Below are 72,089 nucleotides of genomic sequence, written 5' to 3'. Positions count from 1 at the left end.
TTTGGAAATGAATTATTACAAATGAATATCAACACAAGTGAAATTTACAAAATTTAAAAAAACCCCGACAAATTTCTCGTGTACGGAGCCCTATACTTGCACTTGAAACATATATAAGAACACTCTTCATTAAATTACTTATTTCCTTAAATCATTTTGAAGATCGTCGCCAAATTTTTTCTGGTACAAAACCCTAAAGTCGCACTTGAAACATAGCTAAGAACACTCTCCGTTAAATTTCCTTTTTAACGAAAGCAAAAAATTTTAAATCGGTTCATCATCGGTTCACAGACAGACACACACACGACACACACACATAGTGGTCGAACTTATAACACTATTTTTTTTTTAGTTCGGGGGTTAAAAATTTTCTCAACCAAGTCAGCTCGACCGTTTAGGGGCTACGATGCCACTGAGAAACACAAAGACGCACTGATAAACACTTTAAACTTATAACACTCCTTTTTAAATCAATATCAAAGTGATGGTCAAGGACATCAGATGAGATGAAAAGCATACTCTATCATTTTTGGGACAAATTTTTGGAAATATTTTAATTGAAAGTGAAATATCTGAGTTGACTTCGTTCTTTTGAATTATTGTTTTGAATTACCTAATTATTTTACCATTTCACTTTTCGAATTGAATTGAACCAGGTTTATTTAACCATTCATTTTCATAGTAATTATTTATATGTTAAAATTGTATGTTATGCCATTTCCCAACTGAATCGATTTTGAAAATCATCGCCAATTTTTTATTTTTTTTCGGGTATGGAAACCTAAACTCGCAATGGAAACATAGCTAAGAACGCTCTCCGTTAAATTACCTTTCATATGAAACCAAAAAAATTAAAATCGGTTCACCCGTTCAGGCGCTACGATGTCACAGACAGGCAAACACACAGACACACACACATACCGGTCAAACTTATAACACCCCTTTTTTTGGTTCTGGGGTTAAAAATTATGTAAATGAAAACCTTACATTTTGTATTGCATTCATCATCTAAAATTCTAAACAAAGAAAGAAGAAGATCATTATCAAGTATTAGACATTATCAAGTATCCATGTACCCAGGATTAGGCAGATCTAGAATCTACTAAATGTAGTTTATGCGATAGACCTGAAATGTCGAAAATATCTTTATTGATTGCGACGTTACGTTTTTCTTGAAAACTAAATATAAAATACCTATCCGTAACTCCAAACAAGAAGTACATGCAACTTTTAACTGTAGAGATAAATATAACGAACTTAACCGCTTCATTGAAAAGTTTCTTGGCTACCCATTAAATAATATAAAATATAACTTGGTACATCATGGTATACTGTCTTCACATTTAAGAAATTTATTAGCATCTTAATTAAACAACACACATTGTTTAAACTTGTAGATTGATGATGTCAAATAAAATCTATTATTATTATATTTTCTATGTTTTTTTAATTGTAAATAAGATATCATAACTAGCCATTAGAAAAACAGAGTTGTATAGAAACTAAAGAAGCTAGAAGTTATTTTGTTGCTTTTAGATCCGATGTATCATTAATGAGATCGAAAGTATCTTTAATAATTGTTTGACATTTTGAGCAAAGCAAAGTTGTAGAAAATCATATTGACTACAATTGATTCTCGAAACATTTTTGCGATTGGGAAAAAGCACTGTGCTTGCGTGACCGTCACGCTATTATCACGATATTAAATGCTAAAAGTTCAATCTGAATTCAATCTGCCTGGTGGATCAGTGCTATAGTTGCTGGACTTCAATTAAAAAACCTGCGTTCGAAATCCAACTCAATCAAATAAGTTTTTGATATCCATGTTAATAATTTCAATTTACAAATTATTAGTAATTAATTTAAAAATTCTATAAAAATAAAACACAGTTATTCCAAAGTTTTAAATTTTTGCTTCCGCCGTCAGTCCCCATGATTGCCATTTTTGTTTTTTTCTATTTTCTCTATTTCTCTATTTTCTCTCTTTCGGCAAATTAACAGCAACATATACCTACTATCTTAAGGCAATAATCTTGATACACGTAGGAAATAAATTTGTATATGTAAGAAATATAGTTAGCACTTATATCTCCATAAACCATAGCAGATGAAGCACTATATTTGCCTTCCTGAATTGCAACTAATAGAACCATACATTCCTTCTCTACAGTCTACAGATCATAATACAACGGAAGGATGTTTTGGGCATGCTCATAACATTGCTGTAAAACATGTTTTATTAATATGTTGGCTAAAAATGCGAAATAATTTCTATGAGGACGTAAATTTGAAATATCATGGAATACTCTTTGTAACATACATTTTTATAATAATAAGTATATTATTTAGAAAATATCAAACCCTCATTTTAACATTGATTATGACATCATCATAAAAATTATTTTGTTCTTTCTAGTCTGCATGCTATTAAAACAAATTTTGTTAGTTTTTTTAAACAGTATTTTAAATTTAATAAAGCTAACCAAATGTATGTCTTCATTGCACTTCCACCATGTAAAATATTTCGTATTGTATTTTCGAATTTAAATAATTATTCAGTTAGATGGAACCATATTATTCTTTGTCATCAATTTTATATACAAATGCAAAATTTCACGTTCGTCATTGAAAAAATACATTTCATACCTGTATGTGTATACCTACTAATAAAAGTGTATTAAAATTAACAAAATAAAAATCTTTGCCACATACACACAAATGCACGCTCAAAACAACATGCTTTTAATGTTAGGTCCTCGTTGTAAAAATCTTAAAATATCATAAACTTTTCTAATTCGATTTAGTAATGTAAATATCTTTCTATCGTATGGTTAAAAGTTCTAAACCTATTCTATCTTTTACCTATCCCATTTGAAGAAACAATGACACGAACTGTACATAATTTTATACATTTTTTCCCTGTATGATTTTAGTGTGATTTACATATTTTCATCATGCATCATGCATTATACATATACATATATGTATATCATTCGTACATACATCGTTCGCATGGTATTCTACCTTTGCCGTTTCGTTTATGCACTTTAAGGAGTGGTACATTATTAACATTACATCCATAAAAAAATCCTTGTCACTAGTAACAATAATCACGCATAATATGATTATTATAATTATTCCATTTTTCATTTATTTTATATTATAACGTGTAAGTAACCATTAATGTATGTATATGATGACTATCGTAACGTCCATATGTTATGCCAATGTCTCTTAACTTCATATGTATTACTTAGAAATAGATAAAGAAAAATTGCAAAAAAGTAAACATTGTCAAAAACTTATATAGATTCATTTAAAGACAGGCAGCGCGAAAATGTTTTAGATTCAGGTACTTTTGACAAATATGTATCTGTAATATATGTATCTGGCAATATTTGTATCTGCAGAAAGGATAAAATTAACCATGGTGGGCTACATCCTTAGGGACTTTACTTATTTATACCGATCGCTTAGTAACCAAAAATCAGACCTACCAAATTTTGATACTGCTGGATTTGAAATTTCGGTAAAGCATATTGACCAACATAAGATTAAAGCTCACTTAACTGGTTAATTTTTCTAACTTAAGTTTTTCTTGTAAATCGCTATTAGTAAAATAATAGCTCGTTCTTTGACAATACAAATTTTATAAACTTGTCATATTTAAGTAGTTATAGAACTGAAAAAAAACTAAATTTAAAAACTGTGGCGATGAGCTATGCTAGGAGTATAGTTGCCAAAGAAAGCCCGTTACATTACATTAATTATGATGTTATTCCGATTTTTTTATTAATACACTAGCTGACTCGGCGAATTTCGTACCGCCTAACAGTCCATGAATATCGTGTTCACTGGCCAATTTTAACTTTAAAAACAAAGTCTACCGCGATTTAGCCTTCATTTCATTAGACCAACATTTTGGCGCTCGCTGTGCTCGCATGCAGCTCCAATTCATAAATAGCCATTCTATGCTTGGTGCCGCTTAGCCCGCCACGTACTTTACTTTCATCTCTTGGTCAATAAGGTGGCCTTGGGCTTGAGCCTACGGCTGTGGAGTTCCCTGTGCTCGCATACAGCTCTAATTCATTTTAATATTTAATGCGGATCCCTAATTTTATAGAAAATTAATTCTAGCCCATAATATTTGCTGACAATTTAGAATTCTATAGGCGAAAAATTAAATGTGTTAAAGTAGTATATTCAAAAATGCCAGATTTTCATGCACAATATAATTGTGGCTTTTTATACTCATTCTGCTTTTTGAGCCAGATACAAATGCAAAAAATAAAAAAACAATTTACTGAGTTAATTATTGAAGTACCATGTATAGACAGTGTTGATGACGCAATCGTTTGTTTCTTGACGTCACGTAAATAAAGAAAGATATCCACTCTTAAATAGCCACACACACATAACGGATATTCCCATATTAATACATACTATAAAATTTGCACCTAATTCACCTAATTAGCGCCGACTTTTAATTTTTGTTATATCTCTTACGGTTTACAAGATGGGGGTTCTACGGACCCAAGACCCAATTGACCTATGTTGCTCATTTACGAACTCGACCTCACCTTTTTACAGCCTAAGCACGTTATAAAAATTTCAACTTGATATCGTTTTTCATTTTTGAGTTATTGTGCGTACGGACAGACAGACGCACAGACAACCGGAAGTGGACTAATTAGGTGATTCTATGAGCACCTTTACCAAAAATTTTTTCGTAGCTTCAATATTTTTAAGCGTTACTCGGGACTAAACTTAATATACTATGTATATTTCATATATACATGGTATAATGAAAATTGGTCGAGCCGTGCTCGAGTTATACGTGTTCGAATAAACCCGACTTTCTTTTATATGTTAAGAGATTTAAATTTTTATTCAGAATCAACGAAAATTAAAAAAATTTGAAAATTGTGTCTTAAAAGTGGCTGTAGGCCACAAAAGGGGAGATAAAGCGCGGTTGTCTTTAATAACATGGGCTTTATTTAATTTTATAAAAAATTAGGTCTATCAAAACTCAAAGTTGCTACAAGACATATTTTTTTTCTTAAACCAAAAATATCACACATGATAAGATCTATCCTAGTCATTCATAACAAAAGATAAGGAAAAAGTTGTTTAATCAGTCATTTATGTTCAGTCATAATCATTTCGGAGAGCAATCTAATACAATATTCATACTCATCTAGAAAGGTTCGAACCCGATTTTTGTTAAATTACTTCACATTTACAAGTTATAAAACATCATTTTGTTATCTCAACGACTACGCACCGAGATATTCAAAATTTATATTTCGATATCGTTATTATTAACTGAGGAACAAATTTTATCTTTATACAAAAATTCCCCTAGTTTAATAATATCTGTATATAGAGGCTGAGTGATCAACACTAAATATTTTTTACATATCACTACGGCTTTTTTTTTTTTTTTAATTACTCAAAGTCATTATCTATAGAAGTTTTAAAAAAATTAATTATGCTAATGTGAATTATTCATTTTTTTATATTTTTTATTTCTTTTAATATATATACAACAGGGTTGTATTGAAACATTAATAGAGCACTGAAATTAACTTTTGTTTACTTCACTTCTGTTTGTTTGTCTGTTTAGTTTAAGATACTTCCAGAAAGGTAAAGATTACAGGGGATGGGTGAATCAAATAACATTACAGTATCGTCATAAAAAATAATAGAAATATGATGAAATAATTGGAAATATTAAAAGTTCAAAATTACAAAATCGATTATTTTTCCAAAAAATTTAGAAAAAATGGATAATCATTCTAGAAGATTGGTTGATTAAAATCAAATCTAAGGTTAGTTGAAAATATGGCCAATGGATTCGACTGGATTAGCTGTACTAATAAGAGAATTATCACTAAACTAAATAATTTAGATTCTAGAAGGGTAAGTATGATATGTTTCTTGGCAAGTGATCTGGGAAAATCTCATATGGAATTTGAATAATTATAAATTTACATATATTTGTAAATATGCAAAGATCAAATACGTTTATTTAAAATGCATGATGGCTGTATCATCTTCTCCCCTCTATAAGATGATTACGTTTGGGAAACTTATTCAAACAATATTAGATATATTATATTAACTAATGCACATATAAATTCTTCATACATATACACATTTATTACCGCGTGAACAAAAGTAACGGAGCAGGGTGACTCAATAATTCTCTAGAAAAGCTATTTTTGAAATCATTCAAATAAAATATTCAGGTTAAAACAATCGAATCTGAGAGCTTATTCATGTATGGAAACGCCTTAATATGGCCAAATTCAAAAAATGAAATGAAAGTCATAATTTTATACTGTAAATTCGCATTCAAATATTTGACTTCGGCAGAAATTCAAAAATCGAATTGTATAAAACTATGTTTTTGTATTCAATTTTTGATAATCACAAGTTAGCGGGGTAAATCTACCGGATTTTGATAATCAATTCGGAAAATTTTGGGAGAAGGCTAATTTTTTTTTAATAGCTTTATTTTGTTTTTTTGGGACAATAATTTATCTCTACATTGTTTCTTTGGTGACGTGTTCTTGAATATTTCTGCTTCTATTGATCGAAATGAGGCGACTTCAACGTTCAACTTTCTTTGATGGCTTTTCGAAAAAAAAGAAATATTGAGTTATTCATACGTTAATGTAACTTATGATCATAAAAAAGTATAATAAATTTTAACCCGATACATAATCTCAATTTGGAGAAAAACGAATTTTTCTGAAAAATTTCAACAGTTCATACAGTTCAGATAAATCATCGGATTTTAATTTTTTTTTAATAATATATGTTTTTATCTACTTTCATATAGTGTCAACGGTTTTTTTCAAAACCTGATTTAGAGCCAAAACAAAAATGCGAAAAATTCGAAAAAATCCAGATTTGCATGGTACAACAATTTTTTTCAGATATAAATACGATTTTTTTTTCAAACCTAAAAAGAAATTGGCAAATCTGAAAAGTTAAAAATCCGACGGATTGCCTGAACTGTACGAGCTGTTTAAATTTTTCAGAAAAATTCATTTTTCTCAAAATTGAGGTAAAATTTACCTAACTTTTTAATCATCTTAAGTTACATCTTTTTTCAGAGTTTCAACTCAATTCCTTCAATTTTCGAAAAGTTATGAAATAAAGTTGAAAATATGAGGTTACTGCGACGTTCTTGTGATTTTGAGGAAATTTTGGTATGTTCAGGGCTCGATATTAGGAAAGGTAGATTCAAAAATTCATAACAAACAATTCTATTTTTTATTCGCCTCAATCCGATTAATAGAACCAGAGATATTCAAGGAAACGTCACCAAACAAAACAATGTAGAGATAAATTGTCCCAAAACAACGAATGAAACCTATTTTTTTTTTAAATTAGCCTCCTTCCAAAATTTTCCGAATTGATTATCAAAATCCGGTAGATTTATCCCACTAAAGAGGTAAAGGAAAATTTCAAATTATAAAAATATTCTTTGTTTAACTAACTTTTTTTTTAATGTGTTTTTGAAAGTGACAGCACCCAAATAAGAAAAGAATACATGTATTCGGTTTTCGAAAAAAATATTTGTACACTAATATGTAACAATAAAATAGAAGCTACCATTTGAAATTTTAAAGTCGACATTTTCAAGCCTATATTTTAACATTTCAATAATTTGTCTACCAATATGGATTTTTTTAACCTTATCCTTTTGTTTGAAACATTTTTCAAACTAATACTTTTCTATGGAGTAATTGATGTATTTCGTTAATTTTGTGACACCTGTATTACTTACCTAGAAAATTACAACGAGACATAGAGCCTCCATATATAAACTAAAACACAGCATATATATGACATTCTTGTCATCTGTGTTTGATATGAAGAAATAATGCATACGGGCGCAAATCGAGCCCACAACATCACTTTCCAAACCAATCCCTTTAATCCACTGGGTGTTACAGTAATTTTCTAAGGATCTTGGAATATTAGAAAGGATGTATTTGTATAATTATTTGTACCTTGAGTCTTCTTGAATTTCTCAATATATATTGCCATTTATTATGGATAGCCTTTATATTGAAATAAATGAATGTATTTTATGAGAGTGCAGGAATGCTGAAGATTGATTGTCAATGTGGTTTTGCTATCGAACAAAGTAAAATAATAGATTTGTTTGCGAAAAAAGTAAACGATTTCGATTCTTCTGATTGTCTATTTACAATCTGAAGACTGCTTATTGTTTTATAAAACTGCATATTGTATAATATATTTGAGAATAGTAAATCATTGGCCATATTTCAGTTTTAAGCATAACATTAAATTTTAAGGTGCTAAAGTTTAAAATAAGCAAAGTGATGTACCTTAAATCTAACAACATAATGTAATATGGACACCCACTAGTATGCAGGGTCTGATCTAGCTATTTAGCCGCACCGGGCAAAATAATATTTGCCACCCTTAACACTCATACTATATACAGGATGTTTTTTAAAAGTTGACATATGCTTGAAACTCGATAAATAAATTTAATAGAGGAAAATGCTTCAAACGAAAAATATTAGTTTCAAAGGGACACATCTTATACTGTCCTCAAATTCGATCTAAATTTTCCGATTCAATTAAACCCTCATTCTCATTTAATAAACTGAGAAACATAGATGAACGCTTTAAATTAGAAAGTTATTCTTTATAAATACGCAAACATTTTTTGTTTGAAACATTTTTTTTAATAGTTTAGAAATCAGTAATTGATAGCAAAAATCTAATTTTCTGTGCGTTTGTTCATTCAATTTGAATGGTTTTTATAGAAAAACAAACGACTTTGATTAAATTTATTGGATTTTTCGAAGATAGCCTAGCTTTCACAGAAACGTAGATGCTTTCATAAGCATCTAATTCGCAAGGATTGGGTACTGACTTAAGGAGTTTAGATTCGATTTGTCAATTTTATGGTCATTTTCGATAACGTGAGTGGCTACACATTATTTTTCTATTCTTCCATAGTTTGCACCATTTCTACTAATCGATGCTGTTCTGTTCTGGTTTCAATGTTGTTGAATTGTTTCTTTGTATTCTGAACTAGTCACCTGAAGGAAGCTGATTTGCTGGCGTCATTGACACTACAATTTAGCAACGATTTTAGGTACACGAAAATATCCTTGTGCAGTCCGCCACCAAATTAGCAACGATTAACATACATAAAAATAGTAACTACGATTAGCTAATTCATACTGATGATGGCTACTTGATAGTCAAAATGCGTATTTATAAAATACAAAAACTGGTCTAGGAAATTGGCGCAAAAATCGAAATTAATATGGATACATTTGGTGAACCAACTTTGATGACCCACATGCTATCGTTCAACCCGCTTTTCCTCGCTTAGTCCGCCCTCTAAACATCAACTTTGCTTACATCCCATTGGAAAATACCGCTGCATTCGGTCATGTTCACTCTGTTCCTTTAAAGAATGAAATAAAAAGTTATACAGTATACTTTTCTCTCATTAGCTTGTGATAATGATTCATTTCAATTGATTCCATACATGATTCATTAAGTGAATCATTGATTCATTTAGAGAACCAACATTTAGCTCACTTATCCCCTCTATATACTACAATTTACACAATGTCAACTTTGAAGACCCACATACTACTCTTACGTTATAACGTTGATGAAGTCCTACTGTTATAACTTGGATCACAAACGTTTGATCTTTTCGATATATATGTAAATGCTAATTATTTGGCTCTCTATATATATATGAAGGTTTAGTGGCGTTGGTGACATCAAATTTTTTAGAAGTTATTCAAAGGATGGCGATGAACTGAATACAAAGATCTAATTTAATACCCTTAAATTGAACTTATACCTACGCGCGTTTAATACTGCCGCAGATTAATTTGTATTACATTTGTTTGTAAACTATAAAGAATAGAAGAGAGACGCACTTGTTAATATCTAAGTAAGTTAATATTTTAATGTCATTTATTATACAGTGTTGGGAAAAAGTTCGACAATCTTCAAATAAGTTTCAAACAGTTCGAGATAATATGCTGAAATTTTTTATAGAGGACGATTATACCACGGATGGTGAAACAATAACACCGATCACCCCACCCCTTAGAGGGCAGGGGCAAAGAAGGCTTTGAAATGGAGCAGGGAGAGTGTTATTGACTTATTTGCAAGGAATTTTCAAGACTAATCGGATTATGAAAAAATTATCTACGACTTTTTTATCTGTCTTACGATGATTTTAAAGTAATCGATTTTAATATTTTTGCGTTACATTAAGCACCAAAAAAACATATGCTTTCATACCAAAGGTAACTGAATAAATCACACATAAATACACACTATAAATTTTAAAACACGTTTTTTTCACAAACTTTAAATTGATTAATATCGTTTCCACTTTATTTATTGACTCTAAATCCTCCCCCTGGTACATATGCTTTTGTTGCCGAAAATATTTCAAATGTTCCCTCATTAGCTCCCCCCTCCCCATTCCATTAAAAAAACATACTTTGTTCCCACTCCCCCTAACGGGCTGCGTGAGTAGCATTGATCGGTATTGTAATCCTCTTAAAATCATAAAAATTACATCCTTTTATCATACAGTTTCAAAGTAATTTATTTGAAGGTTGCCAAACTTTTCCCATCTCTGTATATCGAATGTAGTTTATTTTTCTTACTATTCCCTTCTAAAGTTATAAAAAATAAATTATTAAGAAGAATTAAAAAAATTATTAATTACAAATTCGAATAACTGTCTCCTTTGTGTTCTGATTTATATTATCATTTAGTACCTACTTATCTTCAGTTTTAAAATTAATATACTTGAAAAATTAGCGAAAATAGTGCCGGAAAAATATTTATAACAAAATTGATTAGTTTTAAATAATATTCCTCTGTAAATTAAAATTTTCTTCGGGTCTTCTTATCATTATCAACAATTTAATACTAATACACTTTCAAGTACCCATAATAGAACAGCTTTGTATATTTATTTATCAAATAAATAATATTTCACCCGAAATTAAAATTAAAATTTCATAAGAAAATTATGAAAGTAACAAAATAAATATTAAGTACTTCCATACTACCCAAAAATTTAGGAAGAGATATTTCAACCGAAATATTTATTTTTTTATATTAGGCTAGTCAACAAGTTCAAATTGGTGAAATAATGGTAAGTTATAAACAATTAAAGAAAAAATTGATATTTCGTTTTCGCCAATATTTCATAAGACATTAGTACCTATTTAAGAAATTTTAAATGAAAATACTTTGTTTATATAATTTTTTAAAGTTAACAAAATAGGCATAAAAATGAAAAATCATACAATTTTTATTAACTGAAAAAAATTATTTTAAACAAAGTATTAAAATTTTTCAAACTCTTTTTGACGTTATCTTGTTAAGTATACCGGATATCCCAGACCACCCGACCACTCTATTATTTCGAAGAGTTGTAAAAAAATTAATAATAATTAATAATAAAATCTCCATATTTTCCGTGAAGAATCCAAATCTGTAATAAAAAATAGGGGTTTGCGTTTACTATCAGATGCAGATGTGTCTCACAAGATCTTTCTCACAAGATCAGTAAGTATGATTAACGATGAATTTCAGCTGAAGAATATTGTACAAAGTCGAAGCCAATCCAACTTATCCTAAAACGCATGAAAATCGATACCTAGCCAACATTACTCAAAATATCTTCTACCCCCTACTCTTCTTTTGGGGATAGGGTGCAACAATGAATTTTTAAACGCAAACCCATATTTTTTATGGCAGATTTGGATTCTTCACTGAAAAATAGGGAGATTTTTATATTATCATTTTTTGCGTTTTGCCATAGTTGAAAAACGCTTCCAATACATCACCGACTTAACTATATCCGACGATTAAACTACATCGGAGGTATATACATATATCTCACATAATTCAAAAACGGTTACACGTAGATTATTGATATTTTAAATTAAGGACTCTAGTTGTGCACTTAAACAACACTTTTTGATATTTTTAATGCCTGCAGGCAGGAAAATATTTTTTTTTTTTCAATAAATTTGATCTTTTGATAAATTGGTCCAAAATAGACATTTCGCCTGCAAAATAAAAATAAACGAAAAAAATTTCTATTTGAATAATAATCGATAATTTTTCATATAGGTACTTTCAACTAAGATAATTCGATCATTTCTCCTAATTTCAAAATTATGGGTGCAACTTTTAAAGAAACTTGAAGTATCTGTGGTACATAAAAGTAATTTCATGGTGAAACTTAAAAATTTTTTTTTAATCGAGAAAAATTTTAGATCGTTTTGCAATAGATTCATGTATTTTTTAATATTTTTAATCATTGTTTACACCGTTATAATATACATAGTTAAAAATATAAATACTGTTTAAAAATGCTGCAATTTAGTGTAAAAAAATATTTAAAATAGATAATAATTTTGAGATGTTTAAACGCAGTCCTTTTGGCGCTCTCTGTTAATAACGTATTAGGTAATATATGAGCTGTCAATTGGTGACAGTTCAATGTACTGTTTACTACAAGTATGTAGTAATTATAGTATAAATCCAAAATATAAGTAATTTAGTCTGACAAACCACATACTATGGCGTCACGTCCATTTTAAAACTTGAATTTTTCTCACTAAATTTTTACTTTTATTAATTAGATTTAAGTAATTAAAAATATATTAATTACTAAAATAATGGTTTAGTTCCAATGTCTAGACAGTAAAGTTACGGAAAAACATATTTGAACCAAATTTAAATTTCATGAATATTCCCTATTGACCTAACCTAACCTAACCAGTTACCAAACTGTTGTAAAAAGACGTATTTTTTTGTACAATAAATAAAAATTTCTTTTTATAAAATAGATAGGTATATTTCAACAACTTTAAACAAATTAACGCAATGTATTTTGAGGTAATATAATTTCCGTTTTCTTAATAATGTTAATCAGACAATAAAACTGTTGCTATTTTTCTTTCTTGACATCAATTCCTAAGCTATTTTACTTTCAGACCGGTTTTCCCCTTTAATGCTTTCTTTAATCCAAGTATCCTCTATTCCTATTCAAACCTATATACTTATACGGTATGTGCAATTATAAAACACAGTATAAATTATCTTTTATGACTTCTTATTCCCACACCATTCTTTATTTCCCCGTACAACACTTCATAATGTTGTTTTCCGAACGATATAATGAACTGAGTATTCTTCTACTCAATTAAAATAACGATATATGTGTATAGATGTTCCGTTTATACTTCATACATTTGGAAATCCAACTACAGAATTTGGTACATTATAATATTGTAATCATTTTTACTGTTAGAACAGGCTGTGGATGGGGTTGAGTGTGCAAAATATGGGTACCGCATTTTGTCAATTGATTCTTGATCAAAAAGCTTATAGATTAATATTGTGAATCTTGTCAGAAACCCTATTGGTCCAATTTTTGTATTTCATATAAAATCCTACAAAAACCTGATTTTTAACCCCCGAACCAAAAAAGAGGTGTAATAAGTTTGACCGATATGTGTGTCTGTCTGTGGCATCGTAGCGCCTAAACGGATGAACCAATTTGGTTTGTTTTTTTTTTTGTTTCGTTTAAAGGTATTTTAATGGGAAGTGTTCTTAGCTATGTTTCAAGTGTGAGTTTAGGGTTCCGAAAAATTTTTCGAGGATTTTTTAATTTTGTAAATTATGCCTGTACTTTTAAAAAATTCTACCGATTTATGGTTTCCATTACCAAAATCACAACTTTTATTAAGAATTTTTTATTACAACTTTCGTAGAAACTCTTATAGGAAAACATGACTTTATAAGTCGTTAAACTTGAATTTCACAAACAAACGCGGAATTAGGGTCCAAAACTAAATTTTTTCTAATATTTTTAAATTATCTTAAGAAACTATAATTATCTGAAACAAGAAAAATAATTTAAAAAAGGTGGATGATGTCAAGTTTTTATTAGGGTCAGCTCTTTATAAAGGAAGTCCGTCATCGATTCCTCAGAGGGCCTTCATACGACAAAAGGAATAGAAAAAGTGTACAAATAGAAGGAAAGTAGAAAGAAGGGATTTTTTTTTCAAAAACAGGCCTACATACGACAAAAAGATCGCAAGTAGATTTACGAAGACTCTCCACAGCCATAAATCTCTATCTTCCGTCTCTGAATATCCTCCCCCAAATTAACTCTATAATTTAAAGAAGTAACTAGCCACACCGTTGACAACTCTACCAACTTTTAGGTATAGATCTACCAAATTTGAATGGCTTAAGAATAGAAAGTTGGTAGATTACTAACTTAGAGTAACTCAAAGTAAACAGATCTAAGATTAAATCTAACAACTTTTAAGCATAATTTGCTGAAAACTACCACCTTTTAAATCCGATCTACCACCTAGACAGATTTTGAGTTGGCAACGCTGACTAGCCATGTCATGATATAGCAGACTTTAGATTTGTCTGCGACATATGTAGAGTTATTCTGTTCTTAATGAAAATAATGGCAAGAGATATGAAGGTACATATTCAAAACATTTAAAGTTATATGTATAAATTCACCTGAAGGTGAGAAAGAGAGGAAGAGTTCGTATGAAAAGATGATGACGATGCCGCACTAGCTATCTGACTTCAACTTGATAATATAACTTAAATGAGTTATTAAGAAACTAAGGAAACAAGTTCTGTTCTTCTAAAGAAAAAAAAATAAACATCTACTTGTGAGTTACAAATGGTGTATAATTATTGTAGGTATACCATATTTTTAAATTCAACATAATTCATGTGTTTATTTATTTGATTAAAGGTAAAGGGTACCTACCTTTAATACACATGGGAAAAAAAACCATATCCTTTTGTCGTTAAAAATAAACAATATTTGCTACATATATGCACCTTCGCTATCTTTTTCTTTTTTGGGCTGTATCAGGACTCATTTTAAAGGTAAAGAAGTACGCCGAGCATGTTGTTACGACAGTAGATAATAGACGAATCATTTTAGATCAAAAAAAGGCTAAAGGGAAGAATTTTTATGTACCCCAACCTATCGGACAAGTTCAGGAAGGTCTATATATCAAAATATACATCTAACTTCTTGCCGCTAGAAAGTTTGGCCATTGCTATGGACCAAAAAAGCCTCATCATTATAATCCAATTTTGAGATGATTTTTGAAAATTTCAAAACCTTGAAAATATGCAAGAAAATGGGCCAGAAACGTACATTTGAGGGTTTACGGTATCGCTGATCACTATTCTGAAGTCAGAATTTCGATATACTCCTCCATCCTGGGGTAATTCACCCCGCTGGTCCAAATTGAATATTTACAGAAAATTGATGTGTTAGGTCAACGAAGGGCGAAAAACTCCAAGAAGGAGAGAGTATATCCCCATTCTAACTTCGGAATCGTGATCAGTGATCCCAAAAACCCCTGAGTATACTTTTTCGATCCATTTTGTTGAATGCGTTTACAAAATATTGCAATTTTGGACCAGCGAGGTAAATTATCCCAAAAGGGGGAGATTATATCGAAATTCTGATTTCGGAATAGTGATCAGAGACCCCGAAAACCTCCTAGTATACGTTTCTGACCTATATTATCAAGGTTTTAAAATTTTCAAAAATCACCTCATAAATGGATTCTAATGATGTGGCCCATAGCAAAAACCAAAACTTTCTAGCGACAAAAAGTTAGATGTAGATTCCGATATATGGACCTTCCTGATCATTTAAAAAAAAAACTGGCTTGATAGGTTGAGGTACAAAAAAATTCTCTATGAAATGCTAAAATGACACGACTAATAAGCATTTAAGCACTATTTGAAAAATTATATTATACTCTTTATGAATCTGCATTTCTCACAACTTTTATCGTTAAAGTCACTGTATACCCTAAATGGCGCAAATTAAGAGACTTTGGTTCTATTTTCTCCAAAACTATAAAAGATAGTTAGTTGATATTATAATTTTCGCAATGGTAATTTTTGCAGGATCCCATTGAAAAAAATATAAGAAACCCGGCAAAATATTGTTTAAACTAATTTTTTTTAACAAATAAATAATATTGACCTAATCACTTCGGAAAAAAAGTTAACTTAGACTATTTTTTCTAAGCCCTTCAGTTTTCGAAATTCGCGATTTTTACGATTTTCATCCCTCAAAAAGTGTTTAAAAAAAAAACAGATTTTTAGTATGTATAAGAGTTTTATATGTAGTATAAAGCTTACTCAACAACTTCCCGCAAAATTTTTTGGTCTCATTGCATTTGCATTTTAAGTGCTTGAATGTTATAATTGTTAAGAGTTATACATACTAAAAAGATAGTATTTTCACCAACTGATTAGAAATAAAGTCAAATTAATATAAAAGTTCGAACAATCTCATTTTCCGCAGGGTTGCGATGTATGTAATAAAACTTTTCTGTTAATTTGAATTTTTTCGAGTCGATTGGTGAAAATTCCATCTTTCTAGCATGTATAGAAGAAAAAATCTTTATTTGTGTCTTATTTGCGCGCTCTCTTAACAATGAACAATCAAGCACTTTAAATGCTATTCGGCCAAAAATTTTTGGGAAATGTTGTTGAGTAAGCTTTACACTACAAATACAAATTTTATGCATATTAAAAATCTGATTTTTTCATACATTTTTTGAAAGATAAAAATCGCGTTTTTTTTTTTTGCAAATTTTACGAATTTTTTATTCGAAATTTGAAGGGTTTAGAGAAACATGTCTAAGAACATTTTTTTTAAATTTTGACTCCAATTATACGATCAAATTTTTTCCGAAGTAATTCGGTTAATATTATTTATTGGTTTTAAAAAAATTAGTTTACACAATATCCTACCGGGTTACTCACCGGTAGCCTGCACTTTTACGTTCAGGAACAAACGAGCTCTTGTAAAAATTTTCCATGCGAAAATTATTCATGCTCAATTACGGATTTTCCCGGGTCGAAATAATTGGCCAATATTTACAAATTAACAAGTTTTTTCTCTCTAATATTAGCTAGGAAATATTTCTTGAAAGCCATCGAGATAAAATTGAAATAGAAAAAACTCTTATTGTATAAATTAATAATAATAGGTGCGTTTATGTTCAACTTATGTGAAACAAATATTAAACACAACATGGCAGCCTTTAATAATTATACAAAAATGTAAAACCTTAACCTAGATTAGTTGTCGTTTTTAAATGCGCTTTGACATTAACAAATTAAAATACACGATCCTGTATTGATTATTCTATTGAAAACCCCAATTCATAATTATTATTCATCTAAATTCTAAAAATTTTTGCAATTATTTGAATTGAATAAACATGCGGTTTTTCCCGCGTTTGGAAAATTCCACTGATTCCACTCTCATTGTGGTGCAGCCTGGTGGATAATAATTCAACATATTGACGGTCTTTTGTGAATACACGTGAAGCTGCAGTAACTTGGTAACTTAATTCTATCATCGTGTTTTATTAATTTATTGAAAGTAAGTTATTGAATATTTTTTATATACTTTAAAACATTTATTATTTCAAACAATATATTTTAGAAACTTGAAATTTACTTCGTATTGCATACCCTGTTTTTAACCCTAAACTTTTTTTTTTACATGAAAACTATTTTCATGGTGTGCTAATATTTTCTCATTAAAGGGTTCACAAATAGATTTTGTAACATCAAATGATACGTTAGTTTTAATATTTATGTCTAAATTTTTAAATGCAAAATGATTACGTAAATTAAGAACAATTATCAATATAATAATTTTTTAGAATGCCATCCGATGCAAAAAAACGTGAACAACAGCGCAAAAAAGCTGCAGCTAATACACGTAATAAGAAACAAATACCTTCAAAAAAGGAAGATAAAGATTCAAGCACTTCAAACGGACAAAACGGTGTACTTAGTGCTGAAGGTAAGTTCAATTTTTACGTTTTTATTTGGAAAAAAATTAATTTCCTGTTGATAAATTTGTAGAGGCATTATGTAAAAAATTAGAAGCTGATGCAAAGTTGAATGCAGAAGCAAGATCATGTACAGGCTCGTTAGCTGTACATCCAAAATCGCGTGATATCAAAATTGACAATTTCTCAATAACATTCCATGGCTGTGAAATGTTGCAAGATGCAATGCTTGAGTTGAATTGTGGTCGAAGATATGGTTTACTTGGATTAAATGGCAGTGGAAAATCAACTTTATTATCAGTATTGGGAAATCGTGAAGTTCCCATTCCGGAACATATCGATATTTTCCATCTTACAAGAGAAATGCCAGCATCTGATAAAAGTGCTTTGCAATGTGTTATGGAAGTAGATGAAGAACGTGTTCGTTTAGAAAAAATGGCCGAAGAATTAGTTGGCTCTGATGAAGATGGTAATTTTTTGATAAAATTTACATAATTTTCAAGGTTATTTTATTTATGTCTTATACTTTTGTAGATGCTCAAGATCAATTAATGGATATATATGAACGATTAGAAGATATGTCTGCAGATACAGCTGAAGCTCGTGCTGCTGAAATTTTGCATGGTCTTGGTTTCGATAAAGAGATGCAGGTATTATATATAAATTATTTTTTGCCATACAAACCTTACTATTTATAAATTTTATATTCAAGGCTAAAAAAACAAAAGATTTTAGTGGAGGTTGGCGTATGCGAATTGCATTAGCTCGTGCATTATATGTTAAACCACATTTATTATTACTTGATGAACCTACCAATCACTTAGATCTTGACGCTTGTGTATGGTTAGAAGAGGAACTGAAAACGTAAATATATTTTTATAAATTAAAACACGGTAGAATCTCGATAATTTGAAACCTATTATAAATTCAGTTGTCAAATATGGACTTTCAAGCTCACGTATTTTAAAAGTTTTAAAGGATAAATAGTAACTTGAGTTTTTTTGAAGTCTTTTATTAAGGTTATAAATAAATATACTCTGAGCTATTTATGTGTTAATAGTATTAATTTACGTAAATTTGACTTATATGTTTTATTGGGTATAATAGCCTTTTACCAGTTTTTACATGAAATGACTGCTTGTATTAATTATTTGACGAAAGTATATACAGGGTTCGGTCTAGAAAAGGGAATATTCATGTATTTTTTTAATTCATTTTTTACACTGTTATAACAAAGTAAAAAATATAAATACTGTATTTAAGTGTAAAAAAATATTATAATTTTGAGATATTTAAACGCAGTTTTTTGGCGCTCTCTCTTATAAGTACGTGATCTGTCAATTGGTGACAGTTCAATGTATAATTTACACTTTAAAAAAATGAATTTACAACCCAGAATTTACACTCGTTATTATTAAGTTTTCTAATAAAAAGCCGTAGAATAGTATAATTTAATGAAATACCATATAAAATGTAAGTAATTAATATCATACAGTATGTCAACAAATTTGACAAACCCGTACTATGATGTCACGTCCGTATAAAAATTTGAATTTCCGTTTTAGAAATTTTTAAATGCCCTCACTGAATTTGCACTTTTATTAATTAATTTTAATTTTTAAGTAATTAAAAAGATTTTGATTACTAAAATAATGGTTTAGTCGAAATGTCCAATCATTAAAGTTACGGAAGAAAAATATTTGAACCAAATTCAAATTTCATGAATATTCCCTAATGTCAGAAGTTGTTTAGATTCTGTTAATTTCAATAAATTTTTTATTTCGATCATAAATTATATTCTCTGAGATGTTCAGACTTGATTATTTATCGATATTTCAAAGCATATATATTCAGCATCTATTTAAACAAAAACAAAAAGAAAAATTATTAAAACGAAATATTTGTTTACTTGTAAGAAAAACAAAATATTTCTGTATTTATCACATAATATTGAAACCACAAATAGTCAGGGAATTATTGCTATAATCATGAAATGATTAGGGGAAGTTCAGGAATTTTCGACAGGAGTTAAATTAGTTATATCGTGTTCACTACATATTATCAATTCTAGATTTTATCTTTGAATACTGAGCATAATATTTAACGATTTTGTTTATTGCAAAGGAATTGATCTATTTCTGCAAATAGTACTTACTGATGGGAAATTGATTTTAAATTTTAAACAGCTAGGTTAGATGTTTCATATATTAATAATAATGAAAGTATGGGTAGAAAAGGCAACTTTTTAAATTCTAGACGCTTTTGCGTTTTAGAAATTTCAGTTATCGAGTTTCTACTAAATTTAGATAATTCCTATGAATTTCACTAACATAATTTTGTGAATTTATAGATATAAACGAATTTTAGTTGTGATATCACATTCACAAGATTTCTTGAATGGTATTTGTACGAATATAATTCATATAAATAAGAAACGATTAAAATACTACACAGGTAATTATGAAGCATTTGTTCGGACACGTATGGAATTATTAGAAAATCAAATGAAACAATATAATTGGGAACAAGATCAAATTAACCATATGAAGGTAAATATTTGTTAAGATTAATTTACTGCACTTTGTGCGTAATGTGTTTTTTTTTTTTTTTTTTTTTTTTTTTTTTTGTTGAAAACCAGAAAAGATTGTAAAATTTTATTGGTGCATTATAAAAATAATATATCTAGATGCATTAGTTTCAAAAAGCTATATAGATGATTCCTTCAGATTGGATCTAAAGTTTTCAGGGTGATGATCAATCCAGAAAACCTCGAAATATCAGAGGAATTTTGATTTAGGTCAAGAAAAATAATAAAAAATTGCCTGCCGCTAGAATTTAATTCTGAATATCTGATTCTTGAATTTTAATATCCTAAAGTATCTGGGAAAATATATTGTATATTTCAAGATGTTGATGAAGACCATATCAGAAAAAAAGTCAGGCTTTTCCAGAAGCTCAAAATTCCCTGGCATATTCAGGTCTCTAGAATTGTTGAAATGTAGTATGTGTGCTGCATCAATTGTAATTACAAAATATCCGTTTTTGGGTTCCAATAATTTTTTTTAATTCAAAATACAACACAAAGATATTTTTCGAGTAGTAGAACTTCAAATTATTATACCTAAAAAACAGTGTTTTTTTTTTTTTTTTTTTTTATAATTAAAAAGTTGTGAAAATTTCGTCATCCTGGTATTGCTGGTGCAAGAAATAAAAATTTCGAATACTTTTAAATTGTTTGGAGTCTGTAAAATCCCCACCAACCCTGCGGAGGGTTAAATTAATTTCATATTTTGCAAAGTTTATAAATGATTAAATAATATTATTATTGTTTGTTTTCTTCAGAATTACATTGCGAGATTCGGTCATGGATCAGCAAAATTGGCTCGCCAAGCTCAATCAAAAGAAAAAACATTAGCTAAAATGGTTGCACAAGGTTTAACTGAAAAAGTGACTGATGATAAAATATTAACATTTTATTTTCCTAGTTGCGGCAAAGTTCCACCACCTGTTATTATGGTTCAAGTAAGTATTCTAAATTCAGATATTTTTTTATTGAATCAAATTAATTATAAAATATTAATTTTTTTAGAATGTTAGCTTTCGATATACTGATGATGGTCCATGGATTTACAAAAATTTGGAATTTGGTATTGATTTAGACACACGACTAGCTTTAGTGGGACCAAATGGTGCTGGTAAAAGTACGTTATTAAAATTATTGTATGGTGATTTAGTACCCAGTGAAGGAATGATTAGAAAAAATTCACATTTACGTATTGCACGTTATCATCAACATTTACATGAATTACTGGATTTAGATGTATCACCATTAGATTATATGTTGAAAGCATTTCCCGAAGTGAAAGAACGTGAAGAAATGCGTAAAATTATTGGTCGATATGGTCTAACTGGCAGGCAACAGGTATGAAAATTGTTAAATTCTGTGATTATTTTTGTACTAGGCTGTTTATACTTTTTGAAAAATGTATGTATCATAATCGATCTCTAAAAGGCACAAATTTGAATTGTAACTAAATTAAAACCCATCCATCGATTATCATTAGACTCGATTTCAAATTCTAGGTCATTTCTTATCCCTATTGTAGCAAGAAATTAAAAAAAGCCTTTTTTTATAGGTATGCCCAATTCGACAATTATCTGATGGTCAAAGGTGTCGAGTTGTGTTTGCGTGGTTAGCTTGGCAAACGCCTCATTTATTATTACTTGATGAACCTACAAATCATTTGGATATGGAAACTATTGACGCATTAGCTGAAGCTATTAATGATTTTGATGGCGGAATGGTACTCGTAAGTCACGACTTCAGACTTATCAGTCAAGTAAGTATATTTTAAGAAGAAAAAATCTATCTTCTTGCAATAAAGTTTTCCAAAGTGTAAGAATTATAAAAGTAACAATTTTTGTAATTTTTAGGTTGCTGAAGAAATTTGGGTATGTGAAAATGGAACTTGCACTAAATGGAAGGGAGATATCTTGAAGTATAAGGAACATTTAAAAACAAAAATATTGAAGGATGCTAAAAATCGAAAACAATAATTGATTTATAGCGTGTTTCAATTTAAATAGGCATTCAAATTATTATAAATATCTCTTTGCCACTGTTACATTTCCCAAAATTAACCACTTCACAGCAGCCACCTTTCATTAATTAATCATCATGAATAATAATAAATAGTAGTAACAATTTTAACTTATATTATATATTTTGTTCTTAAAGAAATTTGTTTATTTTCACTTGTATTATTTATTTGAACACTAAATTAAGAAATGACATCAAGGTACTTTGTCTGGATTTGTAAAATTTGTTTGTAGTATTAAATTTTAATCATGGAATATTTCAAATTGTTAAATCGGACAATGTTAAACCTTGATATAATTTATTTACTATAAATAGTACTCTCTTCAATGGGTTAAGATAGTTCGGCCAGCAAGTAATTTTGGTAACAAAGCAAGTATAATAAGCATTTTTATCCTACTAGTAAAAAAAAAGCTTCAAAAAGAATCCTAAATTTAAATAAGTTGGTTTTTGAAAACAACTTTTAATTTGGATAAATAATTTTATTCGCATTTTTATAATTAATTAATATATATTTGTTTTAAAAATATTTAAAACAAATTGTACCTATTTGCTAAGTTGACATGGCCCAACTAACTTAATTACGTTTCTTGTTTTAGTATATCAAGAAAAATTATCATTATGAGAGTGTACTGAAAAGCTTAATGAAATGTATTTTTTCGTTAAAATTTTCGATCTCAGAGTGCAACTTTATTATTATTTACCCCCACGACTCCTCTCTCTCTCTCTCTCTCTCTCTTAATGTGCATGCTTTTCCATTGACGCCCAACCTGTACGTCAAGTAATATCAAACAGACTGTGATGGACATTACCGTAAAATATTTTAAATGATTATCAAGTGGTGCCAGTTTGACATCACTTGACGCTCAATCAGAATAGTAATTAATGCTAAATCAAGTATTTGAAGCTGGCGTCAATGAAAACGCACCTCAACAACTGTGTTTGATGTTTGAAAAATACTTCTTGAGATTATGGATATAAATTTTTGTATATATTTGTGTTAGCGCACATTGAAAACACTGTTATACGCTGTAATTTATGTTAATTACGACCAATAACCCGAAAGAGTAAAAAACATTTTATCATTCGTTTGGTGCAAATATAAACTAGGGATAACCGTAAATTTTTTTATAAGGCTTATTTTTTTAACAAGTAAAAAAATAAATTTGGATGGGTAAATAACTTTTGCATTTCATGCCGAACGTAAACGATTTCTAGAGGACTTAATGCACAATCGAGTAAATATTCATAATAGATTTTCACTCAAGTCAACATCATGACGAGCAAAGTGGAAAATATAAATTGAAAATTATATTTCAAAAGTAAGACATTTTTATAAAATAAGTTTGATAATTTAAAATAGGAAAACTATCTAACCATAACAATTGCATTATACCTAGCTTTATGTAGGTTTTGTAGCTGTTAAAAAGGTTATAAGAACAAAATCTTTAAAATTAAATATTGGGTAAAATTCAATGGTCCATTAAGCAATTAATTAATTATTTCGTTAAAGAAATTTTTATAACGTGTTCCTCAGCCTTATTCAATTGAAATAAGAGAAATAGCAAGTTATTTTTGTATACTATGGTGCTGCAAAATAGGCGGTGCGTAGACCATGTACTAGAAGGTGTATGGTTTGGACTGAGCCAACTTAGCTAACATGTTGTTATAGAGTTATGCGCCATGGTTATAAGTACGGCGGAGGCTTTTGTTGTATAAAATATTAATTTCATTAAGAAACTCGGTGAGGGTAGATCTTAGTTTACCTGTATATCTTTTCTATTTTCATTGTTTATTAGGTGAATATCAACAATTCCAGATAAACATGATTGATTGTGCACGGAAGAATCCTGTTCTCTGTACGGCAAAATAGGTGACGCACGGTGCATATACTAGAATGTCTATGATTTATCCTAATCGATTTTCCTTGTATATTATATATATAAATGTAGATAATATATTGCGAACATGATGGTATAGGGTTATCTTAACCAAAGTAAGCAAACTAAAGAACGTCAAGGTTTAATCTTTCAATAATTGAGACTGTCTATAAGCCAGGACAACTCTAAGATTTGCTTACTCTTGCTTAGAAAATCCTATACTATCTATCGCATTCGTTATATTATTATCTACATTTTTATATGCAAAATACAAGGAGACTCGATGATGGTAATTGTCCAAAAAAATTAGTTATCAATTGCTTATAGCTTCATTATATTGTATAAAATATTCATTACATTAAGAAACACAGTGAGGGTAGATCGGCCTAGATCGGGATTTTTGATTACCTTCATGTATTTTTTATTTTCATCTTTTATTAAGGAAGAATATCAATAATTCATGATAATCCTGATTGATCGTGCACGGGTTAATCCTTCGACTACTTGAGTAAGTTTATCTTATTCGTCAAAATTATTAAGTCTGAGATGTAAAACTTTTTCTTAAAAGAAATCTTGAAACGATTAAAAGGAACGCCGAACAAATTAAAATAGAATATTTATTGGTGGAAGAAAAATTAAAAGTTCAGAATTAATTAAAGATATTAAAAGCCAAATATGTCTACTAGCCGTTTCTTACCCGCTTCTCTGGACAATTCCATTCAAACAATAATACAAATGAATACAAGAATGAATAGATAATACAAAACTACAATAAACAAATTCTGCCCTTATGCTCTAGAGTCTCTTTTGCTCTGCTACTATATGTATGTATACATGGTATGCCTAGTTGGGTCGGATTTTACCCACGTACTTCAAGCATACGATATTCCAAAATTTTAAGCCATCAAACTCATTTCGAAAAAACAAAAAAAACATTTTTTTTTACATACGATTTTATTAATAATTCAATTAATTTTTTAGTTTGGTGTATATTATTTTTATGAAATTTATCAGTATTTAATACTTTTTAATCAGGGTATAAATATTTATTTAATGGCATAATAAAAACTCAGAGAATCGAATGTTTTTGCTCAAAGTGAATCTTAAATCATGTGCATTTATCTTGCTGTGTGGTTAAGTTTCACTTGAAGTAGAAACATTCCATTGAAAACACTTAGCAAGCGTTTCTCAGATGATAAACCCATGCTGTTGGTAAAAACATATTGTATCTTGAGCATTCAAAATCAGTAACAATTTTTTTTGTTTAACTGAAAATGCTAGAAATTAAAAGATCCTCGAACAATTATTTTGTATTATGTTCATATAGGGTCTATCCTAAGCAAGTACGGAAAATTAAAGAGCAGATTTTTAAACCAATTTTATGAAAAAAATTAATATGGACATATGTCCGCCATTTCATTCGTTCCAAAATCACGGTGGAAAAAATTATGGTAAAAATATACCTACATACCTCCAGATATGTAAAATATATATTCGTTAGTTGTGTAGTAGGTGGTACAACTGAATCAATCGCAGCGCTATCATCTTATAAAATTTGTAATAAATCATTCGTTTTATTTAAAATATGACTAATTTTGAATTGTTTACATGTAAGTGGTATAGTAAATGTCAAATTAAAATTATTGAAAATAATAATTAAACTTGTTGCATTAGAAATTGTGAAAATAAGAGACGGAATTCAATAAATAATATTTTTGAATGTAAATTTGTAAGAAAATAGTATGGAAATTTGCAATGTAAACCATAAAATGATATAAGTAGTGCGAATATCAAATTTTATGAAGCTATGTTGAGTGAAATAGAAATTATAAAAAAAAAAGATTTTTTTTTTCTTAAAATTTTACCACCCTGTATCTTGGAAACAAAGCGTTTGTGGGCATTTGCTAATATGAACATAAAATTGGTTTGGTTCAAGAATATGCTCTTAAATTTTTTTGTATTTGCTTTGGAAACACCTAAACATCAGCAACTAATGTTATCATGAATTTAAATTAGCTAGGTGTAAATAATTTACGAAGATATATTATTTTTCGCTAATTTGATGGCTGTTCAAATTATTGAAGAGCCGTGGTTATTATCCCAGAAAATATTAAATTAAATTTTACGCATACAAGTTTGTTTTTTTCCTCCTTCGCATAGCCGATGGGGCTCATGGACCTCAGACAATTTAAAACTCGGGAAACTTTTCCTACTGAAAATTGCTAACTTCTAAGTATTTGAAAACATTTGATCCTTGCGACTTATGTGTTCAGACCAATTGTGCGTCTGCAGCCGCAGAAATTTGTGGGACGTGACAAACCACAATAGGTGTGCTATATTTTAACGTTTGCACAAAATTGGAAATTGATTTAATAGCCTTTTCTTATTATCTGTTTATGGTAAAAGAAAGAAAATTCAATTTAAAATATAATATGCACAATTATATTCAACAGGCATGTAAAATATTGTAATTTTTAACGAAATGTTCACTGAATATATAGAAGAAAACAAAATCCGCAATAGTGGCATAAAATGGAGGATCTATAGCAAAAGTTGGAGGTTTCAGGTTGAGCATCGTATCGAAAGGTAAAAAATGTCGAACTCGGTTTATATCTAAATAATTAAGATAACCCTTCGAAATCAAAGCTAAAGTTCTCTACTAAAACTCATTGTTTTGTTCCGACAAGTCTAATATCATATGCGCAAGCCTTGAAGATCATACACTCTATAGGTAAGTAATGGGTAAGTATGTGTTAATATTATTTTAATGGTCTACAAAACTACAAATACTAAAGTACGCTTAAAGTAACATGGACATGCTTAATAATCTTGAATTTATCAGCCATTGATAATAAGTACGCAATTTAGCACCCACAGTTAGAAGTGACTCTAGTTAGATTAAACTTCCAACGCGTTTATGCAAGGTAATCAGGATAATTGTATAGTAATTCCTTCAGCCTTAATTTTTTTTTTTAGAAAAATATAAGTAGGTATATATTATAATTATTTGAGATTTCATAAACAAGTACGATAATTAACAAAACATATTATAAACGAGTATTATTTGTATAATTCATATAATTTTGAATGCGACATGATGCTTCATGTGCCAAGGCTGCTTCTCGAAGAACCTAAACAAAAATTTATCTCATCAATATTATTCAATAATGAAAATTATAATACAATGCAACTTACGATCAAATGGGAATCCATTTGAGATAAACCTGCATCAATCCACGAAAGTGAATACGATCTGTGTGGATTACAATTGTACCGTGCTATTAATGCTAACTGTGTAACTGCTAAGGCAAGAGCTACTGCTCGTGCTTCTAACAAACGGGCATCCAATGGTGGATACATGCTTTGTACAACGTCATCAACTCGTAATGAAATTCTACGTGCAATCTAATAAAACAAATTCATTGTAATTTTCATTATTCAAACTATTTATTCTTTTTGTCATTTACTTCAACAATTTCATAACTGGATCGTTCTGATTGCAAAGGGCCCATAGTGATTGCAGTTAATCGTTCAGTAAGATTATGGCATATTTTTAATACTGCTAAACAATGTGGTGCTAAGCCAGTAGCATCATCTACCCATTGTTCATCGGCAAGAATTTGTTCCAAATCGGGGCGTAAACGAACCTCACCTAATTCCAAATCAGGTCTTTCATCATCAATCAAATGTATATCAGGTCTAAAATAATTTATATTGATTATTAAAAAAGATGAAAACAAAGAAATAATGATTTTTTCCAACCTTTCATCCAATTTATCCAAATTACATTTATGTGATTTATAATTAAGTTTTGAACGTCTACATATTAAAATTAAAATAATAAACGATCCGAGAAATATTGCAGTAAGTGCGCCCACTGTAACAGCGATTTCTATGTTATGCATAGACATTTTCTTAAAAATTATTACATTTTTCTATTTTAGTTTTCAAACTTTAATAAAGTTTTTTTTATAAAAGTTGTTTTGACGCAACAGGTGGCACATTTTATGCTGGCGTTCCTTTATTAATAAAAGTATACTGCTCCGCACGATTTGTTGTTTCATTACTGTGTGTTAAACATTATCGATTATGACAGCCTTATACTGCCTTATACTGTACAGCATCCTAACATTAACATACGAACTATGCCGTATTTATATTATCTGAACTGAATTTGAATAGACCCGTACGTACATCATGTAAACAATGTACATAGAATTCTAAATTGATTTCAGTATTACCTAAATGGAATAAATATAACTTTAATATAACTATAAATATAATTAAAATGTAAAAATTAACTAACGCTTACTTACCTAAATTATCTATTTCTAGGTTACCTACCTAATTGTCCATTAAAAGTAAAAACGATATTGGCAAAACTTTAAACCTCATCATAGTAGTCTGGTGAAATTTCTAATAACTTAATATCGATAAGCTAAACTTTGATGGGACGTCGAACCTAAATACGTAAATATTGCAAAGTATCCTTGACTTGAACCATACGTTTATTATCTATTGGCAGAAAGTTTTTTTTAGAAATAACTATCAATTTCTTGAGAAACTATTGGGATAAAATTTGTAGCTTATAAAATTTTATATACCTAGAAATGTCTCTAGGCATTTTTTCGTAAGCTTACTGAAAGGTAAAAAAGATTATAATAAACTTTTTTTTATAACGTATGCCTATCTGGTATTTAAAAATCGAAAATATTTGTCTGTATTGTTGGGGATTGATTTAAATAAAAATTATAAAATAGTTCGATAAATTGAACTCTCTTTTACTTCGCTAAAAGCTGTTAAAAATTTTTTTTAATGTCTGTTCCTTATTTATATCTGTCGGTAGACCTTGTCGTTTTTTTCTACAATCAGTATAGTATTTAACTTTAATTTTCTTTATATTTTATGCTGGTAGTTTATTAAGAATTTTTTTTACTCAAACATATCCTATTTATTCATTTTTTTTTGCATTTAAAAAATGTACCTACTTTCGCTAGTAAATGCTAAGTGCTTTGGGAAGTAGCTTAATCGTTATGATATCAGTACGAATTTTAATTGCAATTATTTTATATAAATAAAACAAAATTTTAACGAAATTTAATTTTAATTTTTAAAATAAGTATTTCTTCGAAAAAGACCGAAAATATAGCTATACCTTCATTGGCTGGAAAGGCAATATAATGTTGAAGATAGATAATTCTAGGGATTAATATAAAAAAAAAAAAAAATCAAAATAAAAAAAATTTAATATTAAGAAAAATAAGCAGGTGTATATTGATAATAGTTTTATACATTCCACATATTTTCTACAAAATTATCTTTTACAATATTACATTATCTTAATCCTTAAAAATAAACACAAAAATATTTATATTTTTGTCATTTTTTATTAAAAAAAACATTTGACAAAATTGAATTATATTATTAATTAGTAACAAAGATATACAAATTAATAGTTAACTTTTTAACAAATTTATTACTTAATTTATTTGCAAAACTTTTTCTTGCGGTTTACTGCCGCCATTTTTACTTTAATAAACAATTAATTAATAGTTAACATTTTAACAAACTTTTTACTTATCGTATACTCAAATCTTTTTTCGCCGATTTGCTGTCACCGGTTTTATTTCTTCTTTAATTGACGTTTTTCCAACATCAGAAGATTTGGATCGATTACGTTTTGCAGGTGAATCAACATGCTCTGCGATTTCCTTACGTTTTTTCGTAGTTGTTCCTTGTTCAACACTTTCTTCAGATATTATCGGTAAATCAGATTGTAAGATGGATCTGCGTGTACTTTTTATGCTAGTGCTCGGACCTATTGAAAAAATCGAATTAGTTTGTTTCAAAATTAGAATAAATATATTTCGATGCTTATAATTTGGCGGATAGGTGTATAATTTGGAGTTAACGAAGAGCAAGGTGCTATAACTAAATGGATTATATCTTTCCGGAGAATCTTCGTAATTATTGCGAGTTTTGTTCTACTTTTCGAGAAATAACATTTCCGAAGTATTCAGGATTTTTGACCTGCACCACTTTTCTATAAGGAATGTATGGAAGTACTTTAGTACTGCAAAATTATCAAATAGATATTTCCTTATATATTATTAATACAAAAAATTCGTCGTCTTTCTTTAAAATACTAAAATAAAATACCTTTATGTTCGGCTAATGGTGTCAACTGTGGTGAACTAAGACGACTACTTCGCCTGGGGGATCGTTTAACATCTGGGCTTAAATCTTTAAGCTTAGCTATATGATTCTTCGATCGTGTACTTATTTGAATTCCACTTTCACTAGCCACTTCATCTTTTTCGGGAGTTTGATTTAACTAGAAAGAATAAAATTTTAATTTGTAAAATTATTACAATAAAATATTCTTACTTACAGATAACTGTGATAATCTTCTAGACACTCGCCGTTTTGGTGTTGTAACGCCTACAATATCGGAACTAGACGACGATTTTATTTTAAATTTATTAGTTTCCGATGGAATATCAAAATCGATACTTCTAGATCGTAAATTCCTTATTATTGAACGACTCTCCGTATTATCTATTGACTGGAATGAGCTGGTTGTTTTTATACTCGACGCTGGCGATCGTTGAAGAAGTAATTTTTGTTCTTCTGGATCCTCGGGACCCTCAAAACTTTGTTTATCCAATAATTTAATTGGATCAATTTTTTCAATATTAGGTCCACGCATTTCATCTTCATCACTATTATCACTATTCTCATCAGAATCATTGTGTTCTATTTTTTTAGACAATACTTTTGGCAATTCCGTTTTTCCAGACATTGTTTTTTCTAACATAGTTTTTTGTTTTCTTGTCAATCGACGTGATGTTGAATACTCTTCTAGTATTGACTTATCAGCATCATCATCTTTACTGTGAGAACTACGTAAAGATTGACGACGAGTAGTACCGATACTTTTTGAATTTATCACTTTTGATTGATTTAGTGATACGTTCATATCAGACGATGAACGTGTCACTCGTTTTTCTGGCGTGTTCGCATTTGTTGTTATTGTTGTACTTGGACTGCTAATATCAATTGATGTGGCACGACGAGTCCTTGAGGTCGGTTTTTTTACCACCGGTAATGGAGTTTCAGATTTATAGCTATCTACTGAGCTTTGGCGTGTTCGTCGACGTGGTTTCACAGTAACTATTTCTTCAATATTTTCCTTTTCCGATTGATTTTCATCAGTTTCATTAATTTTATTTAATGCAGAAACTTTTTCCGATTGTTCCAAATTTGTTCGAGTCTCATCAATTTCTTTAGTACTTTCAGTGGTCGTTAAAACTTCTTTATTTTGTGATTCTGATTCATTTCCCGTGGTTGTTGTAATATTGGTTTCTTGTATTTTTAATTTTAGCATTTCTTGTTGATGTACAATTTTTTTATTATTTTCTTGATTTTCAATTTCTGTTATCTTTTGTAAATTCTGTTCATCGTGTACATCTGAAATAGTATTGATTAATAAATTTTCGTTTGAATTATTTTGATTTTCAATTTGTTGTTGATTTTCGTTGGTTGCCAAGGCTTCAATCAGTTTTTCAGATTCTTCTGGGATTTTTAAATCTTTTTGTTGAATTTCAGTTGTTTCAATGGCTTTATTGGTTTCTTGACATTGAATTCCACTTTCTAGTTTTTGTTGTGCTACAGATATTTCAATACTATCATCTAATAGTTCGTTTTGTGAAATTTCATCTGTCCCTACCGGTTTATTGGTTTCTTGAGAATGAATTTCATGATCTAGTTCTTGTTGGGCTGCAGGTATTTCAATACTTTCTATGGCATTATTGTTTTCTTGAGATTGAGTTTCACTTTCTAATTCTTGTTGGGCTGCAAGTATTTCAATAACTTCAGTTTCTTTATCTGTTTGATTATCCTCAACTTTGTTTTCTTCATTATCTTCTTGTATTTCTACAACAGCTTCTACATCAAGATCTTCGTAAACATTACACGCTTCTTCTTCTTCCGTTAACTCACTAATTTCAATAATTTCATTTATACTTTCAACAGCAGTTACATTTTCATTTGAATCATGATCAGATGAATTTTTTTCGAAAACAATGCACTTATTAAAACCTATTTTATCATTCTCTTTCATCTCGTTATCCTGGCTATTTGATAACGAAGAATTACTAGAATCAGAACTATTTTTTTCTTCAAATTCACTTGACTCTTCCGTTTCATTGTTTGATGAGCCAACATTATTTTCATCTTCATCAGACGAAATTTCAACAATTTCATTAGGATCTTGTTGAAATTCTTTTTCATGATCTGAAGAATCTTCTTCGGATTTTTCAACTTCTATATCACTTTCACTATCATCTGTAATATCATGTTTGGAACTTTCTTTAGATGAAATGGAGTTATCTTGATCTTGTCCTTCATCTTCATCTTCGTCATCATCGACGTCCATTCGAAAGCTATAATCATCATCAGAAACAAGAGCGTCTTCTACTGAATTTTTATTATTCTCAACACTTTCTTCAACCGAACAATAAACACTTGATGTTTCTTTACTACTTAAAAGGTCCGAGTTCTTATTTGCGTCAATTGAATTGTAAATGGAAGTTGAATTTGCTACGGAAACATTACTTGCCAACGATTCGCAACTTTCATATTTATTTTCCATTCGTTGGATAAAACTCTCCGTGACCAAACTATCATCATCGGCGTATAAGTTGGACTTAATTTCGTGTGATGTTTGGTTTTCATTTGACGCTTTAGTAATTATTCCCTCCATTTTTATATCAACTTGTTTTGGCTCAACAGTTTCAGCAATCATTTCACTTAATATTTTTGGTATCGGTTTCGGACATTCAAAACTGATTTCTTCAAAACTAGATACATCTTCTTCACAAGCATATTTCGCCGTCATACGTTCAAGGAAGCTTTCAGTCACAACACTGTCATCTCTTTGTGGCTCAAATAATGATTTACGATTATTTGTTTCAGTAGATTTTGACATTTTATCATTAACAATAATCTTTGAATTGGTTGTTATACAACTTTCGGTTTGTTCCTTTCTTCTTTCTGTTCTTTCCTCGGTTTGTTCCTTCTTTAAATTTGTTGTTACAAGGCTGTCACCCTGTGTTCTTGTAATTGTTTTCGAAATTTCTAAGCTACTTTCATCAAAGTCGATAGTGGAATTATTTGGGTTATTTTCTTTGAATTTAGCTTCCATTCTTTCTATAAAACTGTCCGTTACAATGCTATCTTCAGTGGCTTCCAAAATATTTGTATTCGTAACAGTGGTATTTGTAACAATGACTTCTTTAGATGTACTAAAACTAAGTGATATTTCATCATTTTTTTCATCTTCTTTTGTTTCCGCAATTAGGTCGCCAATTATCGTTATAATCTGTTTAGGTTTTCCAATACTTAGATTTTCGAGATCTTCGGAATCATCTGAAGAAACCGAAATATTTTTTGAATATTTCTTATTCATACGATTGATAAAACTATCAGTTACATTTGAATTGTCATTGTCAATTAAGTTCGTATTAATCATAACACTATCATTGGATGAATTATTATTTGACGAAAAACTACTTCCTGTTGCATGACCATATTTTTCTTCCATAATTTCTACAAAATTTTCATTTTTTAATTTATGTCTTGATGATTTTCCTGGAGACGGAGAATTATCTTCAATTGTACGTTTTGATAATTTTTTTGGAGATGGTGAATTATCTTCAATAAATGTTGGACTTGAACATATGGTAACATTTTTTTCAAAACTTTCATTATCAGTTTCGATAGTTTCATGATCACTATTACCAACATCTGATGATGCTCGTCGATTTGCAATACGTTTTGAACGTTTTAAAACTGGTGTTATATTTTTCACTAATGAACTTTCGAGTACAGTGCGTTGCAATGATTTGCGCGGTTTTATTGATTTATATGGACTTGCTGATGAACGGCTCAATTTGCGTGCAACACTTTTCATTTCTTCTTCACGTAATTTAGATTCTTGTGATTGGTAATGAATATTACTAGCATCTACCAATGAATTATTTTTCTTGGATAATCTCGTTTCAATTTTTTTTGAAGGAGAGTCACTGCAAAATATAAAAAGTATAATTGTACAATATTTTTGCAAGAATTACTAAGTCAAACATAAATCTAGTCCAATAGAGGTTACTTGTTTGCAAGTTTACATATCGCACTCGGACAAGCGGAGTGTTATATCACAAAGGTTAGCACTTCCATACTAAATCCCATAATAATCAAAAAATATTTTTTTATAATTAGCGACTAAGAAAATACAAAATGCAATAAGTTTTGGGGAAATTCTTTTCCTTACGGCTTCACATTCTTGTTAAAGATATAACGGTGCAACCAGAGAACCAAAATCTTGTTGTTTTTAGTTCTCGTAGTGTGTATATACTCTCTCTAAGTGCATACTTCTACAAAGACTGTTCGCTGTTGGTAATAATTTTCGGAGTCCAAAATTACCTTTACATTTACGAAATTTAAAAAAAATTAGGGACTAGTGTTTTTGTAAATGTACATTTTCATCCTATTTAATATAGTACATAGAAAGGATACAATCTAAGTCTGTTAAGGATACTATCTAAGCAAAATAAAAATTATACAATATGAAAATTTGGCGGCATTAACATAATTTTCGGTTTATTACAATTTTAAAAATAGTTTTTGAAAAGTTGTAAGTTTCGAGATGTAACACTAATCCACATTAACAGATTTAAGATGTTACACTCTTCTTTTCAAGTTGCGATATTTTATTAAAGTAATAATGATAGTTACTATCACGAACTATTTTCATAATGTTTGTGGCATTGTATTTCTATACTCAGAATTACTGTAGACTCAATAAGAAATTTATTCTGTTTTCTCTTTCTTTAATCTTAAAATAAATAAGAAAATAAATTTACTCTGTAGCTGTTTCAGATGTTTGTATAATAGCTTCACTGGGTGAGGCATCTTCAAAATGTACGACAGGACGTGGTGTTCGAATCAAATTCTTCCTTGGTGTTGCTCCCAATTTAGAACTCGTACATGATTTTTCTTCCTATGAAAGAGCAATAACAATAATATAAGGACTAAATTTTGAAAATTACTTAAATAACAAAAATATATCTTAACTATGTTTATTAAAGGATCTTAAGAACATTTGTAATGACCAAAAGTGGTACATTGTCACTGATTGCGGAAATTAAATAAAAAAAAGGCTTTTAACAAAAAGAAAACCGACTTCAAAAGAAAAACTTTTCCAAAACAAATTAATATGCTCGAAAAAGTAAAAAAATAACGATAACATAATGTAGTTAAAATTATTGTTATTATTTTGGAGTCGGTGTCAGCCAAGAAATCAACTCTGACGGAACGGATTGCTAGATTAGCTTGACTGACACCGACTCCAAAAATAACAATAACTTTAACTACATTATGTTATCGTTATTTTTTTACATTTTAGAGCATATTAATTTGTTTTGGAAAAGTTTTTCTTTTGAAGTCGGTTTTCTTTTTGTTAAAAGCTTTTGTTTATTTTGTTATTTTTAGTGAATTTAGTACACTAACTAATTTGTCACTAAAAAAAGAATCAATCGGTTGGCGTGACATTGAGTTTTTCGTCCTCTTGTCGTGTATACTTAATGCAAATTTAAGACTTTTGTGGTTTTTTCATGGATTCCGTTGTCAGAACTGGACTAAAATGAAATGGGACCACACGGGAGGCACCAATTTTCAAATAGATAAAAAATCATTAAAATCGGTTCACCCAGGCGAAAGTTCTGAGGTAACAAACATTAAACAAAAAATACAGTCGAATTGATAACCACCTCCGTTTTTGTTTGAAATCGGTTAAAAAAAGTATTCATTGTTTATAAAATAGTTTCTGATAAATAAATGAATGACTTTGGTTAGAAACGTATTAAATTTTTGAAAACTGATTGAATTTGATAACAAGTGAAATTTACAAAATTTAAAAAAGTCTTCAACAAATGGTTTTGGTCCGGAAAACTAAAGTCGCACTTGAAACACAGCTAAGAACACTCTCCATTAAATAGCTATCAAACTATTTTCCTGACCAATGACTTTTGCAAAAAAGTCATTTTATCCTAATTTTTTCCGGGATCGGAAACCGTATTTTATACTAATGATTCTATTTTAAATTAAATAAATTAATTTAAAAAACAAACCTCTTCTATGGATTCAATGTGTTCATGTAATTGATTATCACTTGGATATTTATTCTCTTTAATAGGGGATGACTTTATCGACGATGATTCCTCACTTGAAGAATCCACACATTCTTCTAACTGTGGTGTAATTGATCTTCCTCTAGTTGAATTTGTTTTCACATTAGTATGACGAATCTGTAAATAATATAGCATATTTAGTTAAATCCAGTTCAATTGAGTTAGTAATTTTTAATGTGTTGTAAATAATTTTCAATTAAGAACATGTTTATATCAGTTTTCCAGGTGATGCAATAATGTACGAAGGAGTTAATTTCTGTTGTCATGATGAAAAGACAAAATTATCTAGGCAGAATTATACAGAGAATACAACTCTAAGAAGAAAGTTATTTTCAACAGTATTTGGATTCGAAGATGCTTTGGCGAGATAGAATCTGGTCGTTAATTATTATTTACAATTTTCTGCATTTTTCTATGAATATTTGTCAGATTGAAATTTTAAATATTAAATATTAACTAAAATCGTAGAAAATATTCACCGAGAAATTTTCAAAATTACCAACGGTAATAAACGGCAAAGTAACTTTCTTCTTAAAAATTTATTCACTATATCACTTTGTTCTTCTAATGCGATAGTCTCGGAACACTCCTAATAAAACAGCAAAGTAAAATATATTCATTTCACTAACACAATATTTTTAAACAAATACCTTCAATATACTTGGAAGATTTGATGATCCACTAGCTAAACTTTTCGGTGATTCCGAATATTTACGTTTAACAATCGGCGTAAGTAAAAGCTTCTCTGGTGCGGTATGATTTTGTTTTTGTATACCAGCAAGACTAGATGATGATGTTATTAATCTTACATCTGACATTGTATCGTTAGAAGAAAATCTAAATCTTTTACTTGGATTTTGTTCTTGTAATGTTAACTCATCATCAAAATTATCATCAGTTGCACGTTTCTTTAAATTTTTCTCTTGATTTTGATAAGTTACTTTTGGAAATGTTACAGGAGTTACACTAGAAAACCAATACAAAATTAATATATGCAAAAAAATAAATTTATAAACCTTGAATATTTTGCTGCTTCAAATTTTTGATTATTTTTCAATATCTACATTTTATTGAGTTTTAATTTGTGGAAATCAATATTTTCTTACATTGGAAAAAATTTCCATGTTTAATTTGTTAGACGTTTTTATTTAATTCAAATCAAAAACTTGTTTTAAATAAATATTGTTTTTGTTATTAATGAAGTTTTTTTCATGAAGGTCAATAACAATTCAATATTTTTAATAATTTATTACATAATTAAAAATTTTTTTACGATAAATATTATTTAAAGTAGAAGAGTGTCTCAAAAATCAGACACCCATTTCAAATTTAAATAACTTGCATTGAATTCTACAGATTTCTAGAGCATAAACTCGATAATGTTTTTAGCGCTGAATTAGTTTATGTCTCATACCTTAAAGTAGGTAATAAAAATATATAAATCTTGAGTCTCAGGTTTAGGCTGGGCATACACGTAACGGTATACCTCTGCTTGTGGCTAATTATCTGGTAACTCGCTAGGCTTATGCCTAAAAGAGCTAACCTTATGCCAGTGCAGGTTTGCCGGTTTTCACCTGTGCTGATAGTAAGAATCGAATTTTGCTTCTTCTCCGGTCGCCTGCACAGGTTTGTATGCAGTGGCTGACACACATGCTGCGGTTTACTTGTACAGGTGACCTGTTCAGTTAAACCTGTCCGGTATACCGTTACGTGTCCAGCCTTACGCTTTAAGAATATGAAGTTAAAATATATAATTAATTGATTGCAGAGAATTATCTTAATTTAAATGAATAATTGATTTTTAAGCTCTAAATTAAATAATTTTACTAGTTAGAAAATAACCGGGTAGGTTCAAAGTAGTCTTTATTAGTAATTTGTTAATCAAAAGTAGAATTGCAAATTTAAACAATATAATTATTTTCAATTTCATTTTGTAACCACATTCATAACAAAGATGGGCGTTTGTTTATACATAATATTTTATGTGAAAGAATAGATATAGAAAAAACAACAAAAGCATACAGAAAAATAAGTTATCGCAAAGTTCAAGAATTGTTCATGGTCAACTTACAACAATTAAGTAGTTTGCAAATAATTAATGAATTTAAAACTTACGATTGGCATTCGTGTATTTTTCGTTTTGGTGTGCATAAAAATGGCGTCGATTCCAAACATTTATTATCACTAAAGGCATCAGCCAATGACCAAATTTCTCTTATTTTATTTATACTATTTACTATTGTATTCGATTTATATTTAATTGTTTTATTTGATTCTTTTATTTTAACTGACATTGGTGTTGGTGCTTGAACTAAAATCAAAATTTGAAATAGGAAAAATTAGTTAAATATTATTTGAAATATTTAATAGAAATAGTATATAATCGTTCCATTATTGATATTTTAAGAACATTAGGTGGCAAAAAGTTCATTGGCAACTAGTACACATATTCAAATTGCAACGATTTCTTCTAGAAATTATTCTAGTATATATATATTCCGCTAACTTTTCTCTGTGGTTATACGTTTACTTAAAGAAATAACTATTTGAATTTTATAAATCAAAAATTTTATCTGAAGAAGTGAGTTTGAAACTCGTCAAAAAGTTTGAGTATTTGACTTACAACATTGTCTAATGACTCTCTTAATAACCCAATAACATCAGGGTGTAGGCTAATTAAATCGGAGAAAGCTGGAAATGATTTTTACCACTTCATTTGCAAGTAAAAGGAGTTTTTTGAAGTTTGCAACAATTTCAATTCCAATCTTTCAAGTCGTTGCGCCGCCACGAGTGTGTCCGGCATTTTAACTAACTGTCAACTAAAGTACTTCCATGCTCCCATAATGATAAAAAATATTTTTTAGTAATTAATTAGCGACTAGAAAAATTAACATAAGATTGATAAACGTATATTATAATATTCGAATACATATAATAATAAAATATTAGAATTTTTTGCGTCAAAAAATTAAAGAGCTTCATTGTTTAGTTGATGAAACACAATTTTCATCGAAATATCTGATAATTGTGAATGAACAGATATTCAAAAATACGGACTGTATTATCTTTGTGGTTGGGCTGTATTTGTTTCGTCCTCTGATTGCGAAGTATTTGAAAGAGAGAAATTAATTCTCTAGTACATTTATCAAATGCAAGCTCTGGACAGATGTAATAACTCGTGGTCACATAAAACATACTAGTGAGGCAGTATATCAACTTCTGAAAAAAACCCAAGAAGTTTTCACTAGCTACGAAAAATCAATATTGTATCTGTAGAATTTTCATGAGCTTTTAACAATAAGTTATTTAGGAAGCTGTTAAACACTCACTTATCTTTCCTAAATGCCACAAAATACGCGATAAAGTCTTGGGGAAATCCATTTCCTTACGGATTCACATTATTGCTAAAGATATAACGGTGCAATCAGAGAACCAAAATCTTGTTGTTTGTAGTTCTCGAAGAGCATATATGTGTACTTCTACAAAGACTGTTTGCAAATTGTTTAGATTTTTGCAATAATGTTATAACAACCTGTTTTTAAATGATATTACTAATTTATTTGTATTAATAGTTGGATAAATCTAGCGAATTTTGACAATAAATTCGATAAATTTTTGCAAATAACTAATTTTTTTTAAATAAGTTTTTTTTTGTTTGTTTTTTATTAAATTATACTGCGTTTGTAACATCTAGGTCATTCACTATCCATTGTGAGTAAAAGTGCAATGTTAGAGATTTTATATTTTGTATAGTAATTTGGTAAATAAGTTTCTTTTGTTGAAAAAATACACAAAAAGAGTTTTCCGGTTCCGGAACGATACTCGCGACCTCTGACGCGGTTTTACCTCTACATTGTTTTCTTGAATATCTCTGCTTCTATTGATCGGATTGAGACGAATAAAAAAATAATTATTTGTTAAGAATTACTGCATTGATCTTGCCTGAACATAGCCTAATAACCTCAAAATCTCAAGGAAACCGCTGTAACCTCATATTTTCAACTTTCTCTGATAGCTTTTCGAAAAATGAAGGAATTGAGTTGAAATTCTAGAAAAGGATGTAAATTCATATTTGCAAGGCATTTTTATTATTTCCAGCATATAACCAGAAGATTTATCCAGCATATAAGCAACATTTACATTTGGTTTCGATTCCGGGAATAGAATTCGCGTCTCCTGGGTGAAAACTAAGTATCCATTAAGCTTTCCATAGATACAACTATACCTAACCAACTATGAATTATTAATATACTATCTGAAAAGCGTTAAATAAAAAATCTGAAAAGCGGGACATACGTTAATAATTTTTTGTAATAAACAAGAGGGAAAATTATTTGTTTGAAAGGATGAAAAAGAAGTATAAATATTTGGTGTACGAGTCATCATATAAAACCACGAATTTAATATTATTTCTATGAATATTTACTAACCTTTATTTCTTATTTGTAGTTTTTGCTCTACAATTTCTGTTCGGAAATCATCATAAATTTTTTTAGTAATACTTGGCATAACACTTGCATATGTACTTAATAATATTTGTGGTAATTGTAATGAATTTTGTCCAATTAAACCCATTTTAGTACCACGGATACCACGTTGATGGTCATGGTAATATTGATCACCAACTCTTAACACATCAAAACCTCTGTACAAGGAAAAGATAGGAATAAATAACATAAATTATCAAACAATCAGAGCTTGTATATTATACCTTGAACGTTGTAAGTAATATATTAACTGTAAATGAATGTCATCTTTGTTCTGCCTTTTTAACATTTTGATTAAACTATCTTCCTCATCTTGTGATAACGATAATTTCAATGCAGATGTTATTAAATTTTCTTGTAAACATCCTAAATACATCAAAAGAAATTTATTAGATGAATTTAACGAAAGGAATCATAGTCATTAAACCGGTATATACGCGTCAAAAGTATTTTGCTAATCAATTTCAAGTCAAATTTTTGTAATTCAAACTTAAATATACCGACAAAATATTTTATTGTCATAATTTAGTTTCTGTCTCTGTTAATTAGAAATATTAAAACGCATTGAGCGCACAAATTTGTATTGTAAAAAATTTCTTAGATTATACAGTATGCCCAATTAATTCGACATCGTACGGAAAACTTTTTTATTATTTGTTTTATGAAAAAAAAAGTAATTCTTTACAAAAAGTCCAGATGAACCACTGAACGGAATATAAAATAATCAGATATTGTTTGCATTCGTACACGAGGGAGGTTTGTCGAAAAATGTAAATTTTGCCCAAGAGTAAAATATGTTTATATTTTACACTTTCGACAAGATTGACCTGACCCTAATTGAAAACTATGGTCAGATATCCAATATTATCCATATACCGTGGAAAAATAGATTGTTCCTTCTTTTTACTAGCTCTTCTCTGTATAAGCATTGAGATTGAGAAGTTATGTCCACAATCGACTTGTAGACAAATTGATACCACACAAAATTTGCCGGTGAATCCTAGATTAACTGTCGTAATAGAGAAGAGTTACTAATCAACTTTTCTCAATAAATATTCTCAATATTTAAAAAAAAGATACTTCAGGACAAAATTTACAAAATTTTTCGACAAACCTTGTAATACGAATGCAAAAAATTGATCTGATTAATATTATATTGTGTTATTTTAATTTATTATGATTTTCTTTTGTTATCATTAGTAGAAAATAACTAAAAAATTTATGCCGATTTGGCTAAACTATTTCCCTCCTCGTCACTACTATAGTACCATAATTGAATTAAAAATAAAACTTTATAGTACACCTTACCTTCAAAAAATTTCTCAAGTAGATGTGATTTATTATGTACAGTTTGATGACGACGTTGAAATTCAAATGCCGCGTGTAGCATGTTATTTGATAATAAAAGATGCATTGCATTAACAATTTCATCCAAATCTGTAAACGGTGGTTGCCGAATCTATAAATTAAGAATTTCATTATAAAAACGATTCTCAAGGAATTTGATAGAAATGGATTACTTGAATATACAAAGCAGCATATTTGTGTTGTTTATTTGCTAACAATGCTCTTAATACAGTTCGATGCTGCCATGGTTTAAATTCATCTTGTGTAGTACCACCGCCAATCAGGGGATCTAATAATTGTTCCATTCCAGTCTAAAAATAATAAAATGAACCAATTTATAATTTGATTTCAATTTACCCTAAGTGTTTAATTTACCGTAAAATCACCATGATCCAATTGCCAAAATGCTTGTGTCATTTTTATATGGCAAGGTGATAAACGAAATACAGCTGGGAATTTAATTAAATGTGTTATAATTGATTCATATCTGAAAATAAACATGAAAATTGAATATTATAAAAAAAAACATTTGGAAGATTTTCATATCAACCATAAAAAATATTATTACAGAAATTTAAAAATAGTTGAATTTTTAAGAAGGCTTCTTAGACTAGGATAATTGTTGGAATTGGAATTACCTAACTATAATCAAATTTCATGCACAATACAAAAACGGTAAGCAAGATGTTGAGTTTTTATATTCAGATCACGAAGTGTAGATACAAGGAATCCGAACGTATTTTTGAACGAATGATCTTAATCTCTCAATTTTCTCAATTTAGGGGACAGATAATAATAGCAACGGTACGACCTGAATTCTTGCGCAGCCAGTGGTAGAAAAGAGAACTATGCTCTGGGTTTATTATTGTGTACAAACATCGATACGTCCTGAATTCTTGCGCAGAAAGAGCAGAAAAGAGAGCTATAATCTGGGTTCATTATTGTGTGCATGAATACCATGCACACATGAATACCTTGTATCTATACTTCGTGATTCGGATTGTTAAAGTTGGTAATTAACTAAAATGGAGTCGAGTGGAAGAAAATGAAAGAAAACATTCGACGATGGTGGTCTATGGAGCATACCATATTATATTTTTATACTAGTTATTAAATTTCGTTCCATTTTATATATAATTGTTAACTAGCGTAACTTTGAAGAATACTTACTTCATTTGATCTAGCGTCACAGCTAAATCTAGGAAGACGTATACTAATATTGTATGTTTAAATTTCAAATCCACATTATCAATTAAATATGTACGAAGTAATGCTTGAATTGACGGTGGTGGATATAAACCATTTATATTTGTATCACAACGCCATTCATTACGTAATCGTTCACCACCGCATTCATATTCAATTAAATTATCGATAAATAATAGTTCACATGATTTATTTTTTGCTCTTGTTGGATTAGGATCTTCATTTAATTGTGATCGTCTAAAATAAAATTTATCTATACGTACACTAATTCTCAAATTCAAAATTTATAGGCATGTAGACATCTCAAATCATAAAAATATAATTAAATTATTATTTCCATTTATTTAACGATAACTTAATCACGAAAGTGAATATACACCTGAGAAAGCCAGTGCTATTATAAATTAAATACGTGGTAGTTGATAGCTGTGCGTAAATTTCTACCACATTTTACATATTTTTAATTATTTTGCAAACTTTCGTCAATCCATTGTTACTAAATGGTTTCTACAATGTTATCATTTTACTACTAATCAGTTAAAACATTTTTTACATCAATGTTAGATTTAAAGCAATTTGCACTTGAACAGGAATCAATCACACGATCTCTTACTCGAAATATCATAATTACCATACACTTACCTTTCATTATAAATTTTATATAATTCTTCAATAGGATATGGTGCTCTCATACGTTCATTTGCAGCAATTGAATCATATGATTGAATTGGTGCTTCAGGTAATAGACCAACATTTAACAACCATTGTAAAACTTCTAAACGATCACTAAACATTTGAATTGCACGTAATTGTTCATTTATTTCAATTGTTGCATTCGAATTTAAATATTCGGTACAATTCTTTTTAATTAGTTTAAATACTGAACTTAAATGATGCATCTGTATTGCACATTGATCTAATATTTTACGTGCATTACAATCTAAATTTATGTCAGAGTAATCAAACAGTGAGACACCTAAAATAAAATAAAAACATCATGTAAAACTCAGTGCAGTGAAAGAAAGCACGTTATATTTCTTGGGTAAATTGATAGATACTGAGACTCGTAAGTTTTGTTCTTTGCTTTTACCGAAGCATTTTTATTATGGTTCCACTTTTTTTTTTTTGGATGGACAAGTTAAGCAAAAGGCGGGGTCTTAAAAGCAAATCACTGAAATACACAATTTTAAATAGAAATAATTCTAATTTAAGGATATAGTTGTTTTTATTGGTACTAATTTTTGTTTAGCTCGCAAAATTTTCCAGCAAATGGTTGAATGAGTGCAATATAAAATAAAGATTTAATTAAATTTTCACAAATAAGGATTTTTTCTCATAAACTCACTTACATAATTCATTGGCTTTTTGCTGTAAAACTTCTGAACGTTGTGTTGCCCATTCAACAAATACACCCAATGTACAACCAGCACTCGCGTAAGCACCCGTCGCCCATTCTTCAGCACACGATGTTAATAAACCAATTAAATTATACTCTAATGCTAATGATAGCAAATGTGTATGTGGTGATGATATATGTTGTGATTTTAATTTTGGTGACAATATATCCGAACTACAAGTTGAATGGAGACCAGCTTCAAAACATTTACGTGCCAAACTTTGTGCATTTAAAAAACTATTCACACCATTTTTTTCCAATGCTAACAATAACGTACGTTGTAAACCATTATTTTTAATGAATGTAAATTCTGATTTTTGCATCACAACAAAATCTGAAAAATATAAACAAAATTTTAATTTTTCGTATCTTCTAAATAAAATTTAATTGGTACAAAAATGATGGTAAATAAAAATTATACTAGAAGACAGGTGGGGGGGGGGGGGGGGCGTGAGATTATAAAGATCGGGATTTGTTATATTAAAATGGCAACAGTAAGGCAAAACAAATTAACCGAGAATTATAACCTTTGAGGAAGCAGAAGACTTATTTTTTATACCAAGTATTTTAACTTTTTTAAAGCTAATCAATAGAGAACTTGCATTAATTTTTTTTTGCCACAAATTCATATATAAATAGAAAAATAATTCATCTAAAGTATATTTAAGTAATTTTTAAAAAAAATTTATAATTCCATTTATTAACTAATTATTAATAAAAAATAGTTATATTTTTGAATTAAAAAACGGTAGTGACGTATTAACAACCGATGAGGCTGTGAGAATTTTTAAAAAATATAATTTTTAATTTATCTTAGTAATTTTTAGTAAACTTTCGAAAAAAAAATAAAAGAACATGCAACTTCTCTATTAGATTAATTCCAATAATAATATAAAATTAAAATTATATTATTTTGCTTTCTTATAAAAAAATTTATTAAAAAAACCTTTCAAGGCTGGTTTTAACATTGGACTACATTCTAAAAAACAATAACTTAATTTGGTAAATATTTTACTTACCAAACGTTAAAGCTGTAGGATAATAGTGCTCTTCCAGACGCTGCACAGTAGTAAATGGGTTTATACTTGTTGAATCAATATTTACATCAAAAATTGATAAACTATCATCAATGTTTAATATACGTGATAGATCAAATTGTGCTATATAACATTCATTTCCGTGATTACGTATAGTAGCTAAAAATTTATTTAAATAAATTTGGTATTGTGTGCTTTCCGATATATTTTGATTGTTTACTTACCTGGCATTTGTTCTTTGTACCATTGATCTAAATCAATGATAGCCATAACAATATTAGGCTCATTATCATATTCCGACCAAACACTCCACACAATCATACATAATGTTAAATTATGATCACAGCTATTATCAACATGATTCAATGAATTTATCATACATGTTTGTAAACTAATACAATGGCCACCCTTAGCATTTTGTGCTCCATTATTTATTGGTAGTAAATCCATTTGAAAGCGTAATGAACATGACATAAAATTCTAGAAAACAATTATTATTTGAATATAAATTAACTATATTTTGTAGACACAAGCTATACAGAATAATTTATATACCGGTCCCGGTTTATATTCTGACAATGTACTCGTTTCGCTTGTGTATTATTTTTATCAATTACATGGTATATACGAAAATTCGATGAAATATTTTTTATTATTATTTTAAGTGACATGACAATTTAAAACTGTATTTTATAAGTGACATGAAACAGTCATATGATAGTTAATATGTCAAATATGATAAAAAAAAAGTGTTGAAACTTACCTGATATAAAGTGCCATAAAATTCAATATTGTCTTTACTTTCATATGCTAACGCATACATCGCTGCCAATGGCACTGATGCATGTTTTGATTCAATATCATTACTATAAACAGCCCAAACATAACAAAATGCTCTTGGATCATCTGAAGGTTCCTGTTCATAATAAAAACTTATAATAGTTTAAGTGAAAGAAAACTTTACGATGTTAAAAAAAGATAGGAGATTGTGGCTTTCAAATACAAAGAGTTTTAATTAACATAAAACGTGGTTGATGATCAATATCAACCACCTTTAAATACAAATAAATTGTATTTTAAAATAAGATATAATATGCATGCCATTAATTTTTATTAATATATGCTTAACTACCGATAAATTTAATTAACATTTATTATGCAATTTTTTTTAATTTTAATTATTGTTTTGGTTATGTTCCGAAACAAATAACAAAATATGGCAACAGCGAATGTACAGTCTAACCTTTACAATAATATAAAATAGCTAAATAACGTAGATAATAAATATATTATTAACCTATTTCTTTTTTATTATATATACAATGTTAATTTTTGAAAGGCATACATTATATTTATATTTTCAGTCAGCTTCAATGATTTATGAATTTCTCATCTACCAATAAATTACCCTGTTTTGTCTTTAAACTTACAAAAAAGACGAAGATAGAAGCATCATAGTATCTACATTTTATTAATAACTTTTGTTTTATGTGGTCAATCGTGCTCTAACTCGCACGTATTTGTTGGCATGTTTAATATTAAATAGCTCGGAAAGTGGGTGGTAAAAAAATTTAGTGTAAAAATGTTTTCTCTTTCTGTTGGTATATAAAAAAAGGGATGTTAAGTTTGAAAAAATTAGCATTAAAAATACCTTAATTACAAAAATAACAATATATAATTTCAGGATTAAATGAACTGTTTGAAATTATTAAACACCTAAAATTTTAAACATACTAAAAAAAATACTGCACCTAATTTTTTTTATTATTAACTTAAAGTTTGTTTTTTACATACTAAAAACTACATTTCGCTCTTATAAAATGATTTAGAAAAGTGATTTTAGTGTTTGGAAAAGCATTGAAGTATATGAATTTACCTGATATGCAAAATGTGAAACAGGAACAATTTCATCATAAACTGGCGATGTATATTCTAATTCCAGCGTGAGTAAATTATATATTTGCCATGCACCAAAATTGTAACCAACAAGTATCGATATTAATTTTGGAACATACAAAAATGAACTAATACGCACATTATCCCGAGGTAATTGTAAGGCATCGGTACCTTGTGGTGTTGATAGTAAGAATAAAGAATTTGTTGACACTAAAACAAACAAAAATTTTTAACACTGTATCCAAATATTTTCGATGAATTTATTCAAACTAACTGAGCGAAGAGTGGTATTATCCTGAATTGTCTATAAATTCACTCATATAATGAACGTCCAACAAAACCGAGTCAACGCTGAGTTAGTCTTAATAAAGCTATTGTTATGTTTTTACCATTTAATTGCAAAGCTAAATGATCATTGTTTTGAATGGCATGAGATCTATAAGATTCTAATGCTCCCAGATTTATTCGATTACATGGTCGTTTCAATAATTTACTATAATTTATTTCATCGAATATGTTTTCAGTTATCCACATTTGTTTACAAAGATCTATTAAAAATGTATCACCCCCGCAAGTTCCGATCGCTATTATTCCGTCCAAATTTTTTAAAATACCAGGGATATTATCACCAGAATCAATAATATGTAAATTACAAACCTAAAATACACAAAAAATAAAGGAATTAAATATCAATATCAAATAGTGGATGCCTTATCTTTATATAAGGCAGAAGGCAATAAAATATTACGACCGTATAGGGGCGACTGATTGGGAACTAAAAGATATTTGATAAGTTGTTTTATTCCCAAAACAAATATATCTACCCGATAATCATTAAAGTAAGATGAGTATTATACGATACCAGTAAAAAAGAAACGCCTTGCAAACAAATTGTTTAACTTTTTTATCAAAATTTGTATTCAATTCGAAATATTTAGCGTGTACCACATGATTTTCATTCGCTCATATCGCCAATATGAATGGACAATTCATCGTTTGTTAAGAAATATTAATTTAAATGTTCAGTAAAAAACACACGAACGACGTCGACTAAACGTTCAATCGAATGCTCTTTAAAGTAAGGACAAACAATGTCATGGATATCCAACCTAATCTATGCAGTCAATTAATCAAAAATAGTTTTTTTTTAGCATACGCGTCTCTCAGCAGAGATTATTAAGAGGAGTACGGAAGAAGCGGTTTACTGGCTGTTATTTAATTTAAAACATTTGAAAATTTATTCGTTTCGAACCACTGCATTCATCATCTGTATTATTGAGCTTGACGTAATATCTTTGATTTACATAACCACTTAGCCCCTTTTATAGTTTAGTTTTTGAAATGCGAGCAGTTATTGTATGGCCCCAAATTATTATGGCTGAAATTATAAACTTACTCGATCATCTAATTGGATGGCTCGCATAATTTTACTGCCCATAATATTAAAAATATATATCATTCCACCTGATGTTTCACAATCTAAACCTATTACAAACAGTGGTGGTGAACCATTATTATTCGGTAATTCAGCCACACACGTAATACGAGATCGTTTATCACGTAAAATACCATCAAATAACCATGACGCTACTCGTGAACCACTCTGAACTTCAATTACTTGAAATTTAGGACCATTTACAATCCATGCATATTTTAAATCTTTTGTTACACCGCCTTTTGATACGAAATCTATCAAACAAATATGAATTATTTATACTTACTTATTTTTAATAGACAACATTTTTAAAATACATACTTGGAGACTCATTTTCGAAAGTATCATACTGCTGTTGAAGAAAATGATTTACTGTTGACAATATGGGTATTGTTTTTGTAACTTTACATTGTTTCTCCATTCGATCCATTTTCCACGCTTAATTAGATAATATATATGTTTTTAACTTGTTTCATGACACATTACAATTTATCTTAATTATCTTAAAAATAGCATAATTTTATTAGGGTAGCCGGATCCAAATTTTCAAATCCAGAAATGTCCTATCGCCTGGTCAGGTAGTTTAATTTATATGGAAACATTTTCTTAATTAATAGTCGTATATTACTGCATTTATTACTTTTTATTAATGAATAATCATTTAAAAAATTCAAAAAACTTTATTCAAGGTTAGGTTTACTCATACGATTTGATATAATTTTATAACTAATATTCGAAGGCCTTTGAATTTAATTTGTTAAGAATCGTTAACTAAAATTTACCTTTTGAGTTTTTTTATTGATTTACATGAATTTAAACACTTTTCTTATTTACAGAATGATTCATTTTTAAATTATGAATTTATATTTTTGATGCTTTCAATTTCAAACAAATAATTTTTGTTTTAAAAATATTTAATCATGAAATATCCCTAGAATAACTATATTTATTCTCTATGGTTGATTGATCACATAAAGAATATCAAAGAGTTGAATCACACGCTTAAAAATAATGACGCTAGATGACGTTACATCATTGAGGAACAACCATAGAGGTAATATAAAGAAGAAGACATTGTTACATTTAAAGATTTCCAAATAAAATAACATCATTTTTAACAACCGCTTGACAAATGTGTTGTACAAATACGAATGTGGAGAAACTGATACCGTTTTAGTCACGTTATCTCATTTCCTCTTCTTATATTATCTCTATGGGTTGATTCATAGAAATAATATAAAGAAACTAGCGGCCCCGACGGACGTTGTCCCGTAAAAACGTAACCAATAATATAATTCATGAATACCTATACTACGTTTAGCCTGTCCGCTAAGCCCATCCCGCTAAACCCCAATTTAACTCCTATTTATTGGAGTGGCCTGACCTTCGACCTTTGGCCTGACCTTTGATAGTAGAGCTCGCTGCGCTCGCATATGGCTCTAATAAATGCCTATTGACAATACCTGAATACTATTAAAAATACATAGTACACATAGTATACATAATGTGATATGATTTATATGCGCTCCCACCATTTAATGAAATTTCATTTTTTTGGTACGGAGGCCTCAAAAACAGTTGTACTGGACCAAATTGTAAATCAAAACCATTCTCGAATCTCCACGAACACACACAAAAAATTTCATCAAAATCGGTCCAGCCGTCTAGGAGGAGTTCAATTACATACACACGCTCACAAGAAATATATATATTAAGATAGGCACTGTTAAATTCAACGATTTCCACCATATTTCCACATAAGACCGTATCTACTGCTTGATCAATGTGTAGTATCAATGTGGCGAACCCAATACCGTTTTAGTCAACGTTAGGAATTTCACACATAATTTATTTTGACCAATGGTGAATTTGATAATATTTGGTATTTTGGTAAATCTCTTTGTAAACAAAGATCGATACTAATTTTTGAAAATCGCAATGCACCCAATTAAATTTTTTTTGAATTATGAATCCATAACCAACTTTTATAAATAATTTTTAATGGTAATGGAGAAGGTTGTTATTACAAAAACTAATATTTATATTATTTTCCAAATTTTCAATATTGAGCTTTTTGGGATATTTCAAATTTAAATTTTGGTTTTGAATAAAAAAATCTACCTTTTTCCTATTGTGCCCCACATCCCACTAATTGGCTTGGAAAGAACTTTAACATTACACTTTAAGCTCTCTAGGTCTACTACGAAAGAAATATTCGCAAATCAAACTTTCGATTATAAGCGTTATTTTCGATTATAGGCGATTTTAACAAGCGTATAATTTCTAAACCAGTCGAGATATTTAAAAAAAATTGGTATCGTTTTTAGTCTACATGAGATATGCCAAAAGGTCAATTATCATCAAATTCTGAATTGGTCCGAAAAAATTCTGCGTTGATTTGACATGGATTGACCCGGAATTTGAAGGGGCTGTAAAGATGAGTAATAAGCCTTATAAATGTCGAAAAAAGAGGTTTTCGTTTTAGCATTCCTTTCAAAATGTTGAAAATATTGATCCGCTTTGCTTTCTGGTATATTTGAAGAATTTTGATCGTTTTTGGCAATAAGTACGAATGCATAACTGAGAGTGAAATTTTACAATGAATTATGTGTCAAATCCTTTACCGAATGCTTGTAACACAAATGCTTTTAATAAATATGGTCTGGCTCTAAACACTATAGACTGTGAAAACTTTTTAATTTTAATCAATAATAAATCTTCAATTTTATTGAATAGATAGAAATATTTCAATTTTAATAGTTTGAAAAATCTTAGATATAACCAATTACGAAACAATTTCAAAAAATTAAATAGTAATAAAACATCTAAATTTAATTTTGCATAAATAACTTTATTTTGAATAAATTTAGATAATATGATTAAAATAAAGCGAATTATAGATTTTGTAGACGAAAAAGAAATGGTTTTAAAGCGAGAGATTGCAAAACTAGCCAAATTGTTATCGAAAAGAGTAATAAATTACATAATATATTTGAATTTGCAGTCATATGTGAATACATTATGCAACTATATACATATCTATATGAGATTTGATAATGTTCCAAAAATAATTTTATTCGAACAATGATCGAGGATAGTTTTTGTTAAGCCGTAGAGCAGTGTTTCTCAAAGTTTTTGGCTCGTTATTCACCATATATTTGTTGAAGTTTTACTGATTCTCGGTTTATCTTGTATTTAAGATTTCACTTTCTTTGTACATAAGTATTTTGAACTTTCTAGGATCAATATTACTGAGATCCTATATATGAAAGACATTCCTTAATTTCGTGTTCACGTCCAAATGACCTCAGCTCAGCGTCAGCCTTGAGCTCAGCAGTGGTGTATGGTTTTTTTAAAAAAAGTTTGGCATCTTACTGAATTTTTACATAAAGAAATAATTATCATTCTGTAGCCAGTTCCCAAGTAAAATTGCATTTCGCTTGCAAGTGTTCTTCCGTAACCTCTAATAACTCGAGATCAACGAGCTCCAATTATTCTCTTGTTGGAAGTGACTTCAGCATGACACAGAATGTGTCCATTCCCTTCCCATCTTGGTGAAAAAATTTCTATACAGTGGATGTTACGTTTCTTTACTATCACAACACCTAGTCGGAAATAGGTAGTGAGCAGTGTATTTCAATTAGTTACCTATTTCTCAGATTTCTTAGACACCTTTTAATTAATTTTCGAAACGAAAGTTGAGTAACGCTGTTATGAAAAGTAGTATTAAATGAGTAAAATTTAGTGTAACACAACACATTACTTCTTATATATTTCTATGTATTTCATATACCTACAGCGCGTTTGCAAAACATTGAATAGAACAGCTACATGAACGTGAAACTAGTGACTCAAATCGTTAGCAAATGCTTTGGTGCTTAATTTTTGCAAACTAATTTAAATTACTTGTACTTTTTTCGCTCAAATATTTCAAACATATGGATGGTAAGCTCATAAATTTCAAAGCCTTTTAATTACTTGAATTCTCAATTAGTTAGAGCTAGCGCTGAAGCTATTTGAGTATGCAAAATAAGAGTAACGTGATACGCTGAATTAGGTATTTGTAAATGTGAGGTCTGTCCGTCTGTAAATTTTGAGCTATTTCAGGCGGTCGAATGATATTTTCACTGAATTTGGGTTGTAATTGAATATCGCTAAGTATAAAATTAGTGTGGAGGGGATTAGAAAAAATTTGTTGTTCATTTTGATCTTGATGATATTTTTTTACTCTGATAGTACGAGTTGATACATGATAGTATAATTTTATGCCTGATACATGTTAATAGAATGGATTACAGCAAGGTTACCTGTCAAAATTGAGCCGCAATTACCTTTAATTAGTCGCCCTAATAGCTCAGTTGGTTAAGGCGTAACCAATTCCGTCCGCGGTATGCTTAGGGTAGCGGGTTCGATTCCCGCCGTCGCAACAAAATTAGTTTAATTAATAGTTGTGATGGGCTGGTGTTGTGCATGGTATATGCATGAAGTAGGTGCACTCAGCCTCTGAAATTGAGGAGCTGATGATAAATGAAATTATCAGCGGAAAGGTGGTAAAACACATGGTATCACAATGGGCTCTATAGCTTAAATGTGTCCTTCGTGGACAGCCAATATAACCTAACCTACCTTTAATTAAGTATATTGCAATTTATTTTTGTTTAAAAATTGCAGTTAGATGTTTTTTTTAGGGAATCCAAAGTCATTTCAAAGGAAATAATGCAGGGAATAAAAAAAAGAATGTTTGCCAGCTCTCAGTCAGCCGCAATCTAAGGCACCGGATGCCAGGTAAAAACCAGTTTATTTTATTTTTCAAACATATAATAGGGTTGTGATTATATACCGATTTTATAATAAACGAAAATTTAGCTCTTTCAATTTATTTTCAAAGAGCAAAACATTCCAAAGAATTTCTGCATCACTGACTGATGTACGACGCTAAAAGATTTGCTTGTGTGAATAACGCTAGATGATATTATTTACCTCAAAAAAAAAAAAAAAAAAACTATGCAACAAGATCGTCCACAAAGTTTTTTCTTTTAATTTTACGACTTTTGTCTCAAAATTGATAACAAGCGAATGAGGTAATACATCATAATTTTTATGATAATTAAGTTGGAAAAAGAAAATTAAGAAAAATATACACCTTTTTACAACGTAAAAATTGTGACAAAAAATATTACATTAAAATAAATTAGTAGTTGTTCTACTTCATCATCAGCATCTCCTTCTTCATCTTCTGAAATTTCTAAAACATTCAGTTTATTTTATCTAAAACATTTCAGTTTCAATGCATCAGTTTAATCTGTGACTTCTTTTTCACCAAAATTATTATCATTTGACCCCGATAGAATGTCTTCGACTGAAAGGGTAGAGCTGACTGACCAGCTCTGCTCTCACATTTATCTTTCTAATTGACATAATTGTTATTTATATGCAATATAAAACCTGTATAACAATTTTCAGCTTTAGTAAATTCATTTAAATATCTCGAAAAACAAATCCGTTTCGAGAGCGTTTATCTGATCCCTGTTCTATCGTTCGTTTCATTGACCGCAGTATGTGTGTGTACACAATTACTATAACAAATCCTCAAATGATCTGCTTTAGTAAATTCAAATAATTTTTTTGGCCTGGCTCTCCCATTATTATGTCCTTTCAAATGACGTTGGATTAAACTAACTTAACACTAAAAAATATGTACCTAACTGCAATTTTTAAACAAAAATAAATTACCATATATTTAATTAAAGGTAATTAAACTAAATTTTGGCAGGTAACCCTGCTGTAATTTATTCTACTATCATATATCATTCATAAAATTTAAGATTGATAAAAAAAACAGATACCTACAGATGTAAGCGTCGTATTTCATGTAGGTAATTTTTAACCACTTACGTAAATAATTAAATTTTTTAAAATCAAATTAGTGCTCAGTTGTGTTAGAATCAGCAATTAACAGTTTTTTAGTTGCAATATCTTTAAAATTTTGTAAATCACTTTAGAAACTTTTTTTGACTTCGATGACAAATATTGCAGATAATAAAATTTTTTTTTATCTTATAATGTTTGCTAGTTGTTGCACCCTTCTTTAAAATGGGGCGTGATAAACGTGGCCCTTTTCAGCCTGACAACATTTGTTTTTGGATATTTTTTTAATTGTTTGGAAACAAATTTTCAGCTATAAGAATCAGTCAAGAGATCTTGATTGAATAAAAACTATTGTTGGTTTAATAAAAAGAAAAAAAAACATAAACAAACTGGATTTTAAGAAATGCTACTCTAATTGACTATCCGGTATAACAAACATACTCCAATACAGTAAACAATAAAAGTACTTAAAACTAACTACTTACAACTTATATTTATATCTAAATTAATAATTTCTGTTTTCGTATACAGATTGGATACGAAGTATCAATGTATATAAATACAAATTGCAATCGATATTCTGTTGAATTTAATCTATGATGTGCTTCATTGGTTGTTATGTTAAAAGCTGTTAGAGAACTGCAAACTTACAAATATTTAAGAGCTTTCAAATGGTGTACGTTGCCTTCATAATCATTTTCGTCTCTCTCAATTAATTTCGTAAGTATGGTGGGAGCGTAAATAAAAGCTTATTGGATAGGAAGAATTGATATTCTGTATAACTAAATTGCGCTTCCACCATTGATTTCCTGCAAACCAAAAACATACTGCTATTCCAAAGAACAACCACATTCCATCGTGTAACGTTTTCTATTGAGTATTTGTGTGTAATGTACATATAAATAAAACATTTTTCCTTAAGAGTGCTCCCTGGTGTTCAGGGTAAACGGTTCCTTGTCGTCTAGTGGAGTTTTCAAGAAATTTGTTATATAATCGGTTCATACTCGTTACTAGGGTGTTTTTGGGATCGATGAACATGAATATCGTGACAGAATTGGTCTTATAGATACTTGGTGCAACGGCATTCCCGTCGCATCCTGGGGTTTTCGAGAAATTCGTTATATAATGAGTCCAAACTTGTAATTAAAACAATTAGAAATTACCAAATTATAAAATAAGAAACGAAAACTCCAGGAGGTGGCGGTTATTCCCTTGCACTAGGTATCTCTGAGACCAATTTTGTCACGATATTCATGTTCAGCGATCCCAAAAACACCCTAGTAACGAGTTTGGACTGATTATATGACGAATTTTCAGCGAGCCTAAAAACCCTCGTGTAACAAGTTTGAAATCATTTTCATCACCATATTAATTATGCTATTCGCATATTTTTAATTTCTTATAAATCAGACTAGATCACAAAATTTCCTGACGCTCTAACGAATCAAATGTCGAAAACCGCATTCAAATCAGACTTACTGCTCAAATTTTTTGTACTTTGTTTCTTCGTCCAAATAAATAATGGCTTATCCGAAATTAAGATAGTTAGCATCTTGGCCAAGTAGATTAAAGACTTAATTAGTAATAAAAAAAAGTTTTTAACTCCTTCTTTTCATGGGACCAGTGTCACTTACAATGCTTTTTTTACTTACTATAAGAAAACCCCCTTTACAAAAAAAAGAAATTAGCTCCATTTGCTCGAAAACCTCTTTAAAGTTGTTTTACCTAACCTTATATTGGAGAAGTGTTAGAATTTGGATTTGCATAGGGTACAGTGGTTTAGGATGTGTTCCCAGTGCTCATCTAGGCTATAATTTTTCCTCCCTTTTCTCCATAAGATTATTAATTCCATTGTGTTGTTATTAATAATAATCAGATGGTTAATAATATCCGTAACATATACATAAACATAAATCTATGATTATTGTTATAAATCAACTATAACAAAAAAAAATAAAAAAAATAATAATAATAATAATTCATGTAAAACGTGGATTATTATAAGAAATAAAAATGATGAATGCCCTTGCGTAACTGTAAGGAAGAGAATTATGTATCACATATAAAACCTGCTAAATTAATTATAATGATTTTTCTCATTTCTCATTTTTTGCAAATGTAATTACACTAGAAAAGATACAAGTTGATTTATTTACAAACATGAAAATAATTTTCGGTAATAAACGTGGGTATATTAAACAAATGGAATGTGTTTACATGTTTGCTTATCCACTTTTTATTTGAATATTATGAAACGAATTTCATTGCTATTTTCAATTACGCTAAAAGAAATTTTTGAGGGGACTGGCAATCTCACAGTAACCCTTACCTTAAAAAACGCAAGGTTTAATAAAAACTTTATGAAAAAATAAAAATAATTATTACCAATTTTATAAATTTTGATTCTGCACAAGTATGATTAACAATTTTTATCACTAGAATTAATAGTTCCGGATTTAAACAATTAAATTGTTAATCATTTTTGTTTGCACCACTACACCTACTTTAAAAACCTTCAGAAAACATTGCGTCTACTTATCTCAGTTTTACTTCCTACGAAACTGCCTATGGACTATGGACTAAACACTAAAAACTAAACACTCTCAATAAAATTACCTTTCAAACAAAAGAAAATCAAGGTCGGTTCATCGGTTTAGGAGTTACGATGCCGCAGGCAGACAGACACACATAGCGGTCAAACCAATTACACCCCTGTTTTGGGAGGAGTGTTTAAAAATCGAATTCAAAAAAACTAGATTCTTTCAAGAATCTATAGTAACGCGTTTTTAACTTAGCTCGGGCCCCGTTGATTCTTGGAAAATAGACTAGTCAAAGAGTTCAAAGGTCAGATTGCATAAATTTTTTATTAAGTAGCGTAAAATATTTCAGCTGGGGCAGAGTAATTTGACTCGAATCTATTATAAGTAAATATTACGTTTGTCCATTTTTCGTTTATTAAAAATAATTTTCAGACACTGTTACGAAAGTTTGGAGGAGCGGAAAATAATAAAAATGCAAAGAGATACGTATTTAAAAAAGAAAAGTACTGAAGGTTTGAAAATCGATGAAATATACCTATGGTTAAATAATTGAGAATGATGTGGAAAAATGAATAGGATGAAAAAAAAAAACGCTAACTTTTCTCCTTTATTATTTGGAATTAAAATTCCTTTAACGTCAGGTGGTCTCTTAAAGGCCTAACGACATTTTCCATAGCTGTTCGGCCAGCTGCTTGTTCCAAAATATATTCTAAAGGTGGAAAAAACTATTTCTATTTAATTTAATTTTTATTTCATCAAAAGTGTAGTCATGTTTTGTAGGATCGAAACTGACGAGACAACCTTGACTACGTAAAAGACCAAACCTTAAATTATTTGTGTAAACACTATTTGTTCGAAAATGCTTTATCGTGTACGGGGGAGTTGAAAATACATGACGATATTATCTACATGTGATTACACACACTAAAAATGAAATCATTTATGTGTAAATTACAAGAAACATATATAATATGTTAATATATACATTGTTATAACAAAATCATTATGTACATAGTATGAATTAAAACGGAGAAAATTAATTTAAATAATTTATTATTGTATTATTTTCTTGTAATTTTTATTACAGAAAAAACACTTCAGGTTTTTAATTATTTATAAATAGCTCCATTTAAAAACAAAAACAACAAAACGTATTTACTGAGAACCTTTAACGTCTGTAATGTATATATTTTTCCCTCTATAACTTACTTACTATATTTACTTAACAAGACTCTCGCTCGTAGTAAGTAAATGTTTTTCTAAATTATTAGCTACCTAAATATTTTTAATTTATGAACCTGTATGTAGGCATATTTAACTGAGCTTCATTAAGATTAGATTTTGGCCATTTTTAATTGTTCGTTGATACCTTCTCTCTCTCTATCTTGTATATTTCTGTACGGTACAGTACAATCATCCTTTGGATGGAATATAATCTCTCTTTTTATGCATATGAAGTAAACTTGTGGTGACTAGTCTGGTGATAGAGTTTGATGAGTAGAACGCAATAAAAATACGTTTAGGTATTTTACATTTCTAACGTGAGACCAAAGATAAAATTTTGGGTCTTTTGTGTTTAGTTAAACTTTTCGCAGCAAATATTTCGAAAACCATTTTAAATAAATAGAAAGCTTTGTTAACAATTCTTAACAAAAAATTGTATTTTTGCTGACCAGAAAATTGGCTAGTAGGTATAATAAATAACTCAGGAAAAAGGGAATATTGATGTATTATTTTTTTTATATTTTTAATTCATTGTTTACACCGTTATAACATAGTAAAAATATAAAAACTGTTTAAAAATGCGTTAATTAAGTGTAAAAAAATATTTAAAATACAGAATAATTTTGAGATGTTTAATCGCAGTCTTTTGGCGCCCTCTGTTGATGACGTAGTAATATGGGACCTGTCAATTGGTGACAGTTTAATGTATAATTTACACTTTAAAAAAATGAATTTACAACACAGAATTTACACTCCTTATTATAAATTTTATAATAAAAAGTCGTAGAATAATATAACTCAATGTAATACCATACAAAATATAAGTAATGAATACCATACAGTATGTCAACGAATTTGACAAGCCAATATTATGACGTTATGTCCGTTTGAAAATTTGAATTTCCGTTTTAGAAATTTTGAATTTCTATCACTGAATTTGCATTTTTATACCATGTATATATGAAATATACATTAAGTTTAGTCCCAAGTTTGTAACGCTTAAAAATAATGATGCTAGGAAAAAAATTTTGTCATAGGTGTTCACTAAATCACCTAATTAGTCCATTTCCGGTTGTCCGTCCGTCCGTCCGTCCGTCTGTGGACACGATAACTCAAAAACGAAAAAAGATATCGAGCTGAAATTTTTACAGCGTACTCAGGACGTAAAAAGTGAGGTCAAGTTCGTAAAGGAGCATCATAGGTCAATTGGGTCTTGGGTCCGTAGGACCCATCTTGTAAACCGTTAGAGATAGAACAAAAGTTTAAATGTAAAAAATGTTCCTTATCAAAAATTAAACAACTTTTGTTTGAAACATTTTTTCGAAAACATCACTGTTTACCCGTGAGGGCGCCAATTAGGCGGAAATTTTATAATATGTACTATACTTGATTATCAGTTATGTATGTGTCACATGTTTGTATGTGTAATGTGATAAAGAAATCAACACTGACTATGCATGGTATTTCAACAATTAACTCAGTCAATTGTTTGTTTTCACTTGTAATTAATTAATTTTAAGTAATTAAAAATATATTAATTACTAAAATAATGGTTTAGTTGAAATGTCAAGCCAATAAAGTTACGGAAAAAAAATATTTGAACCAAATTTAAATTTCATGAATAATCCCTATTGCAATTTTTAAGGTGTAAGCCTACAGATATCTTTATTTGAAAGTCGTACAAAATGATTTTTCCATTTGTATTCGATTATTTTCCTGTTAGAATAGTAAAAAACACACACTATTCACTTTCTAGCTTGTCAGCCTAACCAACAATTTTTCAACCCCCGCACAGAAGTAACAACTCGCTATCAAGTGTTCGAGTCTGCCATAAACAAAAGAACATGTAACAAAATTTCAATGGTGACGAAATAACATAGTTTTTAGGGGTGGACTTACTACCTATAATGTATACTTTGTGACGAAAAAAGCGCACGAATTTACATAGATTATATATACTAAAATGTGCGTTTTTTGTGACACAGACATACGTAAGCAATACTTGTAAATTTCCACTTGAGAAGTTAACTAAGAATTAAAAATGATTTTAATTATCGTAACAATTTTAATTGTTTTTAACAAATTTGAAATTAAAATCATTAAATGATATATCTATCTGTAGAATAAAATATTCAATCAATTTTCTTTTAATTGAAATAGAGAATATTAAATCATTTATGTAGAAGTACAACCCCAAAAAGTCTAAATAAAAAACTGTTTTAGCTTGTTCTCTGGCTTATGAATGATATGGTTATCAAAAATATTTTTATTATCCTCATATATTTCTACAGTTTTTTTTTAGAAAATCCTCTGTCCGCATAGATATTAACTACCAGGAAGTTACAGTTAATCATTTTGTTTTACACAAATTTTCCGTAGAACTGTATAACAATGCTGTTTAAATGTTTAATGAACTATCTAATAAAAGGGAGCTAATCTGGTAGTAGTGACGAGGCCAATTTCTCAAAATCAAAGTGAGTATAGATCTTAAAGTGTATCCTCTCCGGATAGTCACTGTTATCTAACTTACATATTAAATGGATTCTTTTTCGACCAATATTTTTCTAGCTCTAAATATTAACATTAAAAAATTCGAAGAAAGTGAAAGCAAAAATATCTATATCAAATAATTGAATTGTCTGCCTGGCTATATGTTCGTGATAATTTCGACCACTCTATTCGATTACGAAGAACTATTAAAATAGAATAAAATTAACGTAAGTTCAGATACCTTTAGCTAAAATTATTAAAATCCTCTGCCGCTTATTGCCAAGAGTTGAAGGGATGGGAAAAGTTTGTAAAAACCGATACTCTCATTGGAAAGCTTGTTCTTTTTCTTGAAAAAACTCGTTGTCGTGCCATTGAACCCTCAGCACAAAGAGATAGGGGATGGTAAAAATTTTTGAGCAACATTTTTAAAAGTTTGAAAGTGCATACTCTCAAATGAACTGTGTATGATCAAGATCAGATCATTTTTCTCGGATATACAGGTATCTGAAATTACGTTAATTTTTTCGATTATTCTATCTAGACGACACTCTGTGCCGACGGCTGTATAATAAATATCCTTTCAAACATAAGATTGACTCATTATGGCAAACGTATACATGTAATTTATTAATACTCACATAGTTTTATAGTTAAGGGTTTTCATTCGGGATTCCAGTCAGTTTTTTTTCGGTATTTCAATAGGACTTTCATAGAGGGCCGCAATATTTTCATCGGAATACCCTAGAACTGTTTTTTTACATAGAGATATGAAGATAGAGAACGCTAGCCTGTAAGTGGATGTGATATGCGAAGCGAGAGAGAAGACTATCAGTAAGTTCCCCTGTGTCCTTGTCTAACACATATACTTATACTTACTAATACATATAATAAGTATATATGATTGTGTCAAGGACACAGGGGAACTCACTGATAGTTTTCTCTCTCGCTTCGCATATCACATCTACTTACAGGCAAGCAGATCTTTGCGTTCTCTATGTATAATATTCTATGGTCTTTTACCTGGCAATACAAATGAATAGTATTCTGTAAAATATATCTCATGAAGGTTGTGACATGTGTACCTCGCTGACTACCTCACAACTTGTTTCATTTTAGTGTACATATAATTTAATTTATCTTGAAATACCTACCTAATATCTGATTTTTTTTATTAAGAATAATAAAATTCCCATTAGGAAAAAAAATTATTATATATCAGTTTTTCGTTTTATTAAAAACTGTTTCTGAGTCTATTGTTCAACACATAACACACAACACGTTAAGTTTTCGTTATATTTTATGTAGGGAATAAAAAAACCGTCAAATGTTGAATCATTTATCAAAACAAATTATAACAATGCGTCGACATTTCGACATAAAGTGAGTATCCGTTTTAATGTTATTTTATATAAGTAAAAGACATAATAACAAATGAATATAATATACAGGGTGTATAATTTAATTTGATGTTAATGATACTGTGAAAGAGTTAAAGTAAGCCGTAAGGGTGAATATGACTTTTAGGGGCGAAGCCAATAACTTTCTTTTAAAAACTAAAATTATGGTATAAATTAATTGAGTAAAATTAATTATCTTCTAAGATAAATATTGAGATATTCCAAATTTTGTTTTTTAGAACATTAAAATCGAAATTATCTTTAATTGTTAATTGTATAGAAAACATGACCAGATAATATTCTAATGTTAAATTGTTTAAATATCAAAATTCGAAAATGTTTTACAAAAATTTAAATGTTATATTTTAGACCCTGAACTTCAGAGAACGTATGTTAAGATATCATTTTAACAAATATTAATCGATAAATTCTCAAAATTACAAAAAAACAATTAATGAAACCCTATCTCGAGAAGAATAAATCTTGAATCCAGAAACTGCAAAGAAACATTTTTCTAAAGAAAACCCCGGTCATAGCCCTGGTTTGCAAGAGTTTCTCACACATTAACTGATCGGTTCACCGAGCAAATCTTTGTATAAAAAAAATATAATAATATTAACAACTCTTCATTGTATGTTTTTATCAGTCACCACAGATATATATGTGTATCGAATCAGTAGCTAATTCAAACAAAATGGACAGTCAATCTCACTGCTTATTTAGATATGTCTATTATACACGGAGGTACAAGTTATAACAGTAGAATTTCATCAAATGATAGACAACGCCAAATATTGGTAATTTTCCAATGAACTTATAATTCTCTGCACCTACACCAACATTATTTCAGACAGCATCGATAAAACAATTCTCGTTAAAATGGACTAAGAAGCCCCACCTGGAGCGTGTAATCACACACAGACACACTTTCTCATAAAGACTACAATAAATGAATAGATGAGGAGTTATTTGTCAAATTATGATAAGTAGTTTAGGAGCTAAGAAGGAACAGACGAAAATAAATACATTTTAAAATATTTTGCAATTATAATTCCGTATTTGTGAATAACAATATATACATTTTGAAAAGTGCTAATTACGTGCTTTCATTTGATACCTAACACGATATCATCAAATCGAAATTTGTTTTTCGATCATAAATTTATGTCCTCTAGCGTCCGGAATATAAAATTTAATGTGATGTCACATAGCCTATAACCACCGGACGATCAAGACGCTTTTAAGAAGAAGATATCTCAAACTGGCCAATGGTTCTGAAGTATTCCGTGTTTTTTTTTCTTTTACAAAAGTATTTAATAAAGAGTACATAGTGTTATTTCTTGTACGATGATACAAAAACCCTTTGTGGACGAGCTCGATTCACACTTGACTAAATTACTTATAAGCACACTTGCATGCTATGCGTTGAAAATAATTTACAGATTAATGTATTCGCACATGTATTTAAAATGGTTTAATTAAGTATTCATTGTGAATGCCGTTTTTTTAACTTCTTCTATTTTCTATAAAATAAAAAAAATGCATACAAAATATCAATACAAGATCCCTCAAAAAAGACACAGATACTGATATTTCCTTTATGGCAGATATCCACGGATGCGGATACGGCTAATAACTAACTAATAATAACTATTTTTATACCATGCATATATGTAATATGCAAGGTGTACTAAGTTTAGTCCCAAGTTTGTAACGCTTAAAAATATTGATGCCACGCACAAAATTTTGCTAAAGGTGTTCATAGAATCACCTAATTAGTCCATTTCCGGTTATCCGTCCATCCGTCCGTCCGTCTGTGGACACGATAACTCAAAAACGAAAAAAGATATCGAGCTGAAATTTTACAGCGTACTCAGGACGTAAAAAGTGAGGTCGAGTTCGTAAATGAGCATCATAGGTAAATTGGGTCTTGGGTCCGTAGGATCCATCTTGTAAACCGTTAGAGATAGAACAAAAGTTTAAATAAAAAAATGTTTCTTATTAAAAAATAAACAACTTTTGCTTGAAACATTTTTTCGTTAACATCACTGTTTACCCGTGAGAGCGCCATTTAGGTGGAAATTTTATAGTATGTACCATACTCGAATATCAGTTATGTATGTGTTATATGTGATAAAGAAATCAACACTGACTATGCATGGTATTTTAACAATTAATTCAGCCAATTGTTTGAATTCACTTGTAAACTTTTAAATTGGGTATAATAGACTTTTGTAGCTCATTTGAAACTCGTTTATAATGTAAAAGGTTTAAACATACATATTTGATTACAGAAGTGTGAATACATTAAAATAAAGAGGATGTTTACAAGTAGAATCTAGTTGCACTCTTTAATTCATTTTCAAATCATACTTACCTATGAATTTTCTTAATAGCTAAAAATTGAGGAACGTAAAAAAATAAAGAAACGGTCCGAAACATCGGACAAGATTTTATTATATTATAAAATTGATATATTATTCTTGTAATATTTTGATTGAAAGCAGCCAATTGTAAGAATTATTTAAAAACAAGGAAAAGCTTCAGTTTCTTAACTTCACTCATTTGGCAATGAGAAACAGGCTTATGTATTTATTGGATTTAATATAATATTTAGAAGCATGTAGTTTGGTAAGGACGAGGTTAAGCAAAGATTACCAAGTTACAAAAGTGACTTAAAAAGACATTTTAAATTATATTTGATCAATTTCAGGTAGGGTTGATTTGACCACTTTTGACGATTTCATCTCCTCCAGCTCCATGAATCCAGGAGGAGGGGTCCCAGAGGAGAGGGTATCAACCTAGGACCTAATTGATATAAACCCTGATACGAAGTTTCACTGCTGTCCCCTCAGCCTCACCCTAGAAAATCCCATTTTCCTATATTTGGATAGGTTTTCCTTAGGGTGTGGGCCTTCTCGAATATTCCCGGATATGCGGCTTATACCAATCCTAGGAACACCTTAAGGTCTAGCCTTGTGCCAAGTTTGATCGAAATCGTTATATCGGTTTTTTGAGAAAACTCCAAAAATCCTGTTTTGGCCTAGAGGAAAGTACCCTTGAAAAAAGGCCTAGGGAAAAAATAAAAAAATATTCTGAAATTATAGCCAAATTGAACCTATGAACCGAGTGTGAGAAAAATCGGTTGAAAATTGAGTGCTCCAGCTTGATAACAGACATACCGACATACCGACATACCGACGGACGCAACATTTTTTAAAAACCACTTTTTTGGAATCAGGGGCCCTCAAAACGTGCATTTCCGTTGAAAACCCGATATCGATTTTTTATATATATATTTTATTATACTTATAATACAATAAAGTCAAAAGTCAAAAGTAAATTTTTGATGTTGCAGTAAGTAGGATTCACATAATGTTTTCAATAATAAAATGTATACAGCGATTTCTTAAATTACAGTTTTTTTTTTCTTCAACACAATTAAAATAAATCACAAAGAAAAAATTTGTCTATAAAAATGTATGTTCCTACAAGAAAATACAATCTTTTAAAATGTATTTAGAATATATTTTTTTCTTCTTAAAAACTGGAATTCTCTTCTGACTAAAGAATTTTGTTTAAACAAGATAATGGTATTACTTTTTTTAATAATATTAAAAGAGAAATATGCAATCTCCAAGTCTGGAAAATGCAAAGTAAGCTTACACAATATTTGAGGGAAAAAATAGTTATCTTAATTCATTACCATAAAAACGTTTTATCTTAGTTTTCATTGTGAAGAAATATACAAATATATGAAGAATAAACGTGTGTTAATACTAACAACGTACGGTCTTATTGTTAAACGAATGGTATTTATAAACATTGTTTCATTTTGTCTTGTCTTGTCTTTAAGTTATACATTTGTTTCTTATCTTTACAAACAGAACAAATAGTTCCATAAAATAGATAAGTATAAAATAAATATAAAACATCACATTTCTTCTGATTTTTTTTATTGATTGAAGGGTACACGGATACCATTTGTGTTACCATTGTTAACATTTGAAATTATATAGGTCAGTACTCAGTCATATTTGTCTCGTAGACCTCTTGTCAATTCCCAATCTTTTTTTTCTATGCTCGATATTGGCGACCATTTTTTTGCTCTCTCCAACCTTTTGCTCCACTCCAACCTTTTTTATTCTGCGCCCAATATTAAATCCACGGTTCACAATTTTTCAATCTTTTTGGCCCACCCAATCCACCACAGTTCCCGCTTTTAATCCTTTGACATGATCTATTCTATTCTTATTGATTGTTATCTATTTTTGGAATTGACGCCGAGGATGAATATAATTTTTTTTAAATTTTAGATACTGGTATTTGTATTTAAACATGATATCATGGACATTATTTAGCTCGATATCTATTTTCGTTTTTGAGTTATCACGTTGACAGTCAGGCAGGCAGAAAAGCACTATTTGGGTGATTTTAGGAACACCCATACCAAAATTTTGTTCGTATCATCAATATTTCTAAGCGTTACTAACTTGGAAGTAAAATTAGGATACCTTGATAAACTGATAAGTTGGCATAGGTATGCTTGAGACTCGATAAATAAATTTAATAGAGGAAAATGGTTCAAACAAAAGAGATTAGTTTCAAAGGCACGCATCTTATACCAGCATCGAATTCGATCTAAGTTTTTAAGTTCAATTAAAACCTCACGCTTTTAATTAGAAAGTTGTTCTTTATAAATACGCCAATATTTTTTGATTGAAATATTTGCTTGTAAATCGAATATTTCAGGCAGTAATTGATAGCAAAAATCTAGTTTGTTCGTTCAATTTGAACAAAAAAGGTCTTAATAGAAAAACAAAAAAATGGATTTATTGGAAAATTTATTTTGGAGAGTGTCTAAATTTCATAGAAGCAATTATAGGAAATAACAATTTTGATTCGAAAAAACCATTTTGGATAAAACTTTTCAGTACGTTTTTGTCTAAACTATACGGTTTGCGGAAAAATTTTCCGAACAAAAACTATTACTTTTTTAGTCAATAACAACTTTCAAATTTAAAGAGTTTATCTACCAGTTATGGAGTAGAATGAGCTTTTCATTGAGCTTGAAAACCTAGGTTAAGTTTAATTTTTACGTGCGCCAACACACTCAAAATTTTTCACTTGGAGCATTTTTATCAATAAAAGTTATTTTTCGAATTTGTTATGTTTTCGAAGCATATGACAACTTAAAAAAGACTATATATTTCACATATACAGGGTGTAAAAATGGTTTTAAAAAACATATAAACAAAACTTGTAAAAACATAAATTGTGATCTAAGGTACAACACTTTCTTATAATTCATCCATACATAACAAAAGTTTAAATACATTTTTCTATCAATAATTGGAAGTAATTATCTAACAAATTGACCGTACTGACCCAAAAGTTTGTGACACTAGATTTTTAATGTAATTTTGCGTATTCTAAATTAACCCTTTCACCGTCATCTTGGAACATAATTATTTTAGCGTTTTGGCTCATATCTTGCATTCTATTCAGTAAAATTTGATGATTTTGGTGTCGTTGGTCTTGCCTGCGTTTTAAATTCAAACTCATTAATGTCTAAATACACGCTACGATTGATAGAAAAAAATAATTCGTGTTCAAATTCAAAAATTTTTTCATGAGTTTCTTTTTGTAACGGATTGTAATCTAACCTAATTTGCGCCTTCACGGGTAAACAGTAATGTTTATGAAAAAATATCTTAAACAACAGTTGTTTATTTTTACCTCGACTATACAATGGCGAGGGTTATGTGTTTGATCCAAAGTATTTTTTTGTTTTCATGCTTTTAAGAGCGCGATTTTGTAATTGTCGGAGTTTTAGTTTTCGAACTTTATTTTATTTAAACCTTTTTTACATTTAAACTTTTATTCTATCTCTAACGGATTAAAAAACCCATGACCCAATTGACCTATGTTGCTCATTTACGAAATCGACCTAAGGACGCTATGAATATTTCAGCTTGATATATCTATAGTGCTGCGGTGAACTGTTAAAAAAACTATTTGCAAAATACCGTTACAAAAAGAAACTCACAAAAAATTGTTTCACTTTGATAATTTTTTTTTCTATCAATCGTAGCGTGTACTTTGAAATGAACGGTTTAACAGATAAAACGCAGAACGACACCAAAATCATCAAATTGTAAATGTGTCATGTAAAACACAAAAAAGTCATTTTCAAGATGGCCTCGAACGAGCGAGGTTTCTCGAATCGGCAAAATCAGATTTAAGGTTTCCAAACAACCTCTTATTGAATGAATGAATAAAAATATTTAGTGCCACTAACTGTTGCGTCACCACTCTTTGATTTTCTAAAATTCACTGGACTAAGCTGGCTTTTAGTAACGACTACTAACGATTACTATTATTGATTGCAAATGCCAATTGGTTCATTTCATGTAGGGCTTTTCAGGCTCTCCATTCTCTACTAACATCTAAACAAATAAATGACTTTTAATAAATGACGTACAATTAGTTATCTCATAGATTTGCTACATGAGTGAAATATGATAGATGAATGTCAGGAGAATAAGCACGTTTGCCGTTAGCAAGCGTTTTGTTGTTATTCTAATAAATCCTTATTTATAACATATAATTGTTATTAATCTGTAAAGTTTATTTAAAATGCATTTTATTTGATTATCAATATCAAGGACGATTCTATCAATTTATTATTGTCCTTATATAAAAGAAGATTATTTTAACCTCTAATGAGATATATCTTGTACGGTAATTAGATTAAATCAGGCACTTAACTAACAAGAGATTGATGTAAAATTCTATTTATTGATTTTTAAATTGAGTGGTAATGTGTAACGTATATATGTATGTTTGTGCTTTTGAGACGCAAATCGATATGTCTTAATCTAGCGAGTGACACTAAAGACATTGAAATTCAATATGGCACCTGGTTGTCTTGAAAAAAAAAAACGAAAGTCGACGAACTACTCCAAGTGGGGTATCATTGGGGTATTAAATAGCAGGACCCATTAAAATTTAAGCTGTCTCAAGTCTCTCCCAATAATGGGCCCTCTCGACTGTAAAGTCGCTATGTCAACTGCTGGATTGATTTTTCTTTTCAGTTTTTATTTAACACAGTTGGGTTGTTTTATTTTTTAAGTATTTTTAAAATAAATTGTTTTTAATAAAGAAACAATTTTCTAATTTAAAATATTCTCCTATCTCTTTAGCTGATTTGACTTTTAATTAAACGAAAGAAAGCATAAGTCAAATTTAAGGTCATTATAAGATACTTTATTTACACCCTCAAAAATTTGTTCAGATCTTAAAATCTATCTCAAGAGTTTTCAAAGCCTGTTTCAAGAATTAGACTTGAACATAGGCTTTTGTTAGGAAAATTGGTAAAAGAGGATCTTTTGGTTGGAGCACCTCGAAAAAATAACAAGGGAAATAGGAAAATAAAATCTATAGTGGCAGTCCAAAAGACTCAAGATAAGTAGAAAGACTTAGGATCCGGAAACAGGAACGTCAAAGCCAAAGGTAGAAAGGCCTTGAAGACTATTTTAAGTGTAGCCAATTAATGGACCTAGAAGACCTTTTTAAGCGCAACTTATTCTAAATGTTTTAAAATATTGAAATTGTAGCCATTTCAATTTTTTTTGAAACGAAAACTTCTTTAGCGATGTTGAACACTTTTTGGTAGGGGTGAATGTTATGGGTGCGCGTGCCGACATGCTTATAGCAGTATATCTGTAGCTATACAGCTGACGTATTTTGTAACATCAGTGCTGCGTATATAACAAGTACATTGAAATTTATGTAAATACAAATACTATCCACAAATCATATGATTGTATATTAATTGTTATTTGAATTGAATTGTATTTATATTTTGTCATAATCTTGTACAGCCCGTAATATGTTTAAATAATAAAAAACCATATAAACATGCATATAATTGTTGCTCGGAGTGTCAATAGATGTGAAAACCAGATTGATGTTGATAATTTTAATTCAAATATTATGAAATTTCAAATTTTTATACTAAAAGTTCCACTTCTATCGACACTCCCAAGTTTTTACTTCTATCGACAGTCCCTATGATTGCCAAATTTGTTCTTTTTTGCATTATATTCGAGCGGTTATTATTATAGTTATTTTAGTTGAGTAAATATTAGTATTCGGTAGGGAACAACAAATGCATCAATAATTGTACGTGTTGTAAAAAATAGTAATCACACATCCATCTTTCATAATTTGTCTTTTTAGACGTTCTATTATTAAAATAATGTCCAATACTACTTGTTGATATTATCATGTCTCAGGTAAATTATATGGATGAATGGACGAAATAAATTGATGATCATGGCTTGACCCTCTTCACCAGTGGTGGATTTACACTAGGGGCAGTCGGGGCTAGTGCCCAGGGCGGCATATTTTCTAGGGCGGCAAAATTTGGAATGTGAGAAAATATTTTCTATACAATATATAATTAACTAATTCTTTTAAATAAACATTTTATTTTTCAAGAAATATAATTCATGCATTATGTATCAAATCAAAATTTTGTATATTATAATATAGGAAATTTAAGTGAAAACTATTAAAATAGTTTAATTAATTTATTTCCATAAAGATTTGCAAAAATAAAATTTGATATTTTTATTTTCTGGAATTGATAAATTAATATAGTTTTTTTTAAGAATTAAAAATATTTTCAAATTATGTATGTCTTTTTGATAACAGAAACCTTAATTGATCAATGAATTTTCCTAAAATTGGAGAATTATCAAATAATACTAATTAATTTTAATTTAAAAGAACAGTAATAATAATATGTAATACATAATAAATTTTCTGCAATTAATTAGTTATTCTAATTTTTTTAAAATAAGATATCAAAACTATTAAAATAAAATTTCAGTCATAGGGCGGCATTTTCTAAAGTGCCCCAGGGCGGCAGAAATTTAAATCCGGCCCTGCTCTTCACATAATTGACTCGTTGATTTTGTTGATTAAATTGACACAGTGTGGAAGTTTGTTCTTGTGAATGTAATCCAAAAAATATTTAAAATAAAGTTAAAGTTTATGTCAAGTCACGCTGTACAGCACATAACCTTAGAA

The 72,089-nt window shown here is 29.3% G+C and overlaps 3 protein-coding genes across 4 annotated transcripts; 1 reads left to right on the top strand and 2 right to left on the bottom strand.

Annotated features, from left to right (window-relative positions):
- Positions 1–17,399: 17,399 nt before the first annotated feature.
- Positions 17,400–22,653, top strand: LOC123300075 (ATP-binding cassette sub-family F member 2). Its single transcript, XM_044882553.1, has 10 exons — positions 17,400–17,524; positions 17,811–17,953; positions 18,016–18,411; positions 18,477–18,592; positions 18,655–18,806; positions 20,293–20,491; positions 21,285–21,464; positions 21,532–21,864; positions 22,079–22,282; positions 22,377–22,653. The coding sequence occupies exons 2-10, from the start codon at positions 17,812–17,814 to the stop codon at positions 22,497–22,499; spliced, it is 1,845 nt and encodes a 614-aa protein (XP_044738488.1). The 5' UTR covers positions 17,400–17,524; position 17,811; the 3' UTR covers positions 22,500–22,653.
- Positions 22,654–27,411: 4,758 nt separating this feature from the next.
- Positions 27,412–28,777, bottom strand: LOC123305083 (transmembrane protein 98-like). Its single transcript, XM_044886695.1, has 5 exons — positions 28,736–28,777; positions 28,182–28,660; positions 27,887–28,118; positions 27,615–27,824; positions 27,412–27,550 (listed from the first exon to the last, which is right to left on the bottom strand). Exons 2-5 carry the CDS (start codon positions 28,328–28,330, stop codon positions 27,467–27,469), a joined length of 675 nt encoding a protein of 224 aa, XP_044742630.1. The 5' UTR covers positions 28,331–28,660; positions 28,736–28,777; the 3' UTR covers positions 27,412–27,466.
- Positions 28,778–29,939: 1,162 nt separating this feature from the next.
- LOC123291115 (protein ELYS) lies at positions 29,940–50,312 on the bottom strand. 2 transcript variants are annotated; one of them, XM_044871576.1, is made up of 23 exons: positions 50,254–50,312; positions 49,793–49,909; positions 49,433–49,725; positions 48,426–48,693; positions 48,017–48,246; positions 46,904–47,056; positions 46,365–46,620; positions 46,123–46,299; positions 45,057–45,437; positions 44,350–44,683; positions 43,672–43,944; positions 42,877–42,988; positions 42,675–42,812; positions 42,463–42,613; positions 41,379–41,520; positions 41,098–41,312; positions 38,783–38,978; positions 37,318–37,633; positions 36,608–36,784; positions 35,342–35,478; positions 30,811–34,504; positions 30,579–30,753; positions 29,940–30,237 (listed from the first exon to the last, which is right to left on the bottom strand). In XM_044871576.1, exons 2-23 carry the CDS (start codon positions 49,899–49,901, stop codon positions 30,008–30,010), a joined length of 8,157 nt encoding a protein of 2,718 aa, XP_044727511.1. In that variant the 5' UTR covers positions 49,902–49,909; positions 50,254–50,312; the 3' UTR covers positions 29,940–30,007. The 2 variants fall into 2 exon arrangements, with proteins under 2 accessions (XP_044727511.1, XP_044727510.1); XM_044871575.1 differs by having other exon boundaries at positions 49,793–49,964; positions 50,254–50,295.
- Positions 50,313–72,089: the final 21,777 nt, after the last annotated feature.

This window comes from Chrysoperla carnea, chromosome 1 (assembly GCF_905475395.1).
Source record: "Chrysoperla carnea chromosome 1, inChrCarn1.1, whole genome shotgun sequence".
In the NCBI taxonomy this organism is placed as follows: Eukaryota; Metazoa; Arthropoda; class Insecta; order Neuroptera; family Chrysopidae; genus Chrysoperla; species Chrysoperla carnea.
The sequence above is the reverse complement of the archived record's forward strand: the minus strand, read 5'-3'. Positions and strand labels throughout refer to the sequence as shown.

Coding starts and splice junctions, on each gene's coding strand:
- LOC123300075 (XM_044882553.1), top strand. CDS start 17,812: ATGCCATCCGATGCAAAAAAACGTGAACAACAGCGCAAAAAAGCTGCA. Junction 18,593..18,654: donor GTTTCGATAAAGAGATGCAG/GTATTATATATA, acceptor TTTATATTCAAG/GCTAAAAAAACAAAAGATTT. Junction 20,492..21,284: donor ATCAAATTAACCATATGAAG/GTAAATATTTGT, acceptor TGTTTTCTTCAG/AATTACATTGCGAGATTCGG.
- LOC123305083 (XM_044886695.1), bottom strand. CDS start 28,330: ATGTCTATGCATAACATAGAAATCGCTGTTACAGTGGGCGCACTTACT. Junction 28,119..28,181: donor TTGGATAAATTGGATGAAAG/GTTGGAAAAAAT, acceptor AAATTATTTTAG/ACCTGATATACATTTGATTG. Junction 27,551..27,614: donor AAATGGATTCCCATTTGATC/GTAAGTTGCATT, acceptor ATTTTTGTTTAG/GTTCTTCGAGAAGCAGCCTT.
- LOC123291115 (XM_044871576.1), bottom strand. CDS start 49,901: ATGGATCGAATGGAGAAACAATGTAAAGTTACAAAAACAATACCCATA. Junction 44,684..45,056: donor GCAAAAAGCCAATGAATTAT/GTAAGTGAGTTT, acceptor ATTTTATTTTAG/GTGTCTCACTGTTTGATTAC. Junction 36,785..37,317: donor ATCTTCCAAGTATATTGAAG/GTATTTGTTTAA, acceptor TATTATTTACAG/ATTCGTCATACTAATGTGAA.